Genomic DNA, 72,089 nt, shown 5'->3' with positions numbered 1-72,089 from the left:
TTTAGCTGCAAGACACAACACAAGACAAACCCTAATGTCAGGCTAAACTCTCCTAATCTTGTCCCAATATAGGCCTCAATCTCTAAGCAGTATAGGCCACTGATGCCGCAAGTTAAAATTGTACCTTTGTTAGAACGATCTGCGCTTCCGATACTCCTTCCTCCGCTCACAGATCGTACGTGTTACGCTTTTTATACACTGCGCATGTGTGAAACTCCACCTGCCCCTAACCTTTTATCTAGTATATTCCCCGCCCCTTCTCTTTCGGCGCAGTGGGAGAGCACATGGCTGGGAAGGAACATGTGCATGCAGACGGCAGCAGCAGCAAAGACGAAAGGCCGGAGCCAGGAACGTCCCGATCCCGGGGGAGATTTAAGGCCTCAAATATGTCCTTTGTAGAGATGGTGGAGATCTTGGACATCTTGAAGAGGGCACTATGATGGGAAGCATGGACCTTACCAAAACCCAAATGTGAGAAAGGCCAAGATCATGGCTAAAGTTGTGAAAAGTCTGCACAGGAATTTTGGGGCACGACGATCCAAGGATCAATTGAGGAAACACTGGTCAGACCTGAAATTGAGGGAGCAGGATCAGTACAGGAGGATCAGGAAACAGCTTCTAAAAAGTAAGTAGTTGTCGTGTGTTCATATTATTATTATTACTTTAGTGCTGCTCCATGTGCTTTTCTTTACTGTTGTGCAGTTTAAAATGGCAACTTTCAGGTTCTTGGGCACAGTAATCATTTGTAGTAAACATCGTTTGTTCGCTCACTAATAAGATGTCTTTGGCAGATGCAGGTTAACTACATTTGGTCATGCCTATTTGTATTCAAAGAAGTTTAGTATATTGTTGTCTAGATGGGTTTGTAACTAGAATGAAATGCAAACTTGATTCAGTGAAAGGAGAAGACACTCAGCAGCTGTTTACATATCTGGATGCAGGAGCACTAGTGTGGGATACCAGAACAAACTTTTTAGGATGTCCCACACAGGTGCTCCAGTGGATACTAGGGGTCTCTACATGTGTGATACTTTACCAAAAAACTTAAGCTTTAAGAAAGGTAAAAAATCATGTATTCAGCTTGGAACTCTGTCAAAACAGACAACTGTATGACACTTCCAAGCAATGTTTCATATTCCTATTTCTGCCCTCAAATATCTGTGTGCTAAGTATACCTTTTTTTATTCACATAGGGGAGAAAAGAATCGGGACATCAGAGGACACCAGGAACCCCCAACCTCCTAAAGAAGGGGAAATCCCCACACCACAACCAGAGAATGTGGAGGAAGGAGAGGTTTATGAATTGGGCAAAATAGTGACCACAACAGGTGAGTGTCTGAGACCACAGCTTCAGGTAATAGATGTATGCATGCATATTTATAATAAGTGGTGTGTTTTGTTTTGTTTTTTAGGTGATGTGGATGTTGTGGAAGAAGAAACACATTTCACAAGTGCAAGTGCACACATCCTCATCAGGGAGATCATGGTGTGCAATAGGGATTTACAGAAGATTAAGGAAGACATCAATGATGTGGAAAAAAGACTCAAAAACATCATTGATGTTTTAGGCAGAATATAAAACACACCAAAATTTAAAAAATTGATTTTATTTTTCTGAATTTTTCAAAAAATGATGAAAGCCAAATTTTGAAGATGCACACGGTCTGTCAACATGTGCTATCTGCCATCATGGGATATAAATGTTTTGTGGGTGCAACCCCTTCCTCATAACTCAAGTAGCTGAGAGGAAGGGGTTGTACCCCCGAAACACGTCCATTGATCCCCCATGATGGGAGCTAGCACATGTTGACCTTAGGCATGGGATCAGGAGGAAAATCCCCATTTTGACTCTCAATTTGTGTGCATCTTCAAAATTTGGCTTTCACAGGGGTGAAAAAAAAACCTTATCTAAACGCACATGTAAATGTGCACAGAGTAAAAATGTTGGTGCTCGACAATGTGTGGCTTCTTCTTTCAAAGCTCAATAGAAGTTTTTGGAGTAAGTTGGTGTTTACAGTGACAATGGGGGTTATTTACTAAAGGAAAATGCACTTTGCACTACAAGTGCACTTTCAGCGCAGTTTCAAGTGCACTTTTGCAGTGCACTTGTAGTGCAAAGTGGATTTTGCATTAGTAAATAACACCCACAGTGATTTATAATTTGCAACAATCATGCTGAAAATGATGAATATTTTTATCCTTAATGCATTACATACATTAACAACAAAAATAAGGTGTGTGTGTAGCAGACCCACAACATAATAGTTAGCTGAAGAAGAGATTGTCACCTCATGTATCAAATAAATTACATTTGCACTATTGAAGAAAATGGCCAAAAAAATAAGCCCATTGCATAACCTAGGAGACAGCTAAAAGAAACACAAGCAGTAAATCAACGGAAATATTTTTCAGTTTAAAATACAAATTTCTTTAAAAAAAGTTTGTTAAACATTTTCGGGCATATCAATGGCCCCCCTACCCGCAAAGTACTCCATATATTTTAGACGGACCTCGCAGGCACTTTGAGGGGGCAAGCCAGGACGGCCAGCTTCAAGCGCCGTCGGGGTTTGGTCTTGAAATCCGGCCTCAGGCCCAACTGAGGCCACACAGTTCATAGAATTTCCTTAAAAAGTTGTGGAGAATGCAGCATGCAAGTATTATATGGTTAAGTTTATATTCCGCCATGTTGATTGGTGTAAGGAATAGGCAGAACCGGCTGGCCATTATCCCGAAAGCATTCTCCACCACTCTTCTGGCTCTAGCCAGCCAGTAGTTAAAAACCCTCTGGTCCAGGGTAAAGGTCCTCATGGGAAACGGCCGCATCAGGTGATCACCCAGCCCAAACGCTTTATCAGCGACAAAGACAAACAGCAGACCAGCCACGTTGTCTTCCGGAGGTGGCAATCCCAAGCCACCACTCTGGAGCCGTCCGTAGAACTCGGTCTGGGCGATGACTCCACCATCCGACATCCGGCCATTCTTCCCTATGTCCACATAGAGAAACTCGTATGTCGCTGACACCACCACCAACATCACAGTACTATTAAACCCTTTATAGTTGCAATAGTATGACCCCAAGTTGGGGGGTGGGACTATGTGGACTTGTTTCTCATCTATTGCCCCTCCGCAGTTGGGAAAGTCCCACCGCTGGGCAAACTGGGAAGCCACAGTCTGCCATTCCTGTGGCATTGAAGAAAACTGTGGAGTGAAACAAGAGAAATAAAAATGAGTACTTTTGCACATAACATTGCAAGCAGAGTAGACACAAACCTTCCTGGCCAACATCAGTATAACATTTGTTTGAAGGAGTATTTAAAAAAAAATTCTATGGTCCACTTATCAGATTCCTCACACCCTCTGATGGCCCATTGTAAAAAAAATTGGGGGGGGGGGGTGTTTTGGACAGGTAACCCTCTCCACTTCATTGAGAGCTGAATGCATAAATAATGTGTGTTACTTTGGCCAGCCCCTCCTTACTTACACTGTTGGTAGCCCACTGGACAGGTAAGAAGTGTCATAATACAAAAATATACATACACAATGTACAAATTGAAGCCCATTTTTACATTCTGCAATTACCTATCAAGATAATAGGAGAACAAAACTTTAAACAGTACCATTTGAAAGTATTCAGACAGGCCCTTTCACTACATGCTTTGGTGAATTTGTCCATAAATATGAACACAAAAGAGGTAGGTTTAGTGTGTATAAGTTTGGCAAAGTCAGCAGATAGAGGATTGGTATCGGTTGACTTAGCGGTTGGGGGGAGGGAGGGTTTCAAATGATTTTGTGACTCCAAAAAAAAGCTTCTGACACTCTGCCTGAATTTAAGGACACAAATAACATTTGTACACATTTTAGGGGGTGTTTAGGGTAAAGAACTACTATGGAGCTGACAAAATACAAAAAACGGGGTCCGTCATCCGGAGATAATTCCTGAAATCATCAGGATTATTCTCACGGATCTCCCGCATCAAAGACATGTGCGAGAATTAGTCAGCTGGAGCAACCAATTCTTCGTCCACGAACTCCTGCCCGCCTGTTCATGTACTGGGCTTGGGTCAAAGTAAGAACCCAAACACCAAGCCTCTGCACAGCACGAACTCTCAGATGACGTACCCGCAACATGGCTAGAAAACGGTCGGCTGGTCAGGACGAAGTAACAGAACGCACTGAGAATCAGAAAGGCCTGAGAAGAGCGAGCTGAAAATCAGAAATTAACGGACAAAAACGTACTGAAAATCAAATACATAATATAAAAATACGCACTGAAAACCAGATACGAGCTGACTAAACACACTGAAAAACAGATAGGAACTCACAAGCACAAATTGAAGAGCAGTAACGATCTGATAAGTATGAGGCTGAAAAGCGCAAATCGTCTCTCACCAAACTTCTACTAACACGAGTTTAGCAGGAGCCCAAAGGGTGGCACACTGGCTATTGAACTTCCTCTTTATAGTGCCGTCGTACGTGTTGTACGTCAGCGTGTTCTTGACGATCGGAGTTTCAGACAACATTTGTGCGACCGTGTGTATGCAAGACAAGTTTGAGCCGACATCCGTCGGAAATAAATCACAGGCTTTAGTTGTAGGAATGTCCGATCGTGTGTATGCGGTATAAGACTCTATTGTAAGTTTTTACTGCTGTCAGTCCACATTGGAAAGATTCACTCCTCTATTTGTCTTGGTCACCATTATAACAGAGACAGAAAGGAAGGGATTCAGACTTGTAGAGATTTCACCAAAACAAGCAAGGATGAAAATGAATTCTATTGGGGATGCCTGTTCCAGTGACAACAGTCTAAAAGGGAAATTGTCCTCACTTTGGGGAGATTTCCTCTCACTTCCTGATGCTCTCCCAAGACAGGAAGTGAGGGGAAATCTCTCTAATGGGATATAGACAGATAAAAATTAATCTGACAGCAGTTTATTCCTTTGCTGTTCTATCCATAACAGCACAAATTTTTGGGGCTATGAATACACTTTAAATTTACCATTGAAAGTGCTTTGTTATATCTGCCTGATAAGTGCATAAAAATACTTGTTGATCTTATCAAAAATTCAGAGTTGACTTGTTCTCTAAAATATTAGACTTTAATGTTGTAGACACTTATTTTGGTGCCAAACAACCTTATTTTATCCTGTATTATAATAATAATAATAACAATAATTTCAACTGGAGCCTTGTATGGACATATTGCTGAGTGGTCTGCAGCTGTTTACCTTTGACTGACCTGCTGTTTTGCCTTCTTTACTTCTCCTGTTACCTGCAGGTGCAAAGTTGGAAGCAATAATGCAAAACAGATTTCAGATGGCGAAGAACATGCATTCAATGCAGAATATTGTAAAGCTTTCTTCCAAGCAATCTCTCTGTGCCTCAGTCAGGTTAACATGGCTATAGTGCATAGTCTCTGAGAATTTATAGCAACATAGAGTCTATACATAACTGAGAATAACTATTTCAGGAAATCAGTTCAGAATACAAACAGCTATTTGAGATTATCTTAAAGTGGAGCTCCACCCAAAAGGAGAGGATCCGCTTTAAGGAGTCGTCCCCCGCAATTTTGAGAAACGGGGCAATTCAAGATCCAAGAACAGAAGAAGGGCCACCTCACTGTAATCGGAGTACTCTAAAATAATTGCATTGCATTGTGCTAGCAACATTTGGTGCAGGGGCTTTTTTTTAAGCCTCCCATTCACATTACAGTTTAGTTTTAAATATTACTGAAAACTTCTCCTATTTATAAATCAGCAAAATTAACCTTTTTTATTACATCATGTATGATTAGTAGACACGAGTCACATTAAAACACACATTTCCTTATAATACACTATATTGTAAAAAGTATTGGGACACTTGCATTTACACTCACATGAACTTTAATGGCATCCCAGTCTTCGTCCATAGGGTTCAATATTGGGTTGGCCCACCCTTTGCAGCTATAACAGCTTCAACTCTTCTGGGAAGGCTGTCCACAAGGTTTAGGAGGGTGTCTTTTTGGAATGTTTGACCATTTTTCCAGAAGCGCATTTGTGAGGTCAAGCACTGATGTTGGACGGGAAGGCCTGGCTCTCCACTCTAATTCATCCCAAAGGTGTTCTATCAGGTTGAGATCAAGACTCTGTGCAGGCCAGTCAAGTTTCTCCACCCCAAACTCGCTCATCCAAGTCTTTATGGACCTTGCTTTGTGCACTGGTCCAAATCATTTGGTGCAGGCAGTTTATGATGTGGGATTGTCTTTCAGGGTTAGGGCCCCTTAGTTCCAGTGAAGAGAACTCTTAAGGCGTCAGCATATCAAGACATTTTGGACAATTTCATGCTCCCAACTTTGTAGGAACAGTTTGGGGATGGCTCCTTCCTGTTCCAACATCAGTGCACACCAGTGGAAAAAAGCAAGGTCCCCTATTGCCCCCTTTAGCAGAAATAACTTCTTGTAGGTGTTTTCAACAACTGCCCACTGGTCTCTGACATCAACTTGGTGAAATTGTTGATCACTCCTCCACTGAAAAATCCATTCAATTACAGGTTTCTTTGTGGGTTTCTTTGCATAAATTGCCATTAAAAATCCATTTCAATGGATTTTAAATCAAGGGCTTTGACCGACCAAAAAGACTGACAAAAAGACAATTTTTCTTTTTGTGCCATTCCTTGGTGGATTTGCTAGTGTGTTTCAGATCATTATCCTGTTGAAAGTTCTTTCAACTCTGGGTCAGATGACTTCAGGCACACATTTGAAATGATGCAGAGTTCATAGCTTCCTGGGCCCTAAAGCAGCAAAACAATGCCAAACCACAATATTCCTACCAACTTGATTTGCAGCTATGAGGTTTTTCCCCAGAAATGTTGTCTTCTGTGTGTGCTAAACATATCTACTGTTACTGTGGCCAAACAACTTTATCATTGATTGATCAGTTCACAGCACATTGTTAATTTGCCTGTATGTTCAATGGCAACTTGTAGTCTTGCACTAATTTTCTTTTTGGACAGTAAAGATTTCCTCCTGGTCCACCTCCAGGGCATGTTATATTGCTACAATCTCTTTGTGATAGTAGGTATTTTCACTTAGAAACCAACTCTTGCAAGAGTTACCTGCAGATCCTGCAATTAGATTTTGGGGTTCCTGGAGATCTCCTTTAACTTTAAATGGTCAGCTCTTGGGCATTTTTCTTAACCCCTTGGTGTCGACTCCCGAAAGCTCCTTTAAGGGCTTTAGAATGTCGGGAGTGGGGCTTATGTCACAGCGGCCACATGATCGGGAAGGAGGTTTCCGTAAGCTGCCGGTCAGTGTGCTGGAAGCGTGCACTCTGTGCCAACAGGTTAATTATTACTGGCCTCCAGGGATTGGCATTTACTTACCTCAGGCCACTAAGGACTGAGCATCTTTTGGTCCACTGGATAACAGGGATTTAAAACATATGTCAAGGCAAAAATAAAAAGGTTATAGTACATATGTGCAATATATGCGCATTTCCCTGTGTTTAATCACTTTAATGACCCTGCCAGTACAGAATAACAGTTAATCTGCCAGAGAGGCATTTAGCACCTAAGTCCTGTTGTGGGTTGACGACACCAAGCTTTTTTGTGGGCAGAGTGTTGTGAGCCCCAGTCAGTCTTTTGCTAAACTACTCAACCACTCCTACTCTTAGAACTCTACAATATAAAGACTCATCATTCTGTAGTCTAATGCCGTATACACACGATCAGAATTTCTGACGGGAAATGTTCGATGTGAGCTTGTTCTCGGAAAGTCCGACCGTGTGTATGCTCCATCGAACATTTGTCAGAATTTACGCACACAAATGTTTGAGAGCAGGCTCTCAAATTTTCCAACAACAAAACTTGTTGTCAGAAAGTCCGATCGTGTGTACACAAGTCCGTCGCACAAAAGTCCACGCATGCTCTGAATCAAGCAGAAGGAGCCGCACTGGGTTTTGAACTTCCTTTTTATAGTCCCGTCGTACATGTTGTACGTCACCGCGTTCTTGACGTTCGAAATATCCGACAACATTTGTGTGACCGTGTGTATGCAAGACAAGTTTGAGCCAACATCCTTCGGAACGAAATCCACGGTTTTGTTGTCGGAAAATCCGATCATGTGTACGAGGCATTAGAACTAGGGGGCTCCTTGAGAAAACACAGGAAGTGTGCAAAATACCTAAGATAGCTCTGAATTTCTTACAAGATCAACAGGTTTCTTTGCTCTTATCAAACAGATATTATAAAATACTTCCAATGCTGAATCAACCAGACCAAAAGGGAGCAAACAAGCGAAGATGTGGACTGCATCAGGGAGGACGTCACTCAGGTACCATAGTGGTGAGAAGCCTATTGGCCACCCTGGTATGTTTGTGTGGCTGAAGCTGCCGAGGGAATCGAGCAGTGCCTAGTTATCTTGGGATTACAAATACTCTCTCCTTTAGAGTGAGCACTCCTAGTAATCTAGGAGCCCCAATGCCAGCAGGACTTTAACTGTGTATCCCACTGACCAATAGATTAGGCAGGGCCTCTTGCTTAAAGTTAGGGCCTTCGCATTTTCGAGTTGGCAGTCACCTGTACATCATCATATCTGTGCATATCACAATTGTCCCTTCTGTATATTGTTGTATTTCTGTGCATATCATAATTGTCCCTTCTGTATATTGTTGTATTTCTTTTACTAACCTATCCTTTCCTTTCAAGGTTTTTCCTATTATTAAAGCCAATTCCGATAGCTTCAGGTGTGTCAGTGTTTTTTTTTTTTTTTTTTTCCTTTTCTTTTTCCTTTTTTTTTTTTCTCCCTTTGCAAGAACCCTTTTAATTCTTTATTTATCATTTTATATGAATAACATTGCATTCCCCTGCGGGGATAATTCTTCAAACATAACCACTTTAAAATCTATAACAAATGACATGATGTCCCCTCCTACCCTCCAACCCACCCTCCCCTTCTCCCACCCCTCAGGACCATGCTCATCGAGGAGAGAGTGCTTACACAGTTATGCAATTATGTTGGGCTGACAATCTCCTTCAAATAATCCCAGGTTCCTTTAAACTTAATCCAGGCAGTCCATTTCCCTGAGTGCTCCTCTTCTTCGGGTTCGACTCCTCCCTTGTCTAAACGCTCGACGTTATATACTTTGTTGAGGCTGAACAACCATTCTCGAGTACAGGGCCTCGAGACGTTCATCCAGTTCAACGATATCTGTCTCTTAGCTACATCAAGCATAATAGGGATCAGGGAGGTTTTGTAGTTCTTTACCGAGTCCGAGGTCCCATGGAAAAGACAAACCCATGGGTCCTCTATTATTACTTTCCCTGTGATGACTTTTATCAAGCTTAATATTTTTTTCCAGAAGATTTTTATGATAGGACACTCCCACCAAATGTGGGCCATTGTTCCTAAGGTTGAACAGCCCCTCCAGCAAGTGTTTGATTTAGTCCTATCCGTTTTGCTAACCCTGTCTGGGGTGGCGTACCATCTCGCAAGGCATTTAAAGTGGCTTTCTGATCTTCTGGTGTCCACTGCTACGTAGTGGACCATCCTCAAGATCTTTTCTATCACGGTTTCACTACATTGAGACCCCAGTTCCTGTTCCCACTTTTTAATGTAAGGAGGTACCTCCAGTTCCTCCTCAGATCCCAGGATCTTATATATTTGCGTTATTACCCTTCCTGCCTGTTCCTTTACGCAGAGCTGCTCGAAAGGTCTGAGCTCCTCCATACTCCTGAGAGGTTTCGGAAGTCTCTCGATGAAGTGGGCGAGCTGAAGGTACCTCCATCTATTCATTACCCATAGATTGGGTTCTATACTTAATTCTGAGAAAGTGCGAATTTGCCCCTTGTTTAAAAAGTGATTCAATTGTACCAAGTCACCCTTCAACCAGTTCCCTCCCACCTCCCTCCTCCCTGGCTCAAATAAAGCATTATCTTTCATGTGTATCAGTGGTGAATTGTATGACCATTTGTTTTTATTGTGTATCCTATCCCAATGTTTAAATGTGTTAAGCGTTAATAAAGATGTGTGAGTGCTCAGTGCTCTAAATTTTGGGGGATTCCAGAGTGCCTGTCCTAGATTTGTGTCACTCAAGAAGTGCTCAATGTGAACCCAACGTTTATCCGTGTCTTTTTTGTTCCATTCCGTGATCCTAGACAGCACTACTGCGCTGTAATATCTATTGAAGTCCGGTAAAGCGATTCCACCTTTTTTCTTCCCCCTACTTAATACTGTAAAGGCAATGCGTGGTTTTTTGCCCCCCCAAACAGCCTCGCTTATTAGCCTCCTAAGGGCTTTTAAATAGTATCCAGGTAAAGGAATGGGCAGCATCTGGAATTTGAACAAGATCTTGGGCGTTAGACTCATTTTTATTGCATTGACTCGCCCAAACCACGAAAGGGGTCTGGCCTGAAGTCTTCTCACTTCTCGCCTGATGTCATCTAATATAGGAATAAAGTTTTTTACAAATAATCTATTAGAGGTATTGGCTAATTTAATCCCCAGATATTCCATCTCCTCTTTCCAAGGGAAAGGGAAGACAGCAGCCAAGTGATTTTTTTCTTGCTTACTTATGTTGAAATTCAAGCATTCAGATTTGCTGGAGTTTATTTTAAAATTCGAAACTTCTCCATATTTTCTAATAATCTGAAGTACGTTGGGGAGGGTTATTCTAGGATTAGTAATAAAGAACACAATATCGTCAGCAAAAGCCGCTAGTTTATGCTCCTCTGTTCCGACCTTTATGCCGCCGCAGTCCGCGTTGTTACGAATGGCAGACAGCAGCGGCTCAAGGGTCAGAACAAACAGAAGAGGGGAGAGGGGACAACCCTGCCTTGTTCCATTGAACATCCTGAAGGGCTTTGAAATCGTCCCATTTACTCTCACCATCCCTGCCGGGTTACTATATAGGACCTTGACCCAGGAAACAAACCTCTGGCCGAACCCCAGGGCCTCCAAAGTGTTCATCATGAACCCCCAGTCTACCCTGTCGAAAGCTTTCTCAGCATCAACTGACAGGAATAGAGCTGGGGGCCCACCTTGTTTACATACTTCTGATAATAAGACCGCCCTAACCCCGTTGTCCCTACACTGTCTCCCATTGACAAAGCCTGCCTGATCCGGGTGCACTAAATTTGTAATTTTCTCTTTAAGCCTATTCGCTAAAACTTTTGCGTATAGCTTGACATCTGCATTCAGAAGGGAGATTGGTCTATAACTTGAACACAACCTAACGTCCTTCCCTTCCTTCTGAATTAGAGTAATTGTGGCGGTTAAAGCTTCCATTGTCAATTCGCCTCCTGTTCCGAGGCCATTCCAAAAACGGCATAGCCTCGGGACCAGGATATGTTTCATTTTTTCTAAGTAGAGAGAGGTGAAGCCGTCTGGGCCTGGACTTTTCCCCTTCGGAGAGTCCCTTAATGCTGCCAGGATTTCCTCTTCTTCCAAAGGTTTATCCAGTAAGTCACTATCCTCAGCTGACAGGCCCCCTAGACCTGCCTCCTTCAGGAATTCCTTGCTCCTATCTAAACGAGAAGTGTCTCTTGCCCCCCCGTTGCGATTTCGAGTATAGATCCCTGTAATATTTTTGAAATTCCTCTGCTATGGCGTTGTTGGTCGCTCTCACTGCCCCTCCTTTACTGAGTATTTTCTCTACGTAATTTCTACTTCTTTTTTTCCTAATAATCTTGGCCAAATGTTTACTGGGCTTATTGGCCCAGAAGTAGTTGTTCCTAGTTATAGCATTTATAGCTCTCTTGGCCTCTAGGTCCATCGTATCTCTTAACTCCTCCCTCTTGGCAACCAATGCATGGTAACCATCTAGATCTTGGCCCTTTGTTTTTTTGTGTGCTTGTTCCAAGGAAAAAAATTTCCTCTATCAACTTTCCTCTTGCTTCTCTTTTCTTTTTATTTAAACCTGCACCTATTGAAATCAGAATGCCCCTTATATAGGCTTTATGTGTGTCCCATAATATGGCTGGTGACACTTCCCCCGTATCGTTTGTCTTAAAGAAAAAGTCTACTTCGTCCTGTAATCTCGCCACAATTTCGGGATCTCTCAGTAGATCCTTGTTCAATTTCCATGAGCAGAGTCGCCCTTGCGCATCTGGTATTTTAATCCGCATCACGATCGGGGAATGATCGGACAGGGTCATTACTTCTATTTTTGTTTCTTTAATCCAATCCAACAGACTGTGGTCTACAAAAAAGTAATCCAGTCTGGAGTAAGTCCCGTGCACAGGGGAGAAGAAGGTGTAATCTCTCTCATTGGGATGCTGGAGCCTCCAGACATCCATTAACTGACTATGGTATAGCTTGCGCCTAATAGCCCTGAGTGACAACTTCCCTGTCCCCTGGGCACGGGACGTACCATCCAGCTCCGGGTCTAGGCAAAAGTTTAAGTCCCCTCCCAAGATCACTTCCCCCTCTCCAAACTCAGACAGTTTTTTCAATATCTGACCCAGAAAAACCGTGGGCTTCTTATTAGGACAATATACGTTCACTAGGGTGACCAATTTAGGTCCTAGTTTGCCTTTTAAGAAAATGAAACGACCATCTGGGTCTATCACTCTTTCTCTTAGGGAGAAGTTCGTGACCTTTGAAAGTCCAATGGCAACTCCCCTCGACCCCCTGTCGGGGGAGTCTCCATAGAACCACTGGGGGAACCTAGCAGAGAAGAGCCTAATTCTAGTGTCAAGAGTCAAATGTGTCTCTTGTAAGAAAATTACGTCTCCCCTCAGCAGTTCCAGCTCTTTTAATATCTTATGTCTTTTACAAGGCGAGTTTAGCCCTTTCACATTGTACGAAATGAGTTTAAGTTCCAGCATAACTGAGGGTCTGCTCTTCTGTTATATCCCCACCTCCTCCAAGCACGTCCTGCAGTGCCCCCCCACCCCCCTTTCCCACCCCCCTCCCCCCCCATCCTCCCAATGCCCTCCCACCCCCCTATCCCCCTACCTCCCCCTCCCCCCCCACCAGTGGTGGAATTAACACCCTGAGTCCCCCGGTTTGGAACTTCTCCCATTCCAATCTTCGGAACTCCCTCCCCAAGGTGAAGCTCCAGCGAAAGCTCTAGCGTCTATCCTCCCTCCAGGGAGAGAGTGTATGAGGTGTATCTTGTCTCCAAAATACGGTGGGACCGCCTCTAGTTTTCCACCCCCACCCCACCCCCCCCCACACCCCACCAGGGACAACAATCAGCAACTCCCCCCGGCGCTACCATCAACCCATGCTTTTGGCTCAAGACTCGAGGCCACCCTCTTACACACAACCAGCCCCCAACCCCCCCCCCCCTAAAGGGGAGAGGGAGAGGGGGGGGGCGGGCCGATATGGAGAAGACAAGATGAGGGGGACAACAAAAAAAAAAAAAGAAAAAAAAAAGGAAATTCTTCTCCCCTAACCGCCCCGCATCCCACCCCCCCCCCCCCCGACAGGTCAAAACATTTTAACATTTTAGCCCTCAAGGTCTCTCAATCTATTTAACCTGAGACATATCCGGGATGGGAATACCCAGACTGTCGCAGAAGTCCTGTGCCTCTTCCAAATATCTCATCCTGCTTGATCTACCGTCTTTTAAAACTACCAGGGATGTTGGAAACCCCCAACTATATTTGAGATTAGCTTTCCTTAGCTGCTCCAAAATTGGTCTCATCTGTCTTCTACGGGCGAGGGTTCCTGCAGATAAGTCGGAAAATATCTGTAGCTCTTTGTCTTCAAACGTTATGGGGGGGGCTCCCTTTAATTTCTTCCATATTCTCTCCTTGTCTTCGTATTGGTGGAATTTAACGATCACATCTCTTGGAGTGTCTTGCTATACATGCGGAGGCCTTCTTACTCTGTGCACCCTGTCTATCAAGATGGGCTCTTCTTCTCGCTTTCCCATAATAGGGTTAAAGATTTTCTTCATCTTTTCCCCTAGGTCCTCGTTTTGTTGCTCTGGGATTGACCTAATGCGCAAGTTTTGTCGCCGACTTTGGTTCTCCTGTTCTTCCATCCGAAATACCATGTTGCGGTTTTCATTCCGCAGTTTGCTGATTTCATCCTTTAATTCGGAGATTTCTTTGGTTTGGCGCACTGAAAATTCCTCTACCTCCTCCACCCGACGCAGAAGGTGCCCCATATCTGCTCGGACATTAGATATTTCAGTTTTTATCACGTTTTCTAGCTTAGTAAACATTTCAATGAGTTCTGTTTTACTTGGTACTAGCGCCATTATCCTTTGTTCTTCCGCAGGGCTCCAGGCAGACGCCCCCTCAAGATCAAGTTCTTCGCGGGCTTTGTCCCCCTGACCCCCTTTTTGCTTCTGTTGCTCTTTCTTTTTGTCCTTTGACCCTGGTTGTTTCGTCTCCATACCCGGACTTTTGGTGCTTACTTCTTTTAAATATTTTTGGATGGAACTGGTGTTGAGACTCTCTCTGGTGCTCTGGGGTTCAGTTGTTCGCGTTGAGCGGCCTCTCATACTTTCGCCTTTGCCTGCCGTTTTCAACTACCCCTTGTTTGAGACTGTTTACCCCGGGCCAGATCTCCACCCAAGGAACTAGGTTTATCCTGCCGTTATAACTTCCCTGTAGGACTAGATGGCAGGGCAATCTATATGTGGAGGGGGGGAGGGGGGGGGAGCGTGCCTCACCCCCCTGGTCCGTCTATGTAACTCAAAACTCTGATCGTCCGATCGGCTTGGTGCCGGAAAAGGGTTGGTCACCCCCTCAACCGGCTTCGATATAATTTGCAGGGGGGTTGTGCTAAGGAAGGTTCATACGGTCCTCCGGACCTGACACCGCCCTCCCCCGGAGCTCCCGGGGTGAGCGGCTTCAGGGCCAGCAAAAAAAAAAAGGGAATGTTAACATACAGTGTGCATTTTATTTTTCCTTTTCCCTTCCTTTCTTCCTCCCTCCTCTTCCTTTTTCCCTGCCCCCTATTCCCCTCTCCCCCTCCAACAAGAATAGCTCTATGGGACTTTACAACAAAGTGTCGAGGAGGGAAAATATATGTGGAGAGCTTGGTTTTGGCCAACTTTTTACTGCCCAAAGAAGGAAGATATCAGTACACAGCCATGTTGAGAAAGTCATATATCTTCCAGCTTTTCTCTTTTCCCAACGGATAACCTCGCTCTTTTAATCACAGGAGAAAACACAGTTCAAAGTTCAGGCAACTTTCAGTATTCATGCTGCTAGTGTAGGACATGGGTAGCCGAGGCTGTATTATATACATTACGTCTTTTCATACCTTGTCTCTTTTATCGACAATTTTTCGGTCTGCAACAAGTGCAGCATGGAATTTTGGCAGAAAAGTTGTTCCCTACCGTGCCGGTGAGAAGATGCGCTTCTGCTACCGGGTTGGGGTCCCCTGCCTCTGGTCCGTTCACGGTGACCAGCTTCCAGGAAAATCACCCGCCGGCGATACTGATTGGTGGCTCCGAGCCCGGTCGCTGCTCCTCCGCTCGGGGGGGGGGTCCCGCAGGTGAAGCCTCCCTCTGTCGCGTCTGCGGTGGGGGGGCAGGGGGGGGGACGGGAGGCGAGGCGGTCAGTGTTAATCTAGTCTAGGTACAGTGCAAGACATCACTGGGGCAGGAAGACCCAAACAATCATTAAATTTGTCTCATCCCATGTCACTCTCACTTTTTAAGACAGCTTGGTATGTGTGTAAATGTAGAAAAAATTTAAATAAAGACATCTAAAGTAAAATAAATATAAAGATTAATAATTATAAAATTATTGTTTGTAAAAGTTTACCTCTCCAGCTGCCCACCTCACCAAATACCATGTAATAAAGAACATATGCAGCTTGAAGACTCCTCAGAGGAGTGTTGGGTTCCTGGGCCCCTGCTGCAGTCAGTGGTTCCATACATTGATCCCTATGTCACTATAGGACACAGTAGCAGTGCAGGGGATTGCAGAAGGAACCACTGAATGCAGAGGGGGGGCCAGGAGATCTACACTCCCTGAGGTGTATTTGTTTAAAGAATCTTCAGGCATTTATTTCTCTTCAATACAACAACATTTTTTACAAGAAGCACCTTTTTACACGTTATTTGAACAATAAAGTGGCATCAAAAATGATAATACAGATAATACAGATAAAACAGAAACTGCAAATACCTGCATGTTTTTTCCTTGTAAAAATGCATGCATTTGATGTCCGTTTTACATGCAGTTGACGCACATTTTTCTATTTGTATTTGTCCTGTGTATTCACTTCCTTCTTCTTTCTTTCCTTGGTCTCCTATATGCACTATAATGCGTTGCAGTGCATTTACATGCATTTTTGCGTGTTTGTGGTGTAAAAAAATGCAGCATGCTGTACTTTTCTGCACTGTGCTGCACTGCACTGCAATGGTGTGAACTATGCCCATAGGATAGCAAGGATTTTGGATGGTCTATGCAGTTGGTGTGAACTGCAAATGCACTTGCTCCAGAGCTTAGTAAATGAGGTAAAGCTTCATTTTGCAAAGAATACTCAATCACGTGCAAGAAAAATTAAAATAACAACATTTTTGCTTGCACATGATTGGATTATAGAAATCAACAGAGCTTCCTCTCTTTTCAGAACTTGTCCTCAGCTCCAGAGCAACTGCATTTGTAGTGCACAGTATATTTACCTTTAGTAAATCAACCTTAAAGTGTTACTAAACCCAGGACCCTGCATTCACTATATCTGGTCTCCCACAGTACACAGAACATGGAAATGCAATTGTTTTAGTAAATATAAACTGTTAAATACCTTTTCTCATTGGCAGTTAGAGCAGTCTTGTGACTTCTATCAGTGTCTAGTTAAAGCTTGTAGGAGGAGTTTTTATTCTCTTCTGACTATCCTATGAGGCTGCAGGACCCCTGACCCTCTCTCTGGACAGTGCTGATTGGCCCTGTGCTGATCACATGCACCCTCTTAAGAAAAGAAAAAACTCTCTAGCAATACACACCAAACTGAGCATGAGCGGCCTGCCCCCAAGGCTCTGTTCTATCAGGACATGGTTTGGGGACAGCAGAAGAAAGGGAGGATCAGAGAAGACCGTATGAAACAGCCTTTTTACACAATGCAGAGGATTAACCCCTTAGGTACCTCTGTGAGTATGACCAGCATGCTTTTCTGCATATACAGATTGATTTTCCTGTTGTGGGTTTAGTAATACCTGAATGTATTTCTAATACAATATTTGTTCTTTAGGCTCTCACTATAGATTTTTACTTCATGAGATATTGGGAGAAGAATCCAGAAAATCTCAATTGTTCATGGCTAGTTCCACCTCAATCTAGATAAATGTTGCTGCCATCCCATACTTGTTCCAAAAATAATATAGCTGTTTCAGTGCATGTGGTTGCATGGTTGGGTGTATCTAAAACAAACCAGATGGGATTCTTCTTTGAAATGTCCTTAAAAGGTGGACATTGCATGATATCCAAACTGAAACCAGTACAGCAACATGTGCGTCCTTCAAACCATGAACCACACAGGAAGGGCCCACATGGGCCATGCATGTTGATTTACAGCTTTCAAAGGAAAAATTGCTTTGAAGAAGGCTATAATAAAATCAACATTTTGTTTTTTAGGATATTTTAGTAAACAATGACAGTACCAATAAATTGTCTCTATCTGTAAAAGTGAAATAGCAAATACACTTCTAAAAAGGCGCTTTATACTTGTTTAGTTGATTTAAAATGCAGGATTGCTAATCAACCCAATTTTATGTGAATAAATGACAAAGAACTAGCACATGTCTAAGGAATGAAAAATGGTTGCATAAAAAGGAAGGTCCTGTGATTAGTAATTGTTGGAAGTCTTACTATTTTCTTGATTGGTGTGTCATATGTTCATATAGTCTATACATAACTGTCTATAGTATTTTCACTCTAATAGCAGTGTACTTCTAAGCAACTGCTGTAAAAAATCAATTACAGGATACTGTGTCATCCAGATGAACAAGGGAAGAGGTTTTGTTTTTGCTGTCTATGCCCCTATGTGGGACATTTCTGCTTATTTTGTGTCTATTTCACAGAACAGGAAGTGAAGAAAATTTCTCTCTATTTGATGGGTGTCAGGCACAACAGGAATTTAAGGGGGTATCCCAAAAGAGGGACACAGACAGCAAAAGATTTTTTTTTTTACATTTATTAGATTGAGAAATGATTACACCTCTGACACATTTTTATTGCTATTTGTGTCTCCATAAAGGAAATTTTAATAAACTTTCTTCCTGGTGATAGACACCAGGTAAGACAAGAAGAGAAGGAAAATCTACTCTATAGGTACACAAATCTGACAAAACAATCTCCACAGTGGAAACACATATGGAATTAACAACCAGGCAAAAGTTCCAACTGTTCCCCATCTCCACTCTATGCAAAGCAAAAAAAAAAAAAAAGTTGCACACTTAAAGCGAAGTTCCACTCAAAAGTGGAACTTCCGCTTATCTGTCACCTCTGGTGCCACCTTTGGCACCTTTCAGGGGGGAATGGGTACCTGTTTTTGACAGGTCCCCCTTCCCCACTTCCGGCGACGGCACCATGGGGCCGTCCATCGGAAGTTAGGCCCCCCTCCTCCTTCCTTCACCGCCAGGCCAATTAAAAAGCGCAGTGCGCTTTGCGCATGCGCAGTAGGGAACAGGAATGGCGGCGGCAGCACCTGACAGCCGATCCGAAAATCGGCTGGGGTGCCGACATCGCGGGAACCCTGGACAGGTAGGTGTCCTAATATTAAAAGTCGGCAGCTACAGTATTTGTAGCTGCTGACTTTACATTTTTGTCTGGGGGGGGGAGAATACCTCTTTAAATCCAAGTCCTATTGTAGTCTCCAAAAGGAATCTTGAAAATCAATTCTGGTTATTTTCAATAGGCAAGGGTTTGTTGAACAAAGGGCATGTGGAGCTAGGCACTGCCATGGGGGGCATGTAGTAATGCAAAAAAAATGTACATGCTGTACAGCGGGGAGAAAGTCCTTTTTATGTGATTTCAAGGGCAACATGGGAAAAACACCAATCTTGGGAGATGCCTTTAACCATTTTGCTGCCAGACATTGCGCTCCACTTTGAAACTCAGATGGCTGGAACAATTTTGCTATCTTCACTTTTTTTTTATTTTTCCTTGGCAGCTTTCAGACTTTGTAAAAGACCCCCAAAGCATATATTTTCTGAAAGCAGAGGACTGGTAGAATGAAAAGATTGCACTACTGAATTTTTAGGTCCCAAAATGGTTGCGCAAATATTTATCAAAACTGTATTATTGCTAAAAATACACAAGAATGGTTAACACAAACATAACATAAGCTACAAAATTCCTACTAAATCTAAAATATAGCATTGTACTGAGTTAGAAAATAACAAAATACGTGTAAATATTAAATTGTGACTTTTTTGTAAAAGGGTAAAAATCGAAGGTACACAAAACTGTAAATAAGCAACTTAGAACCCTTTCACATGGCAAGCCCGCCCGGATCCGCTTGTCCGTTTTTCAGGTGGATCCAAGCGGGCCATCCATTGACTCCTATGGGAAGACGAATGCTTGCGGAAGCCTCCAGTACATTTGCCTCCGAGCTTTGCAGTCCCACCGGTGCCTCCCTCACCTCCCATGCCTCCTGGTACCGAGTCGGTCAGTGAAGATGAACCCATGCACTTGTGCTTCATGCGTCTCTCTGCGGATGAGAGAGCCTTTAGGAGGAGGGAGAAATTTATTGTGGCCAGGCAGGTCACTTTTTGAAGTCTTGTCCTACCCGTCCTGGGAACACCCGAACCTTGAGGTCCTGTCATGGACAGACCTTAGGTGGCGTTGTGTCGTCCCCAGTTATCCAGAAGGATAAGCCCCTGGTTTCGGTCACCCTTTCTTGGGCTAAGTCGTCTATCGAAATACAGGCTCTAATCGACTCTGGGGCTGCAGACCTCTTCATTGATGCTGCCTTTGAATCAAAGCACTCGATTCTACTGCAGCTGCGTGACACTCCACTTGCCATTGAGGCTCTTGACGGGAGACCACTACAACGGAACCGTCTCATGTGACTCATGAGACGGTTCCGTTGTCCATGGCCGTAGGGGCTCTTCACCATGAGATAATCCAATTCCAAGTGATTTCCTCTCCTAAGTTTCCGCTGGTTATTGGTTATCCTTGGTTACAGAGGCACAACCCCTCTTTTGATTGGCTCCGTGCTGAGGTTCTCTCCTGGTCACCAGAATGCAGTGAAACATGTTTCCGGAAGGTAGCCAAGGTCCTGTGTACCTATTCACTCTCCTCCTTGCCAGAGGAGTACCGTGATTTTAGTGATGTCTTTGACAAAGGTCAAGCCGGTCGTTTGCCTCCACTCTGGCCGTATGATTGCGCAATTGACCTGCAACCTGGTGCCACTCCCCTCGTGGCCGGGTTTACCCTTTGTCAGTCTTGGAGGATAAAACCATGGAGGAGTATGTTGCAGAAGCACTTTCTCGGGGTTTCATCCGCAAATCCTCATCTCCTGATGGTGCTGGCTTCTTCTTTGTGAAGAAGAGGAGCGGTGAACTGAGACCTTGTATTGATTATAGGGGTCTCAATCGTGTCACTAAACTTGATCTGAGAGGGGCTTACAATCTTGTGAGGATTAAGGAGGGCGACGAGTGGAAAACTGCGTTTAATACCAAAACAGGCTATTATGAGTATCTCGTAATGCCTTTTGGCCTTTGTAACGCCCCGGCAGTTTTCCAGGAATTTATTAACGATGTCCTCCGAGATTTGTTGCAGTTATGTGTGGTGGTTTATCTTGATGATATCCTCATATTTTCCAAGTCCCTGGAGAGCCACCACACAGATGTCTGTCGTGTGCTTCAGAAATTAAGAGAGAACAATCTCTTTTGTAAACTGGAGAAGTGTGAGTTCCATCGGGAACAGGTTAAATTTCTGGGCTATGTCATTTCCACTGCTGGTTTTTCCATGGACCCAGAGAAACTTTCGGCAGTCCTACAGTGGCCTCGACCTGTGGGGTTACGTCCTCTGCAGCGTTTCCTGGGTTTTGCCAACTATTATCAGAAGTTTATTTGGAACTTCTCGTCTCTGATCAAGCCCCTGACCGATATGACCAGAAAGAACGGTAACCCACAAAGTTGGTCTCCAAAGTCCATTAAGGCCTTTGAAAGTCTCAAGCCTGCCTTTGTTTCTGCTCCTGTGTTGGCACATCCTGATCCTACGTTACCTTTTATCCTTGAGGTTGATGCTTCTGAGACTGGTGTTGGCGCCCTTCTGTCTCAATGTCCTACCTCTGAGAGTGCTATGCATCCTTGTGGCTACTTTTCCAAGAAATTGTCACCTGCCAAGTGCAATTATGAGATTGGTGACAGAGAGCTGTTGGCAATCATTTTAGCCCTGAAAGAATGGAGACATCTCCTCAAAGGTACCACTGTGCCGGTTCCCATTCTTACTGACCATAAGAATCTCACATTCTTGTCTGAGGCTAATCCCCTCTCTCCCAGAAGGGCACGATGGGCTCTTTTCTTGTCAAGTTTCAATTACATTGTCTTATTCTTACCCGGTACTAAGAATGTAAGGGCTGTCGCCTTGTCATGACAATTTTCCTCCACTTCCAAGTTGGAGTCGGTTCCAGTTCCTATGATTCCTCCTGATCGTATTCTGGCTACGGTTCGCACCAGTTTTACTTCGGGTGACAACATTCTTGCTGCTCAGGTCGATGCTCCTCCTGAGAAACCTTGTGACCACTGCTTTGTTCCAGAGTGTCTCCGTACTGCCGTGCTCCAGACTTACCATTCTCCCAAGGCAGCTGGCCACCCTGGTAAGAATCAACTCGTTTGGGCCATTTCCCAACAATTCTGGTGGCCTAGTCTACGTGCTGATGTAACTGCCTTCGTAGCTGCCTGTTCCATGTGTTCTCAGAGTAATGCCCCGTACACACGGTCGGACTTTGTTCGGACATTCCGACAACAAAATCCTAGGATTTTTTCAGACGGATGTTGGCTCAAACTTGTCTTGCATACACACGGTCACACAAAGTTATCAGAAAATCCGATCGTTCTGAACGCGGTGACGTAAAACACGTACGTCGGGACTATAAACGGGGCAGTGGCCAATAGCTTTCATCTCTTTATTTATTCTGAGCATGCGTGGCACTTTGTCCGTCGGATTTGTGTACACGCCATTGGAATTTCCGACAACGGATTTTGTTGTCGGAAAATTTTATCTCCTGCTCTCCAACTTTGTGTGTCGGAAAATTCGATGGAAAATGTCCGATGGAGCCCACACACGGTCGGAATTTCCGACAACACGCTCCGATCGAACATTTTCCATCGGAAAATCCGACAGTGTGTACGGGGCATAAGAATCCACGACACCTTCCAGTGGGCCTCCTACAACACATACCCAATGGAGAGAGGCCCTGGACCTACCTGTCTATGTATTTCATTGTGGAGTTGCCCAACTCCCAAGGCAACACAGTTATCTTTATGGTGGTTGACCGGTTCTCAAAGATGTGTCATTGTATTCCACTTAAGAAGTTGCCCACTTCTAAGGAACTGGCTTCCATTTTTGCTGGGGAGATCTTTCGCTTACATGGGCTACCCAAGGTGATTGTCTCGGACAGGGGTAGTCAGTTTGTGTCCCGGTTCTGGTGAGCCTTTTGTACACAGCTGGGAATTCAGCTTGCTTTCTCCTCTGCGTATCACCCGCAGTCTAATGGGGCCGCAGAACGAGCCAATCAGTCCTTGGAGCAATTCCTACGTTGCTATATTTCTGACCATCACAATAACTGGTCAGACCTATTACCATGGGCAGAGTTTGCTCACAACAGTGCCTTGAATTCTGCTCCTGATTGTCCCCATTTATGGCGAACTATGGTTTCCAACCTTCCATGTTACCTTACTCATTTGTTCCGCAGAATATTCCTGTGTTAGAGGAGCATCTCCGTGGTCTTCGTTCCACTTGGGCACAAGAACAGGAGGCTTTGTGACATGCTAATGATAGGTGCAGACTCCATGCTGACCACAGACGCCTGCCTGGCCTTCCTACCAGGTTGGGGACAGGGTCTGGCTGTCATTTTGCAAACCTCCGACTTCATGTTCCCTCTCTGAAGTTTGCACCTCTGTTTATTGGGCCTTTCTGTATTCTTCGCAGGATTAACCCAGTGACTTACGCATAAGACCTTCCTCCTAATATGCATATTTCAAATGTATTTCATGTCTCATTTAAACCTTTGGTCTGCAACCACTTTACCACCTCGGTGCCTCATCCTCACCCTGTACAGGTTGAGAACCATGAGGAGTATGAAGTACAGTTCATTGTTGACTCCCGTAGATTCCATGGGCACATACAGTACCTAGTGCATTGGAAAGGGTACAGTCCAGGGGAACGCTCTTGGGTCTCATCCTTCGGATGTACATGCCCCTGTACTCCTCTGTGATTTCCATAGATGTTTTCCCCTCAAGCCTGGCGGTCCTCCGAGGGGGAGGGGTCATTAAGGATGGGGTACTGTCAGGGCTGGGCTCAACCCTTCCTTCTCATAGCTGGCCGCTCAGCTGTCGGCTAATTGCCAGCTCCTATCTCTCCACAGTGTTTCACCTGTTGATGATATCCTGCTCGTCAGTCCTGCCTACTTAAGCTGTCCAGTCCAGATGATCTCTGCCTTCGCCTTGGTCACATCTCTAGAGATGCTCTCCTGTGTTCCTGTTAAAGACTTGTTTGACTGACATTCCTTCTGGCTTCAGATCCTGCTTGTTGTTTTACTATGCTCATCTCTGGCTCCCTGACGTTTTGGCTTGTCTGACTATCCGTTCTGGTTCCTGAACTCTGGCTATGTTTTGACTATGTTTACCTTTTTTTATTATTATTAAACAAGTGTGATTTAACTGTACTTCTGTCTCAGTCTGATTTATGGTTTTTGACAACTATCCATCATTTTATATACTACCAGGGTGGAGGATGTGCCATCAGACCTTGAGGCACTAACATTTACTAGATTCAATAAACTTTTCCCCATCTATATCACAATTCTAAAAATTTGGAATAAGACTAAACAGCTCCAACAAGTTTAAGAGCCCTTGCACACTGGGGCAGGGGGCGGCGTCGGCGGTAAAACGCCGCTATTATTAGCGGCGTTTTACCGTCGATATGCGGCCGCTAGCGGGCGGTTTTACCCCCCGCTAGCGGCCGAGAAAGGGTTAAATACCACCGCAAAGCGCCTCTGCAGAGGCGCATTGCCGGCGGTATAGCCGCGCCGTCCCATTGATTTCAATGGGCAGGAGCGGTAAAGGAGCGGTATACACACCGCTCCTTCACTGCTCCGAAGATGCTGCTGGCAGGACTTTTTTTACCGTCCTGCCAGCGCATCGCTCCAGTGTGCAAGCCCTCGGGGCTTTCACACTGGGATGACAGCAGCGGCACTTTCAGGGCGGTTTGCAGGCGCTATTATTAGTGCAATAGCGCCTGCAAACCGCCCCAGTGTGCAAGGGCTCTTAGGATTTACTATGTACAGTCCCATATGGGGTAATAAAGTGTACCCTGAGTTAGCTGAACTTCAGTATGGGCGTAGATGGAGGGGATTTGGTGTGACTCATTTACATCACATTTTTGATTATGGTTCTTTATGGGCATTTTCAGAGTTACAGCCTGCTTTTTTTTTTTTTTTTTGCTTTTTTATGTATATTTTTTAGCACAGGGCAGTGATACAATATGGTGACAGTCTTCTACTTATTCAACCTAATGCAGAATACTGCTAATGTGAAAAGGTTCATGTCTAGATGCTATGCTTCGTTATGGGCTAGTTTTTGAAAGAATACTTAGTTAGGTCAATGAAACTGTGGGAAACAAATGTGGGACCCTTTGAGGAAGAGCAATGGGAGGAGGCTCTTCAGGCAGTGCAAACTTAATGTTACACAAAAGCTTATGCAAGCGTATATTTTAGTGCAGGCTACAGTGCCAGAAAGACCACAGTGACTTAATCCATCTCCTGTGGCATTGCCCCAAAGTGAATATTTACTGGGCAGGCATAGTAAACACCATCACCCATGAGGCTGTTAAAAGGAGCACTTAAGAGCCCTTAAGAGGCTTATATTAGTACACTGGAAATCAACTGATGCAATGCATGCTATCTGCTCTGGAATGTAATATTTTCTGAATTAAAAAAAAGGAAAAGACCAGCTGTTACTTAGACACCATGACTTGGGTGAGCCCACGTCACCTGACAGGATGCGTCATTTAATTTTGTCCACTGGCCTTATAATTCTAATGGAACAACAGCAAAATTCAATGCAAATAGGAAGAACACACCTCATGCCTGAGAAGCACATGCAACAATTGAATTCCGAGCTATGTTTCTACTGTGGCACCAAAGGTCACCAGTTGAAGACCTGCCCCATTTATATGGGAAACTCTCACATCTAGCTCATCCAGATGACCTAGAGCCTATTGCAGTCGGCTTCCTTTGTCTTATTTTTTCAGGTTCCATCCAGTGTTACAGGGACTTTTATCAACTTTCCACACGATTCTAGACCAGCCAGGATCATCACTGAAAAAGTCATTGGCTTTTGAGTTGGTAATTTCTGTGGTCACCCTGGCATTCTCTGTATCTGCGGTCGACAGCTCCATTTTGCCCATAGACCCCATCTAGTTTCAAACCTCATTAGATTTGCACAATGGAGCTTTGCATCAAGAAGCTAGTGTTGCATACATGAATTCATTCCATCACATTAGGCCTTCCTTGATTGTAACAACACTCTCTCCAATTGAACTGGAACTCTGGACAAATTATGCTTTTGGGAGGTCAATGTCAAAATATCTGTTTGCTGAAGATCCTGCCACCTTCCTCAAAACTACCACCACTTCTATGCTCCAATCTCATCACCAGTTCTTCCAGGATGTCTTTTGTAAACAGGGCATGGACCACTTTCCTCCTCACCATGATATTGACTCCCCCACTGACCTCTTGTCAGAAACTTCTCCTCCACATGGCCACATCTATCCTTTTGTCCGTCCCTGAAATGCAAGCAATGTCTGAACATGTCTGAATGTTCAGACCCTTTTCCTTGAATTTGAGGTTTTATCCGTTTGGTTAGGCGCTGTTCTATTTCAAACCCTCAGGGGCAAGTCCCGATCCTGCGATCCTGTGCATTTTTCTTCAACAATTCTTCAAATGCTTAGCGAAAGTACACCACTGGGGACTAAGAGCTCCTGGCAATTAATTTTGCCCTGCAATAATGGTGACACCTTTTGGAGGGTTCCCAACATTGCATCATTATATATTCAGTATATACTGTGTATATATATATATATATATATATATATATATATATATATATATATATATATATATATATATACACAGTATCTCACAAAAGTGAGTACATCCCTCACATTTTTGTAAATATTTTATTATATCTTTTCACTGAAGAAATGACACTTTGCTACAATGTAAAGTAGTGAGTGTACAGCTTGTATAACAGGGTAAATTTACTGCCCCCTCAAAATAACTCAACACACAGCCATTAATGTCTATACCGCTGGCAACAAAAGTGAGTACACCCCTAAGTGAAAATGTCCAAATTATGCCCAAAGTGTCAATATTTGGTGTGACCACTGTTATTTTCCAGCACTGCTTTAACCCTCTTGGGCATGGAGTTCACCGGAGCTTCACAGGTTGCCACTGGAGTCCTCTTCCACTCTTCCATGAGAACATCACAGAGCTGGTGGATGTTAGAGACCTTGCGCTCCTCCACCTTCCATTTGAGCATGCCCCACGGATGCTTAATAGGGTTTAGGTCTGGAGACATACTTGGCCAGTCCATCACCTTTGCCCTTAGCTTCTTTAGCAAGGCAGTGGTAATCTTGGAGATGTGTTTGGGGTCGTTATCATGTTGGATTACTGCCCTGTGGCCCAGTCCCCGAAGGGAGGGGATCATGCTCTGCTTCAGAACGTCACAGTACATGTTGGCATTCATGGTTCCCTTAATGAACTGTAGCTACCCAGTGCTGGCAACACTCATGCAGCCCCAGACCATGACATTCCCACCACCATGCTTGACTGTAGGCAAGACACACTTATCTTTGTACTCCTCACCTGGTTGCCACAACACACGTTTGACACCATCTGAACCAAATGCATTTATCTTGGTCTCATCAGACCACAGGACATGTTTTCAATAATCCATGTCCATAGTCTGCTTTTCTTCAGCAAACTGTTTGTGGGCTTTCTTGTGCATCATCTTTAAAAGAAGGTTCCTTCTGGGACAACAGCCATGCAGACCAATTTGATGCAGCGTGTGGAGTATGGTCTGAGCACTGACAGGCTGACCCCCCACCCATTCAACCTCTGCAGCAATGCTGGCAGCACTCCTACGTCTATTTCCCAAAGACAACCTTTGGATTTGACGCTGAGCACGTGCACTCAACTTCTTTGGTCAACCATGGCGAGGCCTGTTCTGAGTGGAACCTGTCCTATTAAACCGCTGTATGGTCTTGGCCACCATGCTGCAGCTCAGTTTCAGGGTCTTGGCAATCTTCTTATAGCCTAGGCCAACTTTATGTAGAGCAACAATTCTTTTTTTCAGATCCTCAGAGAGTTCTTAGCCATGAGATGCCATGTTGAACTTCCAGTGACCAGTATGAGAGAGTGAGAGCGATAACACCAAATTTAACACACCTGCTCCCCATTCACACCTGAGACCTTGTAACACTAACGAGTCACATGACACCAGGGAGGGAAAATAGCTAATTGGGCCCAATTTGGATATTTTTACTTAGACCCCTTTCACACTGGGGCGTTTTTCAGGCGTTTTTCAGACGCTTTAGCGTTAAAAAAAGCGCCTGTAAAGCGCCTGAAAGAAGCCTCATCTGCAATCCCAATGTGAAAGCCCAAGCCCTTTCACACTGCCAGTGCCCGAAAAAACGCTGGTAAAGCGCCGCTTGAGACCCTTTTCACACTGGGGCGTTTTTCAGGCGTATTTCGGGCGCTGGCAGTGTGAAAGGGCTCGGGCCATCGGCACACCCAGCCCGGTGGCAAAAACACGAAAGCACTGCAAAGAAGCTGCTTGCAGGACTTTTTTTGACGCCTTGCCAGCATAGCACCCCAGTGTGAAAGCACTTGGGCTTTCACATTGGGATTGCAGATGAGGCTTCTTTCAGGCGCTTTTTTTTAACGTTAAAGTGCCTGAAAAACGCCCCAGTGTGAAAGGGGTCTCAGTGTAAAAGGGCTCGGGCTTTCACATTGGGATTGCAGATGAGGCTTCTTTCAGGCACTTTACAGGCGCTTTTTTTAATGCTAAAGCGCCTGAAAAACGCCTGAAAAACGCCCCAGTGTGAAAGGGGTCTTAGGGGTGTACTCACTTTTGTTGTTGTTAATGGCTGTGTGTTGAGTTATTTTGAGGAGACAGCAAACTTACACTGTTATACAAGCTGTACACTCACTACTTTCCCTTGTAGAAAAGTGTAATTTCTTCAGTGTTGTCACAAAAAAAGATATAACAAAATATTTACAAAAATGTGAGGGGTGTACTCAGTTTTGTGAGATACTGGGGGTTATTTACGAAAGGAAAATCCACTTTGCACTGCAAGTGCACTTGGAAGTAAAGTTGCTGTAGATCCGAGGGGGACATGTAAGGAAAATAAAAAACAGCATTTTAGCTTGCACATGATTGGATGATAAAATCAGCGGAGCTTCCACTCATTTCAGATCTACCCCTTAGATTTAGAGCGAATACACTTCCAAGTGCACTTTCACTTGCAGTGCACTTGTAGTGCAAAGTGGATTTGCCTTTCGTAAATAACCCCCCGTATCTCACAACAGTGAGTACACCCCTCACATTTTTGTAAATATTTTATTATATTTTTGGAAACAACAATCTTCTTGAACCAAGTTCAAGACATGCTTCTTTGAACAACTCAGGTAGCATTCCTTAACCGGTTCAATACAGGGCATTTTCACCCCCTTCCTTCCCAGACAAATTTTTAGTTTTCAGCGCTGTCGCACTTTAAACGACAATTGCGATCAATGCTATAAAATTGCATTGATTACTGTGTAAATGTGACAGGCAGTGAAGGGGTTAACCACTAGGGGGACACAAGGGGTTAAATATGTTTCCTGAGGGAGTGTTTCTAACTGTAGGGGGCCGGGACGTACAAGGGGAGGAGACCGATCAGTGTTCCGCTGTACTGAGAACACAGATCGGTCTCCTCACAACTGACAGGACGTGGATCTGTGTGTTTACACACACAAATCCACGGTCCGGCCCGGTTAACGGGCTATCGCGGGTGCCCGGCGGACATCGCGGCCGCCGGGCACACGCACCGGGTCCCGAGCAACGCAGCGGCTCGCGCGCGCGCCCCCTAGACGGCCGGGAATCCCAGGCCGTCATATGACGTCCACCCAGGATGGGAGATCCCATCTGTGGACGTCATATTACTATGGCCGGGTACTGAAGTGGTTAATTACATTGTCACGAACTAAGGCTGTCTACTGGATCTGGCCAAACTTAGGGCTGTATCCGACTACACCCATCTTTTTGGGCTTCACTAATTACTATTGTTAATTTATTTGTAACTATTCTACCCTGGTGGGTCCTTTGACACCCTTCACATGATAGGGTGCTACAGTTAATGTCTGGCCAAATGCTACCTTTCTCTCCACTTTCATTCTCCAATGTCCTGATACCATCATACCCTTTTCCTTGAATTTGAGGCTTTATCCGTTTGGGTAGGTGCTGTTCTATTTCAAACCCTCAGGGGCGAATCCTGATCCTGTGCATTTTTCTTCAACAATTCTTCAAATGCTTAGGGAAAGTACACCACTGGGGACTAAGAGCTCCTGGCAATTAATTTTGCCCTGCAATAATGGTGACACTTTTTGGAGGGTTACCAACATTACATCATTATATATTCAGAATATACTGTGTATGTATATACTATATATATATATATATATATATATATATATATATATATATATATATATATATATATATATATATATATATATGTATATATATATATATATATATATATATATGTATATATATATATATATATATATACAGTCAGGTTCATAAATATCGGGACATCGACACAATTCTAATCTTTTTGGCTCTATGTACCACCACACTGGATTTGAAATGAAATGAACAAGATGTGCTTTAACTGCAGACTTTCAGCTTTAATTTGAGGGTATTTACATCCAAATCAGGTGAACGGTGTAGGAATTACAACAGTTTGTATATGTGCCTCACACTTTTTGAGGGACCAAAAGTAATGGGACAGATTAACAATCATCCATAAAACTTTCAATTTTTAATACTTGGTTGCAAATCCTTTGCAGTCAATTACAGCCTGAAGTCTGGAACACATAGACAGCACCAGATGCTGGGTTTCATCCCTGGTGATGCTCTGCCAGGCCTCTCTTGCAACTGTCTTCAGTTCCTGCTTGTTCTTGGGGCATTTTCCCTTCAGTTTTGTTTTCAGCAAGTGAAATGCATGCTCAATCGGATTCAGGTCAGGTGATTGACTTGGCCATTGCATAACATTCCACTTATTTCTCTTAAAACAGTCTTTGGTTGCTTTCGCAGTATGCTTCGAGTCATTGTCCATCTGCACTGTGAAGCGCTGCCCAATGAGTTGTAAAGCATTTTGCTGAATATGAGCAGATAATATTGCTTGAAACACTTCAGAATTCATCCTGCTGCTTTTGTCAGCAGTCACATCATCAATAAATACAAGAGAACCAGTTCCATTGGCAGCCATACATGCCCACACCATGACACTACCACCACCATGCTTCACTGATGAGGTGGTATGCTTTGTATCATGAGCAGTTCCTTTCTTTCTCCATACTCTTCTCTTCCCATCACTCTGGTACAAGTTGATCTTGGTCTCATCTGTCCATAGGATGTTGTTCCAGAACTGTGAAGGCTTTTTTAGATGTTGTTTGGTAAACTCTAATCTGGCCTTCCTGTTTTTGAGGCTCACCAATGGTTTACATCTTGTGGTGAACCCTCTGTATTCACTCTGGTGAAGTCTTCTCTTGATTGTTGACTTTGACACACATAAACCTACCTCCTGGAGAGTTTTCTTGATCTGGCCAACTGTTGTGAATGGTGTTTTCTTCACCAGGGAAAGAATTCTTCAGTCATCCACCACAGTTGTTTTCCGTGGTCTTCCGGGTCTTTTGGTGTTGCTGAGCTCACCGGTGCGTTCTTTCTAAGGAAGTTCCAAACAGTTGATTTGGCCACACCTAATGTTTTTGCTATCTCTCTGATGGGTTTGTTTTGTTTTTTCAGCCTAATGATGGCTTGTTTCACTGATAGTGACAGCTCTTTGGATCTCATATTGAGGGTTGACAGCAACAGATTCCAAATGCAAATAGCACACTTGAAATGAACTCTGGACCTTTTATCTGCTCCTTGTAAATGGAATAATGAGGGAATAACACACACCTGGCCATGGAACAGCTGAGCAGCCAATTGTCCCATTACTTTTGGTCCTTAAAAAGTGGGAGGCACATATACAAACTGTTGTAATTCCTACACCGTTCACCTGATTTGGATACCCTCAAATTAAAGCTGAAAGTCTGCAGTTAAAGCACATCTTGTTTGTTTCATTTCAAATTTCATTGTGGTGGTGTATAGAGCCAAAAAGATTAGAATTGTGTCAATGTCCCAATATTTATGGACCTGATTGTGTATATATATATATATATATATATATATACACAGTATCTCACAAAAGTGAGTACACCCCTCACATTTTTGTAAATATTTTATTATATCTTTTCATGTGACAACACTGAAGAAATGTCACTTTGCTACAATGTAAAGTAGTGCGTGTACAGCTTTAATAACAGTGTAAATTTGCTGTCCCCTCAAAATAACTTAACACACAGCCATTAATGTCTAATCCCTAAGTGAAAATGTCCAAATTGGGCCCAATTAGCTATTTTCCCTCCCTGGTGTCATGTGACTTGTTAGTGTTACAAGGTCTCAGGTGTGAATGGGGAGCAGGTGTGCTAAATTTGGTGTTATCACTCTCACTCTCTCATACTGGTCACTGGAAGTTCAACATGGCATCTCATGGCAAAGAACTCTCTGAGCCATGAGCCATGAGAAGCTAAGTAAATAACAGCTTTGGTGACCTGGGCAATAACCCAAAGGTGGACTGTGAAAGGATAGCTGACCCGGAACGTGGCACTTCAAATGGGTAAGCGTTTACCTCCGGCCATTGGTTGGATACCTCGTAAGATAGCTTTGACCGTATGGGCCGTGAACAGGGAAGGCTTCTTGGGGTTCTGTAAGGACAGGAAATGTTGAATGCCGGCCAAGTATAGACTGATGGTATTGTGGGATAATGTCAACTTCGTGTGACAATACGACACGAAAGCCAGGATATGCTTAACTGGGACAGGAGACTCAAAATCTGCAGTAAGCATTCCAGGCGGTGTGGTAGGCTTTTAACGTGTTGCGGGAGAGAGAATGGTTTATCAATCGTGTAGCGTTGTGTAAGTGATCGTTTAGCACATCATCAGCTGCGACCAAGGTGAGACGAGAAATGTGGTTGGATCGGCTCCTGGATTCTGTTAGGAAAAATAACGGAGAATTAAAGCGGGCAGCGCACCCGCTGCAGGGTTGCACTTGCCGATAATAAAGGTACAGTGAACACTGAACTTGTACTGAAGAGATATCTGCACTAGCCTGCGTAAAAAGGACATGATGGACAAGGACTTGGACCTGCCATTGTTGATGATCTCGGCCGTGGCCAGGTTGTCCATAGAGAAGACCACAGTTTGCCCTATCCAGGTGTGGCCCCAAACCTGAGCTGCTGCTACTATGGATTAAAGTTTGAACAAGGAGGACGTCTGACTAAACCCAGGGATCAGCAGAATCTCCTGAGGCCACGGTCCTGCGAACCAGTGGGGGCCAAAATATGCTGCGAAGTCTGTGGAGACCGCTGCATCCATTACTACATGAGGCGACGGGGCAGATTCTACCGAGATGAACATGGACACACCGTTCCAGTTTTCCAGGAACTCGTCCCACATAGCCAGATCAGCAATCACTGCTTGATCCAATCTAAGGACCTGGTGGGGGTCCTGTGCCTGCGGTAAAAAAAACAGAAGTCACGAGATGAAGGAACGCCCCTGAGGAATAATCCTCATTGCAAAGTTAAGTATCCCTAACAAGGACTGTAGCTGCTTTTTCGTGCAAACTTGTGAAAGGGCAAAGGCATGAATGACCGATCTGATCTGGGTCAACTTGTTGGGCAGAAGGCTGGCCTGCATGGAACGAGTGTCTAACCTGATGCCTAAAAAGGTGATAGACTGAGCCGGACCTTCTACTTTGTATTCCGCAATGGATATGTTCAGGTTGCCAAATACTTCCCTTAATTTATCCAAATCTGTGAGGGACTCACTAGGTTGTTCGATCAACAGGAAGGTCTAGGTAGTGGATGACTTTCTGGCACTGTGCTCTGTGGGACAAAATCCAGGTGAGAGATTGTGCAAATGTGTCGAAATGCCACAGACTGCTCTTTAAGTCAAAAGTAGTTTGGTGGCGAAATAATAATATGAGCTCTTCCACTTAATGACATGCCATTGCCACAAAGACAGCTGGATAGGCAATCGTTTTAAGGCATCCAAAATGTCTGCCTTGGACAGCCATGCATCCGTTCCTATGCTGATGACGCACTGCATGGCTTGGTCAATGGAAGCATATTTGAGGGAGAATTCTTCAGACGGAATTAATGAATTTAAACTGGGAATGTGAGTGGAATGAAGTACGGACAAATCATAAATTAAGCATTTATTTAAAAATTTGCCCTTAACGAGTCCAATAGGGCTAACTTTCTAAATGGTGAAACAGAAAAAGGTCCAATGATGAAACCTCGATTAAACTCTGTCTGCAGCAAAGCGCCTATGGCTTCCACGTCAGTAGAGGCCGACAGAGGATTCCTACATTGGTGGGTGGTTTAAAGCCAGGTGATGAGACTGGTATAAAACATGAAGGTGAATCCCTGTACCAGGAAGAGTGAGAGAGACGGGTGAGAGGAGGGATAATGACCCAACCTATAAACGTCCACTCGGCTTAGTCATGATGTGTTGGGATTTGTGTTTGAGAGGTTTGAGAGTGCATGCTGTCTTGGGATGTGCTCTGTGACAGATGGTGCAGACTTGAAGCAAATGGCATTGACAGGTCCAAGTCCTTGCCCTCTAAAATTTCCTTCCTAATGTTGGCTGGGATGAAATGCGCTGGGTTAACAGTGAAACTGCCATCCGTCGTAGCTGTAGACGGGACTGCTGCAACTGGGGTTGTGACCGTGCCCGGGGTGGCTGCTACTGGGCGAACCTCAAAGACTCCCACTCTTGCCTGGACATCATGGATAGATGTGGTCAAGGTGTTGACCATGGCATGCAACTGAGTGAGAGCTGAGGAAATAGACTGAAGGAATGGTGCTGTGCGCTGGGTCCGGCTACTGCTGGTGGTGGAAAAAACAACTTAAACAGCTCTGCCTTCCTAGCTGCGGCGGAGTAGGGAATGCCCCTATGCTGTAGTTCTGCGGTGAGTTTGGGGATGGTCCAGTCCCTCAAAGATTGAGCACTGCCATGCTCTGAACCCCTGGAAGGTGTAGGAGGGGCAGAGGCGAAATCATCACTGTCAGCCCATGACATGGCTCCATATATAAGAAAAAAGGGGGAGGTATGTGTTAAGAAAAGTTGGAGTATGTGAGAACAGATGAGAGAAATAGCCAGAGACAGAGAGAAATGTGACAATGCACAACGATGCGTATCCATGCGTTGTTGGCAAACGCTTGATGTAGTGGTAATTTTGAAAGACTGAAAAGACTGAGATTAGCCAGGGGTGACTTGCCACGATAACCCGTAGCTCAGGTTGCCCAGTTTGTGACATACACAGACCTGTGAAAGAACCAGAGCCCCAGGGCGTGCTGGGGCGAGAACCTGATGTCTGGTTGAGGCCTAAGTAGGTATGTCACATACTGTAGCGTATGATGTATGGTAAGGATGCTAAAGCTTGTACTGTCTGCAAGCAAACCATTAGCAACTGTGTCTGTTTGTGGAAAAGGTGGTGACCTTCAAAATAAAAAATCGAGAAAAGAATGTGACAGTAGCTAATCGCCAGATGAAAACCAAAATAGTGTGTGTGGAGTCAACTAGGTGTAAAAGGTGCTGCGGAAGAGATGAATGAGAGCGGAGACTGTGTACTACATCCCTGACTCAATATGAACTGGTTTTCCAAAAGTCCTGGTTGCTAGCTGAGATTGCTCAGATGACCAGGAAGCCGGAGGAAAAGGTAACTTGAATGCCCGAGGTTAAGCCTGGCGTAGAAGTGTCCCCTAGCCTGACCCACCCCCCCCCCATTATGTATGCATATTCCCTTTTTTTATCTTTTATTTCTATTTTTTTACCTATGAGGGAACGTCTGACCTTGTACTTGATGGATCAAAGCTGATATCTCATGATCTATGGGAGAGAAGACAGACATGTGAATGAATGGCCATAAACGCGTGCCATTTTGAGTGCTGCGGAAAAGAAGCCTCATGAGGGAGGCATTAGAACCAAGGAAGCTGAGAAATCGCAGAGCGTGTGAGGGGAAAAACACCATCAACCATGTTGGAAGTGATGAAGTCGTGAATTTTAGACAGAAAGTAAGAGTGATCAAGGATAATTTGAGGAAAGGAACCGTGGTTGTGCCAGCAAGAGGCAAAGGACCGTATGCTGCAAATGAGAACGGAACGTGCCAAATCGTACCGGAACTGCGAACTGAAGCATCGCATGAGGTAATGATCAACTGCAAATGTGCAAATGACTGATGCGAGTAGCGACTTGGGTGCTGCGTAACAGGCGTCTTGAGGGGGAGGCAGAGCTGAAGAAACTTGCAGAGTATGTGTATGAATGACGGGACGTGTCGAATCATGCCGAGGATTCGAATCGTGTTGCATGATGCAACCGGGATTCGAATCAGGTTGTCGTAGGGCGTACGGAATTGCGAACTGAAACCGAATGCGATGCAGTGAACCTAACGTGACTAGCGAATCTCGATGATGCAAACGATGCAAAAGCCCCCTCCTGCGGCAACGAGCGGGCTTGTGACCCTGATTGGCTGGGAGGAGAATCAGGAATATATTCATTCGCTATTGTCACACAACTGGGTGGGCTCGGAGCACAGTGCTCTGTGCCCCGAGCCCTCCATTTTTGAAGCCTATTAGAGCCTCCGGCTCTAATCACGTGCTTAAAAAAAAACCCTATTGGAATCCGTGCGTCTGGTGCACTGTGTGTAGATTATGGGGCCGGACGCATAGATATGGTGGGTGGCGCCCGTTCACCCTGCATTACAGGCTGCACTGATTCCCATGGTAGCCATGGCACTCTATGCTTGAAGTAAATGACCAGGTGCTCACCCACAAAGAAGTCCATATAAAACCAAAACTGGTTTAGAGGCACTCATGAGTCTTGCAGAGGAGGAAGTTTTTATTGTCAACGTTTCAATGAAGCTCAGTCTTGAGAAAGATGGAGTGCGCTTCTTCGAAACATTGACAGAAAAACACTGCTTTTTTTTTGTCTTCCTCCTCTGCAAGACTCATGAGTGCCGCTAAACCAATTTTGAATTTATATATATATATATATATATATATATATATATATATATATATATATATATATATCTTTTCATATGACAACACTGAAGAAGTTACACTTTGCTACAATGTAAAGTAGTGAGTGTACAGCTTGTATAACAGTGTAAATGTGCTGTCCCCTCAAAATAACTCAACACACAGCCATTAATGTCTAAACCACTGGCAACAAAAGTGAGTACACCCCTAAGTGAAAATGTCCAAACTGAGCCCAAAGTGTCAATATTATGTGTGGCCACCCTTATTTTCCAGCACTGCTTTAACCATCTTGGGCATGGAGTTCACCAGAGCTTCACAGGTTGCCACTGGAGTCCTCTTCCACTCTTCCATGATGACCAAAACAGAGCTTGTGGATGTTAGAGACCTTGCGCTCCTCCACCTTCCATTTGAGCATGCCCCACAGATGCTTAATAGGGTTTAGGTCTGGAGACATGCTTGGCCAGTCCATCATCTTTACCCTTAGCTACTTTAGCAAGGCAGTGTTCATCTTGGAGATGTGTTTAGGGTCGTTATCATGTTGGAATACTGCCCTGTGGCCCAGTCTCCACAGGGATGGGATCATACTCTGCTTCAGTATGTCATAGTACACGTTGGCATTCATGGTTCCCTTAATGAACTGTAGCTACCCAGTGCTGGCAACACTCATGCAGCCCCAGACCATGACACTCCCACCACCATGCTTGACTGTAGGCAAGACACACTTGTCTTTGTACTCCTCACCTGGTTGCCGCCACACACGCTTGACACCATCTGAACCAAATATGTTTATCTTGGTCTCAACAGACCACAGGACATGTTTTTAGTAATCCATGTCCTTAGTCTGCTTGTCTACAGCAAACTGTTTGTGGGCTTTCTTGTGCATCATCTTTAGAAGAGGCTTCCTTCTGGGACGACAGCCATGCAGACCAATTTGATGCAGTGTGTGTAGTATGGTCTGAGCACCGACAGGCTGACCCCCCACCCATTCAATCTCTGCAGCAATGCTGGCAGCACTCCTACATCTATTTTCCAAAGACAACCTCTGGATTTGACGCTGAGCATGTGCACTCAACTTCTTTGGTCAACCATGGCGAGGCCTGTTCTGAGTGGAACCTGTCCTATTTAACCGCTGTATGGTCTTGCCAATCTCCTTATAGCCTAGGCCAACTTTATGTAGAGCAACAATTCTTTTTTTTTAGATCCTCAGAGAGTTCTTAGCCATGAGGTGAAATGTTGAACTTCCAGTGACTAGTATGAGAGAGTCAGAGCGATAACACCAAATTTAACACACCTGCTCCCCATTTACACCTGAGACCTTGTAACACTAATGAGTCACATGACACCGGGGAGGGAAAATGGCTAATTGGGCCCAATTTGAACATTTTCACTTAGGGGGGTACTCACTTTTGTTGCCAGCAGTTTAGACATTAATGGCTGTGTGTTACTGTGTGAGTTAACTGTGTTAACCCCAGGTAACTGTGTGAGTTATTTTGAGGGGACAGCAAATGTACACTGTTATACAAGCTGTACACTCACTACTTTACGTTGTAGAAAAGTGTAATTTCTTCAGTGTTGTCACATGAAAAGATATAACAAAATATTTACAAAAATGTAAGGGGGGGGTGTACTCAGTTTTGTGAGATACTGTATATATATATATATATATATATATATATATATATATACAGTATATTATATACACATACACACACTCAAACAAATTTGGATAGATTTGTGTTTGCTATGCCTGGAGTTCCTCTTTAAAATAGCTCTAGTAAATTTGTAGGATGTAGTCTGATAAATGTTATTTTAGCCATGAAATTTTTAGCCTCTGCTTTAATTTCCATCAAAAGAGTGATTCCGGAAAAAACGCAGAAGGTCCAGGAGTGCTAGATTTAAAAGTTTGTTTGCTGTTCACACTGTAATCCATTAGTATGATTAGGCATTTAAAACAAGTGCAGCCTTCATCACCAGCATACTGGAAGAGCTCCAGATTGGCCCATGTGTTTAGAAGTGATTTATTGGGTTCTTGTTGAGTGAGTTTCCCGCAAGCCGTCCCATAATCACTCTGCAGAGGGAGAGCCCAAATCTACAGCAGAGAACGGCGATGGTCTTGGCAGCACTCTATCTATGGTGTGATTTCCTGAAAGCTGCTCATTTATTTGAGAGGAAATTGAAATATATAAAGGTTTCCCAATAAGTGAAAGTGATTATCCCTTTAGGGACAACAGTGGGGGCAGTATGTGTTGGTGTTTAAAATGATCACTTAGTTCCAGTTTTAATGCACAATTTAACAGTGAATTGATACGGATGAGAGACACGCTAAGTTTATTGCTATGATAAATCCTACTGGGCCTGAGAGAGAGAGAGAAAGGATACCTACATTCCCTTTAGTGGATTTTATGTGCATCAGTTCACGGTCTCTGCAGCACACTTTCTGGACTACTGCCAGAGAGTCTAGGACAGACAGGCAGATGAGGGTGTATAATTAAAACAAAGGTTCCAAAACCAAATTAGCAATATTTTGTTTTCAACATTACCAGAGGTTTAAACAATACTGGTGTTTAGTCATTTTTTTTTTTTTTTAATTTAGACGTTCTTAAACAGTTTTATATCTGTCTCTGTATATAGCTATTTTATAAACAAACATTTACTATATGACAAATGATTCCCAAAGCATTAAGAGCTAGCTAAAGAGACAAAAAAGCAGAAGTCACTTCATTTCAGATACAGCTGTGTGATACAGAGTCATTACTCTGACTCAGATACAGAGTCATTACTCTGATGCAGCTATCTGTAAATTATACCTTGATCTATTGATCTCTGTAAACAATAGGTTTGCAACACCTAGTGGATGGAGAAAACGAAGGAAGATAGAGCTCCATCTGCTGGCTGGATTAAAGACTACATAATATTCATGTACAATATTTACTTAACCCCAACTTATCACACCCAATCAATTAATTGATTCATTTTTTGCACACCATCACCTAATTGATTGGGTGTGATAGGTTGGGGTTAAAGAAACCACACAAGGAGAAGGAGGGGAAAAAAAGGAGGAGAGGAGGTTATTGGGAAACGGGGAGGGGATGGGGGAGGTTGGAAGTAAAGAGAATGTGGAGGGGGGTGAGGGAAAAGAAGAAAGGGGGGGGGGTTTGGGTTGGGGGTGAAGAAACAGGAGCAAGGGGAGAAAAAAGTGCGAAGAAGGAGAGGAGACAAGGGAAGGAAGAAAATCAGAGAAAAGAGAGTGAATTTCTTCCTTTCCTCACCCCCAACCCAACCCCCCCCCCCTTCTTTCTTCATCCCCCCCTTCCCTCCCTCCTGATTCTCTTTACTTCCAACCTCCCCTATCCCCTTTCTTCCTCTCCCCTGTTTCCCAATAACCTTCTCTCCCCCTTTTTTTCCCCTCCTTCTCCTTGTGTGGTTTCTTTAACCCAAACCTATCACACCCAATCAATTGATTAATTTTTTGCACACCATCACCTATCTATGTGTTGTTTATCCAATTTAACCCTTGCAGTCACATCTTTTTATCAGTAGTTTCTCCCCATCCTCCCCATTTTTTCAGTCTTTTCCAAGTACATGGTTCACCTTCTTATCTGCCTTATCCTATTTAGATCCCAGCCCATTGTTCTTTTAGTCTCCCCTAATCACCGCAGGAGACTCTCTTATTGGTGACGCCTTGTGCCCCGTGCCTGCTGGCATATGGGTAAGCAGTCTTGCATTTGCCGCTATATATTATTTTTTTATTTTTATATACATTATGTGTAACTGACATATTGTATTAAATATTGTTATTTTGTATGTTTTCGGTCAATTCTTTTTGTCATTGATCACTTAATCAAATTACAGATACCCTCCTGATGAAGCGGCAGTAGTCTGCAAAACTATTGGAGATGTTATCCATGGTCAACTATCCCACTGTGATCTTCCCCATTAGGGGATTATTATCCTGGAGATATACATGGATTGTTACCAATGCTTTTAACTTGTAATTACATTTTTGCCATGTGTTATTGATGTTGTGTTAATAAACTTTTGTACCATTTTATACAAGTGCCTATATACTTGAGCTTACCCCTATTGTACTGTACCGAGATAGTCCAATTGCCCTACTCCCTCTGGGAGGCCTAGTTGGGGACCAGGCTCCCCACCCCCTCATCTCACAGAAGAAAAATGGGAATGCTTTAGGAGCATATTAAACAAAGGTATCACACAGTGCATTCCAATGGGCATTAAATTTATAAGAGTGCAAAGCCTCATTAACGAGAAAAATATGACCTTTAAAAAATATAAAGGATGGGTCATCATTTTTTTAGATATATTAACAAAAAAAAAGTCTAGAGCAGAGAATATTGCCCACATAAAAGACAGGGATGGGAGGATGGTTACAGATGACACAGAGAAGGCAGCTGTACTAAATTCCTTCTTCTCCTCAGTTTTTATGCAGTAAAAGGAGGGGTATACCAACTGCGACAGTACTGTTAGTGACATATCACAGGACATACCCTTGTGGCTAACAGAGACCAGAGTCAAGGAAAGGCTAGATAATGTTAACACAAATAAATCACCATCAACAGATGCCTTACACCTGAGAGTCCTCAGAGAACTCAGTCAGGTTATAGCCAGACCATTCTTCTTAATCTTTGCGGACATTATGCTGACAGGAATTGTACCAGCTGATTGGAGAAAAGCTAATGTGGTACCAATATTCAAAAAAGGGCAGAGACAAATTCCTGGAAACTACAGGCCAGTCAGCCTAACATCAATAGTAGGTAAATTATTGGAGGGGATGATAAGGGACTATATCCAAAAATTTACTGAAGAAAAAAGTATCATTAGTAGAAATCAGCATGGGTTTACGAAAGGTCATCCTTGCCAGACCAATCTGCTAACATTCTACGAGGAAGTGAGCTGCCATCTAGACAGGGGAAGGCCTGTGGATTTAGTGTATCTGTATTTTTCAAAAGTTCCCCCTAAATACTTAATTTACAAGCTGAGGTCTGCAGGCCTGGACCACAAGGTTTGTTCTTGAGTAAAAAAATGGTTACAGGAGTGAGTCCAAGGGTGGTGATAAATAATGTGTACTCAGACTGGCCTGGAGTGGTAAGTGGGGTACCCCAAGGGTCTGTCTTGGGACCAATTCTATTCAATTTATTCATAAACAATGTAGAGGACGGGATAAATAGCTCAATCTCTGTTTTTGCAGATGACACAAAAATAAGCAAGGCAATAACTTCACATCAAGATATAGAAATTTTACAGAAAGACCTGAACAATATAATAGAATGGGCAAGTACATGGCAAATGAGGTTTAATGTGGAGAAATGTAAAGCAATGCACTTGAGGGCAAACAACATAAATGCAAACTACTCACTAGGGGGGAGAAAAGCTGGGGAAAACAAGGATGGAGAAAGATCTGGGGGTCCTAGTAGATGACAGACTGAGCAATAGCATGCAATGTGAAGCTGCAACTACCAAAGCCGGCAGAATATTAGCATGCACTTTATAAAACTCTGGTTAGGCCACATCTGGAGTACTCCATCCAGTTCTAGTTACCAGTCCTCAGAAGGGACGCGCTGGAACTGGAGAGAGTCCAAACAAGGGCAACAAAATTAACAAGGGGGCTGGAGGACCTCAATTACGAGGAACGGCTATAACAACTAAATTTATTCTCGCTGGGGAAGAGACGCTTGAGGGGGAAATGATAGCGATTTACAAATACCCCAATGGTGATCCCAGCATAGGAAATAAACTATTCAGTCTCAGGGAGTGTACAAGGACACAGGGCCACACAATGAGGTTGGAAAATAAGAGGTTTAACCTTAAAGGGGTTGCAAACCCTTGCGGTTTTTCACTTTAATGCATTCTATGCATTGAGGTGCTAAACCACTTGTAGTGCACCAGCCCCCCAGAGGCCCCCTTTTACTTACCTGAGCCCGATCATACCAGTGCCAGGAACGAGCACACCCATTCCAGCCGGTCTCCCGGGTCCTGATTGGATAGATGGATAGCAGCGCAGCTATTGGCTCCAGCTGCTGTCAATCAAATCCAATGACGCAGGAGCTGGGGAGCGGAGCCGAGTCCTGCTGTCTGTGTCAATGGACACAGCAGCAAGACACGGAAACGCGCCGCAAGGGTGCCCTGAGGGAGAATGCTTCTCCCACGAGGCATTCGAGAAGAGGAGGAGCCAGGAGCGCTGATGAGGGACCCCAGAAGAGGAGGATCTGGGCCACTCTGTGCAAAACCAACTGCACAGAGGAGGTAAGTATGACATGTTTGTTTAAAACAAAAAACAAAAATGGTTACATATCCTTTAAACTGCGCAGGGGGTTTTCACTGTCAAGGCAATAAGGCTCTGGAACTCTCTTCCACAACTGGTGGCGGCAGCAGGGAGTATGGATATTTTTAAAAGACTCTTGGATGTGCATCTTAAAGAACACAACATATGGGATAGGGATATATACAGCATTGCACAAAAGTGAGTACACCCCTCACATTTTTGTAAATATTTTATTATATCTTTTCATGTGACAACATTGAAGAAATTACACTTTGCTGCAATGTAAAGTAGTGAGTGTACAGCTTGTATAACAGTGTAAATTTGCTGCCCCCTCAAAATAACTCAACACAACCATTAATGTCTAGACCGCTGGCAACAAAAGTGAGTACACCCTAAGTGAAAATGTCCAAATTGGGCCCAATTAGCCATTTTTCCTCCCCGATGTCATGTGACTTGTCGGTGTTATAAGGTCTCAGGTGTGAATGGGGAGCAGCTGTGTAAATTTGGTGTTATCATTCTCACTCTCTCATACTGGTCACTGGAAGTTCAACATGGCACCTCATGGCAAAGAACTCTCTGGGGATCTGAAAAAAATGAATTGTTGCTCTAGATAAAGATGGCCTAGGTCAGTGATGGCGAACCTTGGCACCCCAGATGTTTTGGAACTACATTTCCCATGATGCTCATGCACTCTTCAGTGTAGTTGAGCATCATGGGAAATGTAGTTCCAAAACATCTGGGGTGCCAAGGTTCGCCATCACTGGCCTAGGCTATAAGAAGATTGCCAAGCCCCTGAAACTGAGCTGTAGCATGGTGGCCAAGACCATACAGGGGTTTAATATTACAGATTCCACTCAGAACAGGCCTCGCCATGGTCGAACAAAGAAGTTGAGTGCACGTGCTCAGCGTCATATCCAGAGGTTGTCTTTGGGAAATAGACATATGAGTGCTGCCAGCATTTTTCTGTTTTTCTCAGCCCAGGTTACCTTTAAAGGGTATTCTGAGATACTTAAGCATTTCTATCTTGCTTCTAATCTCTCCATATGATAAATGAAATTAATTTAATATATACTTATTTAACAACTATGTAAATGCTATAAGATTCGACTTTCCACTTACTCAACAAAAATATCAATTTTGGATGGTAGCTGCTGTGGTGTCTTAAGCCTAGTATACATGGGGCGAATGTCGGGGGCGATCAGCCGGTTCCGTAATTTGATGTTCGGCTGGCTTCTTTTGAAGGGTCATGGGAGTGTTCTGGTGGGTGGGGCGTCTCACTGTCAGAACACAAGCACAGCAGGGGACATCGCTATACTAACATCAGATTGTTAGTACAACAGCTCTGACCTGAGCTGTAAGGGGTTTTTTTGTTCAACCCACTGGGTTGAACGAAAAGAAAAAATAGTAGTGTGTAGGAGCCTTTAAGCCTGTCTTTCTTTTTGGTACTTGGTTTTGGTGACACCCATCCACTTATATTGTGGATAGCACTACCATGTATTCTTACTAATGTACTTCCCAAGATTTACCATTTCTCTTTTTGCACTTATTCAGCATACATTACACTTTTTTTTTCATGTTTGGGGAGAGCTAGATATGAAATAATTTTCAGAACCACTGGGATTTTAACTTCAAAAGAACTAACAAGCCTAAAATACATCCTGGCATGCTGTGTTTTTGCTCACCTCTGACAGCTTCAATATTAAATTATAAGCAGAAAAATAGAGCAACAATTATTGTATAAATCAGTCTTATTTATTCTTGTATTGGACACCCAAGCCAACATGTTTCATTGGCCACAGGGCCCACTTCATCAGGGCTTAGAAATGCAGGAAAGAGTACGGTCTAAACTACAGCTGATGTGTTCCTTAGAGGAAATTCATTTCTAAAAAGGCCTTGCTTCCTTTACAGTTTGACATCCTATGAAGCAATTAAAACTAGAGGCAGAGAATACTTTTTGTATAGGAATGTATAGTTTTACCATATACTGTATAATTGCTTTATGTGTTTATTTCATTTGAGACTTAAATAATAAAGGTTTCCTTATTTTTATTTAGACTAATATACTTGTAGTTTGTCTGTTGTCCAAGGAGAACTGAAGTTCTGCTGTAAGAAACAGCGAGCAGAAGAGACATGCACTGCCAAGACCACTGATAAGGGGGTACCACCAGTCCTCCTGCATGGAGCCCGGCCACACAGGGGGCCTAGGCAGCAGTGGGAATCAGATGTGGGCAGGACAGGGAGGATGATTAGTGCTGCCAGGGTACAATTACAAGAACAACGCCCTGTGTTTCTCTCCCTCTTAATCCAGCCTTCTTTTAGCTGCTGCAAGGGCATCCTTCCTGTAATTGGACCACCACCACACAGATCATCCTCCCTGTCCTGCCCACATCTGATTCTCCCAGTTGTGTGCTCCCCCCCAGCGCTACCGGCTTCCCTCTCCCACCCATGATGGTGGGTGAGTGGGGTTGGATGTTCAGGATGGAAAGCAGGAAAAGGGGCCAGTAAATATGTCATTCACCGGCCCCTTCCTTTTCTGAATGAACACAGTGAGCAATCTGTACTGTGTTCATTCATAACTGAAGCATAGTAAAATGTGTTCACACATGGAACTTTATTTATTAAATCAATACAATATTATCTTTTAAATTTATCAGTAATTTTATAAGTTATATTATGTGTGTGCCCGCTAATAATGATTCTAGTGTATTTTTAGTGAAAATATTGGTTTGATATTTTCAGGGAGGGGGGGCCTGTTAGGTAGGCTGTATGGAGCCCTGTGTTTTCTAACAGCAGCCCTGTGCACTGTCAATGTAGAGCCCCAAAGACCGACACTCAGAAGAAGATGCCGTCACCAACAAGGGACCACTGGACAGGTAAGTATTCACTCTTTAGTTCCTCTGTAATGCCATGTACACACAGGCGGACTTTTAGACCGGACTGGTCCGACAGAATGAATCCATCAGATAATCCAATCGTGTGTAGGCTTCTTCGGACCTTCAGCGGACTTTTTCTATCGAAAATCAGATGGACTTTAGATTTGGAACATGTTTCAAATCTTTACGACAGACTCGAGTCCGGTCGAAAAATCTGTTCGTCTGTATGCTAGTCCGATGGACAAAAAAGGACGCTAGGGCAGCTATTGGCTACTGGCTATGAACTTCCTTATTCTAGTCCCTTCGTACGTCATCACATTCATACCAACGGACTTTCAAACAGATTTTAGTCCGTTCATGTGTGGACAAGTCCGGTCGTTCGAAAGTCCGTCGTAACTCCGTCGAAAGTATGTCGGAAAGACCGTCGGACCTTTGATACTGAAAAGTCCTCTCGTGTGTACGCGGCATAATAGTGCCAGTAAAATTTGACTCATAAAAGTGGATGAGTTAGAGCCGTGACTTAGAAAATAGCTTCCTTGAATCAATCAGACAAAGGGAGTCTGAAGGGAGGTTGCTTCTTCTGTGCGCTCTCTATAGATTACCCATATTCCTTTGGGAATCTTGGTCATTTATTAAATGTGTTATTTTGTAAATCAAAAGGTATGTTTTTGTTTGAGGCTTGTAAATTTGAAATTTTCAATAAAAACATTTGAAAAAAAAAGGTATGTATGTAAAATTGACCAAAAACATTATAGTTTCCTTTTATTTCTTCTACATGAGTATGTTAGATGGTATGGTGCCCTCATAAACCACAATTTTCTTTAGTAAAGTCATTAAAATTCCCCTGGGTTGTCAAGAGTCCTCACTCTCTTCCGCTATATTAGGTGCCATATGGGTGTCAATTTGTAGAGCTGTATGTTACGTAAAAGTATAAGGACATAGACATTCTTCATAGCCCTTCATAATTCTAAAGCATATTATAACAACAAATCATGCATATATTAACACATTAGGAAACTAGGAGATACTGCTGGACTTTTATCTACTGCTTGTTGGGGGCTGCAGAATAAAAACAAGACTTTTATAACAAATACCTTTTAAAGGAAATTCAAACAATACATTTTCCATATTTAAATCACTTAGGCATCTGTTATTAATGATCCCCTTCATCAGTATCCATGTGCTTTCAATTGGTTGCCTATGGAGTAGATTCAATTGCATTTGGGGAAAATATTTCAAAGCTTTATTTCAAAATTTTCCTTGCTGTTCCGAAGGAAAGCCCTGTTAAGTACAATATAATGCAGATCATGTGCATCTATGTTTTCAGTCCTAGCTCTGTGAACTGATTGTAGCCATTGATTAAATGCACATAGTGCAGCAAAGGGAGATATAAAGCCCTTTCATTAAACGTATCCACATGTTACATGCAAGTTGGAGCCTGCATTGTCTGTAGATCCCAGAGAATATAATACACTGCAGGAGGGAGGGCCCCGGACATGTATGAGTGACACACTAAAGTCTTCCTCTGAAACCTCTTCACTTACCCGACTTTATATGAATAGGCTTGTGAAGTCAAATCAAGGGGGAATAAGCAATAAACATATTTTTTGAAAGTTTTTGAAGTTATGAAAGTGTTTAATGCTGAAATCCAGGTGAACAGCGAAATACACAGATGAAATACATATAATGGAGCTATTTTACCTGCCAAAGGATATGTATTCTGTCCATCCTGAGATTTACACACCTCTACCCCATAGCACAGCCCTGTCTAGCAGGGGAGGGGACCTGATCTTTCTCTGCTGCAGGTTTACTTTTATCTACAGGTCTCTTCCCCTTCCCCACTGGGCAAGGAAATGAGCAGCAGCGTACTGATTCGTTTTTTTTTCTGTCACTCTGCTCTCTCATGCTATCAGCATGCTTCTTGCACAGCAGTGCCCCTAATTGGCTCCTTGTGCTGCTTCTCCCTCCTCCTTTTTTTGGGCTTTGATGTACAGGGATTGCAAGAGTCTGATTCCAAATCATATTCTGGTACTTATACTGCTTGCATTTAAAAAATATATATTTAGTGATCCTGTAGCACCCTCCTAGATAGGTGCTAGGTTAGGTCAATTTACTTACTGGCTCACTGTAATCAATTGAGCTGCTTGTGATTGTCTTTGTCTGTTCTGTGTTTCACTGGCTGCTGGGGTTGACAGCGTCTCCCTGTCTATTTGGAATGTTTCGGGAAGATAGTAGGCTGGGAGAGTCAAATCAGCAGCTGAATATTTATGCAGCCATGGCCAATCCCTGGGGAGATGTGTCCAGATGCTGGCTGGGAAGAAGCATACATACCCTGAGACTGCACATGGGTCTTTATCCTTAAGGAGGAGATCCCAGCATGGGAGGCTGCTGCCCTCCTGGGAAGACTTGCCTGGTATCTGCTTTTCATTGAGGTCCCAGCTGGGCTAGCAGGGAGGGGGGGGGGTGTATTCTGTTGAAAGTCGCTGCAGCTGACTTGAGGGAATTTCATCTAGGGATCTGGTCTGGTATCACTGGAGCAGTGTCTGAAAGATATTGGAAGGTGGCGTCCAAATATCCAAGGACATTAGTGAGTAAGGACTGGAATGGGAGATCCCTGAGACTGTGTGCTGCTGCTAAAGCCAGTATTGCTCAAGGTGGACATTGTGCCTAGTGTCCTGGTATAGTTCAGTCCTCTACATGCAAACACTCTGCTCACAATAATACGAGGAAGATTAGTGTCATCAGTTTGCTACTAGAGTTACTGGAGTATCCCACAGCTATCCTAGTCCTAAGCCAAAGGAGTGACTGTGACTATGTGCCTGGCTCCAGTTGCAACTATGGGAAAAGACCTTAGGGACCTTAAACTGTGGGCTCCTGTGGCAGTGAGCGCTACAATCATTTAATGAATAAAGAGAGTTCAGCTTTATAGCAAATATGTCATCTTATTATCGAGGAGTATAAATTGCTTGATAAAGGTAAACAACACCCTTGATTTTGAGCATAACTTGTGGCAGTTTTCAACCTTGAAGAGGGTGATAAAAGTGTTAAGAGGAGCTCTTTAACACACAGTGATACACACAGTGAGACTCCAAACTGTTGCAAGCAGGACCAATCCCCTAGTCTTCTATGGAGGAGCGTAAAGAATCAACATAATGCAATGAAGCTGCGTCAGTCTTGTATAAGTTATGTTGCGGTTTCTGGCAATTAGTCACTTGTGTGATGATGGGTAGACATTTCCTTGTCTGCTGTTCTCAGGAAGTATCTGCCGGTCTATGGACATCCTTACTTGGCTGAGAAATATCCTGTGGAGATTACTATTTTCAGACTTCTGGATATATGTTAACCCTGGTGCAGCATAGGCACCTACATGGTTTCACTGCAACTGATAAGCCTGTCTTGAAACATCAGCTGATTGGATGGTTCCATTGACGTCAAGGGCTTCGAAACGAAATGTCCATTAATATAAATTTAATTTCTTTATTTTTCAAACAGTATTAGTAACATGAATTCATAACAGAAGAGTAAAATAGTGTTCTGCTAACAGAATAAGAAAGGAGTTGCAGATATACTGTGCCTTGCAAAAGTATTCACCCTCCTTGGCATTTTTCGTGTTTTGTTGCCTCACAACCTGGAATTAACATGGATTGTTTGAGGATTTTCATCATTTAATTTACAGAACATGCCACAACTTTGAAGATGTTTTTTTTTTATTGTGAAGCAAACAACAAATTCACCCCCCTAAAGTCAATACTTTGTAGAGCCACCTTTTGTGGCTATCACAGCTCCAAGTCGCTTTGGATAAGTCTCTATGAGCTTGCCACATCTTACCACTGGGATTTTTGCCCATTCCTCCTTACAAAACTGCTCTAGCTCCTTCAAGTGGGATGGTTTGCGCTTGTGAACAGCAATCTTTGTCTGACCACGGATTTTCTATTGGATTGAGGTCTGGGCTGTGACTAGGCCATTCCAACACATTTACATGTTTCCCCTTAAACCACTCAAATGCTGCTTTAGCAGTGTGTTTGGGGTCATTGTCCTGCTGGAAGGTGAACCTCCGTCCTAGCCTCAAATCACATACAGTGGTACAGGTTTTGCTCAAGAATATCCCTGTTTTTAGCACCATCCATCTTTCCCTCAACTCTGACCAGTTTCCCAGTCCCGACTGCTGAAAAAACATCCCCACAGCATGATGCTACCACCACCATGTTTCACTGTGGGGGTGGTGTTTCTTGGGTGATGTGATGTGTTGGGTTTGCGCCAGACATAGCGTTTTCTTTAATGGCCAAAAAGTTCAATTTTAGTCTCATCAGACCAGAGCACCTTCCTCCATACATTTTGGGTGTTTCCCACATGCCTTTTCGCAAACTCAAAAGGTGCCATTTTGTTTTTTGTTAAAAGTAATGGCTTTCTTCTGGCCACTCTGCCATAAAACCCAACTCTATGGAGCGTACGGCTTATTGTTGTCCTATGTACAGATACTCCAGTCTCTGCTGTGGAATTCTGCAGCTCCTCCAGGGATACCTTAGGTCTCTGTGCTGCCTCTCTGATTAATGCCCTCCTTGCCCGGTCCGTGAATTTTGGTGTGTGGCCGTCTCTTGGCAGGTTTGCTGTTGTGCCATGTTCTTTACATTTGGTTATGATAGATTTGATGGTGCTCCTAGTGATCATCAAAGATTTGGATATTTATTTATAACCTAACCTTGACTTGTACTTCTCAACAACATTGTCCCTTACTTGTTTGGAGAGTTATTTGGTCTTCATGGCAGTGTTTGGTTAGTGGTGCCTCTTGCTTAGGTGTTGCTGCCTCTGGGGCCTTTCAAAAAGGTGTGTATATGTAATGACAGATCATGTGACACTTAGATTGCACACAGGTGGACATCATTTCACTAATTATGTGACTTCTGAAGGTAATTGGTTACACCAGTGCTTTTTATGGGCTTCTTAACAAAGGGGGTGAATACATACGCACATGCTAATTATCAGTTTTTTATTTATGAAAAATAGTTTTATGTATATATTTGTGTATATATTTTTCTAATTTTACTTCACCATCTTAGACTATTGTGTTCTGGTCCATCACATAATTCAGATTAAAAAAACATTGAACTAAAGGCTGTAATGTAACAAAATAGGTAAAAAGCCAAAGGGGTGAATACTTTTGCAAGGCACTGTAGCATGAAAAGGTGAATTCACAATCAACTGCAATGCCAGTTTCTTATAAATACAAGTAAGAAAGTTCAGATTTAAGATGCTGAGTCAAGTAAACCCCCCTATCGTTTTCAGCCAAGGAAGCTGCCATCTTTGCCTCTGTTAATCTACAACTGCCATGATGCTTCACATGTGATCAGTTATGACACCAGCTATTGGATGGTTTGACAATTTGGTTGAGAGCACAACCAATGGGAGTGTTACATTTCTGGCACGTGCCAAAACCAAAAATGTAATATATTGCAACTTACCAACCCCTAGATGTGGGTGCTGCATTATTTTTCTTTTTTTTTACCTGGTGATCCAGCCAGTAACACACTTCAAATCTTAGACCTCATTCACATGGTCATACTACAGCATACACCTGTGCAAGGGCTGTGTTTAATGGGATGCACAGGAGTTTCATGAATCTCCGGGAATGCAATTCCATTCATTGGGATGCAGTGGCTGGGTACAGGTGTGCAGCCCTCAATGCACACTGTCTGCATTCAGGGCCGTGCACCAGTGTTGCCAGCCTACTGGATTGAAATTTACTGACACAGCACCCAAAATTTACTGGCACAGCCACATTTTTGCTGGCATTTTCAAAAGTTACAAAATTAGTTTTAAGTGCAAATTTCAGTATTTAGGTTACAAACAAGTACAATATGCAATTAACAATGTGATTTAAGGTAGATATTAATACAAAAACTATACAGTATTTCTTATTTTATTTTCGATATAGTAAGAAGCTCAGGGACAGGACTCAGGAGTGCAAGAAATTAGAATGGGCAGGCGCACACACATGAAATTGACTCTCACAGTGACACCGACAGCAGTGTGTAGCAGCACAGATAATGATGACACCTCACTGACACCACACGTCCCGTCCTGAGTCAGTGACAGGTGGTTCCTTCAGTCCACTCCAGTCCAAACAGCACTGACAGTACCACTCCTGGCTTGCCTTGCTCCCGTCCCACAGACCCGCATACGAGACTCCAGTTGCTCCACTCGGCTCCTTTGCACCATGACATCACAAGACATGGTCGGGCACCGCCTCTGCCTGACCCATCCCCCCACCGGCGCCGTTTGAACACACTGTCGCAGGCACTCAGATGGTCTCTGCCGGCTCCAGACCAGAGCTGCACATGCGCAGTTCCGAGCCGAGTATTCAAGCATTGTTTTCTACTGGCAACCTTTTCCTGTCACTGAAAAGTGGCCATTTTTTACTGGCTGCCAGTAAAAGTACTGGCGGTTGGCAACACTGCCGTGCACCCACATGAATGTCAGTTTGGGAGCAGCTAGAGCAATCTTGTATTGCACATAGCAGCCTGGATTATCTTCTTCTGGGGTCCGTCACAGGCAATCTTGTCTCCTCCTCTTCTGCCTGCGGCTTGCTATGCAGGCAGACATGCAGGTTCAATCCAGAGCCAGGTTGTGTGCCTCTATATACACACACAGCATGGTTTGGCCCCACCCCCAGCTCCCTTCGCACTGGTTTTGACTGACAGCAGCAGGAGCCAATGGCTCAGTCCAATCAGTTCAAGCTCTGCTTTTTTGGCAGAGGTGTCAGACTCTTAAAGTGTTACTAAACCCACAACCCACAAGTAAAATCAGTCTGTATATGCAGTAAAGCATGCTTGTTATACTCATTGTGGAACCTAAGGGCTTAATCCTCTGCATTGTGTAAAAAGGCTGCTTGTTCCTGTATGCACAGATCCTACCCTCCCTGCACTGTCCCCCTGGACAATAAGAAAGAGCCTTTGGAGTCAAGCTGCACAGGCTCAAATTGGTGTGTATTGCTAGATAGTTTTTTTTTCTTTCTTGGGAGGGTGCATGTGATCAGCACTGGGCCAATCAGCACTGTCCAGACATGTCCAGACAGAGGGTCAGGAGCTCTGCAGCCTCATAGGACAGCTCAGTGCAGTATGAAAACTCCTCCTACAAGCTTCACCAGGAACTGTTAGAAATCACAAGACTGCTATATACTGCTGATGAGAAAAGGTATTTAGCTGTTTATATTTACTAAAATAATCGCATTTCCATGTTCTGTGTACTGTGGGAGACCAGATATAGTGAATGCACGGTCTTGGGTATAGTAACACTGGCTGGCTGTACAGAATTTCAAATCATTTGTCGGCTAAAACAGTACAAATTTATGAATTTAACTGTGTATTTAGCCTAAAGTTCACCTTCAAAGCCACTTACATAGGTGTTTCTTTTTGCTCCAAGAGATTGCACATGGGTTTGGGATTTTTCGTGATGCCCTTCGTATAGGAACATTCAGATAGATTATTTTTGTGTTACCGTATTGAACATTTTAGATGACAACACATTGAATTTCCCACATAAAAGGCCAGTATACAAAGCATCATTCCTACTGGTAATTATTGCTCAATGTTTTGTGCTTGTATAAGCATAAACATGCTAAATGCACATAAGTCTAAACATGCGTGAATGCATATACATTTATTCTAGTGGCTAGAATAAATGAACCATTTGCCTACCATTTTCATTTTCACCCCCTTCCTGCCCAGGCAAATTTTCAGTTTTTAGAGCTGTCACACTTTGAATGATAATTGCGCGGTCATGCAACACTGTAGCCATATGACATTTTTATCATTTTTTTCACACAAATAGAGTTTTCTTTTGGTGGTATTTAATCTCCACTGGGTTTTTTTTTTATTTTTGGGCTAAATAAACTAAAAAAGACCAAAAATTTGGCAAAAAATAGTTTTTCATAGTTCATTTTTCTCCCTCACTGATGTGCGCTAATGAGGCTGCACTGATGGGCACTGATAGGTGGCACTGATGAGGAGGAACTGATGAGGCTGTATTGATAGGTGGCACGGATGGGCACTAATAGGAGGCACTGAAAGGTGGCACTGATAGGTGGCACTGATAGGCGGCACTGATGGGCACTGGTAGGCAGCACTGATGGGCAGTGATAGGCAGCACTGATAGGTGACACCTATGAGGAGGGACTAATGGGCACTGATAGGCAGCACTGGTGGGCACTGTTGGGACTACATTGATAATCAGTGCCCTGATTATCAGTGTAGATCTCCCTTTCACACAAGCCGATTATCATTTCTCCTTTCCGCACACTGTCAGTGTGCGGAAAGGAATTCCGATAAGCCGGCTTGTGTTTGCATCATGATCAGCTGTGATTGGACACAGCTGATCCCGTGGTAAAGAGCCGCTGATTGGCTCCACAATCACCGGAGAAAGTCATATGATGCCCTTGCAGAACTGTCCAGCCGCGCTGTAACCGCCATTTGTCTATAGCGTGGTCGGCAAGTGGTTAATATTCTAGCCAACAGAATCAGTTTACACTCATACTCATGTAAACACAATACACACAGAAACTTGTGTATATACACATTTGTACATGCTTATATGCACATAAATACATTTTTTCTGCCAACTTGTGGCAGCATAATTGGAGCATTTTTTTCATACGTCTGTGTGCATGGGGCCAAAAACTGGACACATTATAAAGCTGGTGGAGATAGTGGGGAAGGGGTGGGCAGAGAATACATACACAAGAACATATATTTTTTTTAATTAATTTTTGGTTCACAAAAATATTTTGCGCCTTCAAAAGTTAAAGCCTGTTGCGATGGTGGATGTAAAGATGTGAAGGTGGGTTATAGAACAATGTGAATTCAGATCAGCAGTGAAGTGGGCAGTAGGGACAATTATACTCAGACATGGTTCCAATAAACCCTGCGCAGTGTGAGTACTCCCCAATACTCTGATACATAAAAACAAGGAGCGGGTATGTTTTTTGTATTGTATAGGTAATATATATTCAAAGTAGGTTCCCAGACCACCAGAATACCAACAAAAAATATTGGAGAGAATGTGGCAATAAAACTCTGTCTGGATAAAAAAAAAAAAACGATACCCTGGGTAGGAAATCGAAGGTTTAATTTTCATATTAACTATGTATGTATTGTGCGTACCACATATGATGGAGTTCTGGTTGCTGGAGACTTGGGGGCCAGGTTGAATGGAGGGCCCAATGATACTGCAGCGTAAGCTTCATCAATACAAAGATGTTAATGTCCACAGATAGCCAGCATTCTGTTTTTCATTTTCATTGTGATTTTTGTCTTTTCCTGAGGAACTTAAGTAAAATCTATGAAATAATCTTTACATTGCCCATTTTATATTACTCATAATTACTCAACTATACAAGAGCCATGTACAGATACCATGCACTGATTCAATAACTAAAGGAGACTCTTTTCCCATCTCAATGCCAGCTGCAAAGAGAGGTGTATGCCAAAAGGCATTTGCTAAGTACCTGCTCCTTTTAGTCCTCTTGTTCACATTTGTGTCTTGGAATGGAATGCTTTTTGTTTGATCTAATTGTTGTACTAAACAAGAACAAGAACAAAATGCAGAGTCATGAAGAGATATTATGAGGCAATGCCTCCCCTACCCCTTAAAATGAATTATGTCCTCCTTTTAAATCTTCTTTATATATTGGGTTGTAGGTGTTAGATATGCTGTAAATTCATCATGAAATGCAACTTTATCTGCCACCAGTATAATAAGATGCTGCTCATGCATGCCTTCAAAACTGCCTGCATCTCATAAAGAACCACCAGAATTACTGTCTTGTGTAGCAGACACCAGAATTGTTCCATCTGGTACAACTTCAGCCTCCATAAACAGTGCCAGAAATACCACCTCTTATAGTCATTAGTAAACTTTGCCTGCTGGACCAGGAGAACTATGGATAGAGTAAAGATAAGGCTGCCTTGTTTTATGGAAAAAAATGCTAACCTTATGGCCTCTTTTCAGTTAATAACATTGACAACAATCCCCATTGAGGAATTTTCAGCGTCTGAGGACTCTGTACTTACTGTATGCTGGAGGACATTGTGTGAGCCTGTCACAACAGCAGCTGGCCTGTAGAATGCCAGCAAGCTGGAAGGAGCAATTGCAGTTCTGCCAAGTGGCTTTGCCTGCACCAAGCATCAGAGTAATTATGGCCATGGCCAACTGGAAAGAAAAGAGTGTCGTTCAACGTGCATACCAGGCTGTGCCACAGTGTTGAGTAGGGTAGTAATACACTAGAACATTGGGCATATCACAGCTGCCTAAGCAGTTGAAGAAACAACAGGAATTATAAACCTAAGGGGTTTGGAGACAGAAGTTGCATGTTTGCCGCTTATAGAGCCTTGTATGCAGACCAATGACTTTTGTGTCTGATCTGACAGAGCAGGCTATGATTGTCTGGTCATTGACAAACTTCTCAGCCAATCGCCAGCCTTTAACTGTCTTGTTTTTTACTTTTTTACACCTGCCTGCAGTTGAAGAATCATTTTATCGGCCTATCCTAACCATATTTATATAGCATTTTCTATTATTGCTTCCTGAGTGTGGATGACCTCCCCATTACAGTTATCATGCCCTCCCTATAGTCAGTCTCTGGAAGCAGCTTTGTTTGGATGTTTTAAATACACTGGTTGTATTGATTGCAGTGCCAACACAAGCAGTCATTGAAGAAATCCAGAGCAGATCAGGAAGGGTTAAGCCGTAGTGCATTCCTCCTCCTTTATGCTTTTCATTGGCAAGCATTGCTCTCTAATTCCTCCCACTCCTGCATTGCAAAGCATGAATCCAGACACTTCCCATTCTCATCTCTCACACAAGCCTCCTCCATCAGCTGCACATTAATCTCAGCTTTCAGTCAGCCTTGTATGCTGAAATTTACACACTCAGATACACAAATCTAATAACACATAACACTGAGCACACATCTTGCTATGGCCTTATTTAAAAATGGCCGGCAGTAGAAGGAAGTGACACAAAACAGATTGCCAGAAGACATTGGTATTGTGTTGATGTGTCGTCATTTCTGAAATAATTAAAACAATGACCTACGTGCATGTTCTTGTAGCTCCGGGTTCCTATAGAAACTGCGCACACTACTCACTGACTGTACATTGTAGAAAACTCAGAGGTAGGCCTTGGCAGGGCCAATGATTGTAAAATGAATTGTTTCCCAACCTTCACTTCATGGTCACTTATATAGAGCCTAGCACCAGACTTTTTTTTCGTTTTGAATAGAGTAGAGAAGTGTTAAATTCTGTCACATATTTATGTCTGTCTGACAACCTGTTGGGGAGATTTTTCTTTACTTCCTGTCACTGTGATACTCAGGCAAGAATAGGGAGGTGCCACTGTCCCCTGGACAGGAATACACAGGCAGTGATAAGAACATTGCCAGAAGTTTTAACCCTTCCTCACTCTTCTAAATATGGGTCCTGCTGTGAAAAATTAGAGCAAAAATTGTAATTACATGCCCCTGTTAAACAGGTGCAGAAAAATTGGGCCTTAGGCGGTGGTGGTGGCACAACACTGTAATGCCTCACAGATAATCTTGTTGCGCGCAGGTACGGGCCCTGCTGTGAAATATTAGATAAAAATTTGTAATTACGCGCCCCTGTTATACAGGGGCAGAAAAATTGGGCCTTAAGCGGTGGTGGTGGTGCCACAACACTGTAACCCCTCACAGATTCTCTTGTTGAGCGAAGAAAAGGGCCCTGCTGTGAAATATTAGAGCAAAGATTGTAATTACATGCCCCTGTTAAACAGGGGCAGAAAAATTGGGCCTTAGGCGGTGGTGGTGGTGGTGGTGGCACAACACTGTAAAGCCTCACAGATACTCTTGTTAAGCACAGGAACGAGCCCTGTTGTTAAATATTTGATCAAAAATTGTAATTACATGCCCCTGTTATACAGGGGCAGAAAAATTGGGCCTTAGGCAGTGGTGGTGGTGCCACAACACCGCAACCCCTCACAGATACTCTTGTTGAGTGCAGGAACGAGCCCTGCTGTTAAATATTTGATCAAAAATTGTAATTACACGCCCCTGTTAAACAGGGCCATAAAAATTGGGCCTTAGGCAGTGGTGGTGGTGCCCTGAACCAAAAATATTCTTAGAAGCTATTATCATGAAGATTGAGGAGGAATAATATAGTCACTCAGCATAATAGGGTAGTCACTCAGCATATGCAGTCTTTAAGGGATCCCACATCCATAGAAAAATCAATGGTTTACATCAGCATCAGGTGCTTGGTAGCTGATGATCCAAGACTGATTCATTTTTATGAATGTGAGATGATCAACATTCTGTGGACAGGCGCACTCTGTGATCGGTTACAAAGCCTCCAGCAGCACTGAATGTGCGTTCAGAAAGAACGCTGGATGCAGGACAGGCCAGTAGCTTAATTGCATATTGAGCAAGCTCTGGAGAGTGGTTAATCCTCCAGACCCAGTAACCAAGTGGATGTTCTGTTGCAAAGGTCTCCAAGTCAGATCTTGCCCCTAGATATTCCTGCACCATGTAATTCAGATGCTGGCAATGGTTGCTGGAACCAATCAGACCTTGGCGCTGAGGACTGAAGAATTGTCTGAAGGCATCGGTCAGCTGGCCACCTTCTCCACCGCTCTTTCTGTGACTGAACGAAGCCTCAGCAACACGTTGTCCAGCACCAGGAAATTGTAACCTCCCAGGCTCTGGAAACGCATTGCCAAAACCTTTCTGCAAGGCCTCCCGAAGATGTTTCATCCTCTGCTCCCTCTGCGAAGGCTGGATAAGTTTTGCAACCTTACACTTGTAACATGGATCAAGAAGAGTTGCCAGCCAGTAATGATCCCTCTTCTTGATACCATGAATCCTAGGGTCCTTTCGCAGGCTTTGCAGGATCAGGGAGGCCATGCAGTGTAAGTTTGCAGAGGCATTCGATCCTGAGTTCTCTGGGTCACTAAGGATCACATGATCCTCAACCACCTCCTCCCAGCCACGTACAACTCCATGGGTTTCTGGGTACTGAAAACGATCCCTTGAAGTCTGCTGCTGATGCTGAGTGTAATCCTCCACCTCCATGTTGACACAATCCTCCTCCTCTTCTTCTTCCTGTGTGATCGGCGGGCCCGCAGGAATACTATCTGGATAAAGGGGGCCTTGAGAGGTAAGGAAGTCCTCCTCTTCCTCCCGCTGTTCTGCCTCAAGTGCCCTGTCCATTATTCCACGAAGCATGTACTCCAACAGGAAGACAAGAGGGACAGTATCACTGATGCATGCACTGTCACTGCTCATCATCCTCCTGGCCTCCTCAAATGGTGACAGGACAGTGCATGCATCCTTGATCAGTAGCCACTGAAAAAAAGCCAAGCTCCCCGACCCTGTATTCTCTTTGAATGTCAGCCAGCCAAGCACTGGCATTATGACTGGCGGAAATGACCACAGACTTTCCTGGCTTGCCTCAGGAGATCCTGTAAGCCTGGGTACCTGCTCCAGAACCGCTGAGCCATCAAATTCAGGATGTGAGCCAAACAGGGAACATAGGTCAAGTATCCCTGTCTTAGGGCGGAGAGGAGGTTGGTGCCATTGTCGCATACAACCATTCCTGGCTGAAGCTGGCGTCGCGTCAACCACCTCTGAGCATGTCCCTGAAAAGCTGCCAGAATCTCTGCCCCAGTGTGGTTCCTGTCCCAGAAGCAGCCCAACTCATGCACCGCATGGCATCTTTTTGCCTGAGTGCTTGCGTAGCCCCTTGAATGCCTACAGAGCACCGCTGGTTCAGAGGACAAATCTGCAGAGGAAGAAGAAGAGGAGGGGGTGGAGGAGAGAGCTGTGGCATAATCACCACTACTAGCATTTTGGAGGTGTGGTGGTGGAACAAGCTCCAACAATACTGAACCCTGTCCTGCATCCTTCCCAGCTGCCAGCAGACCATGAGTCAGTGGTAATATGCACCTTAATGTTGACCGCCTGTCAAAAGAGGCCAAGACATTGCCTTCCACATGCTGCTAGAGAGCCGCAATGGCCTTCCATGAAAAGAAATGGCGCTTGGGAACGTCCCACTGAGGTACCGCACATTCCACAAATTCACGAAAGGAGACAAAGTCTACCAGCTGAAAAGGCAGCAGTTGCAGTGCTAATTTGGCCAAGCTAGCATGCAGACGCTGAACATGAGGATGACTGGGACCGAATTTCTTTTGACGGTTTAGCAACTGGGGTAGGGAAATTTGCCTGCTAAATTCGAATGTTGGTGTACCGCTAGCAGATTGGCCGCAAGTACTTGGGACACCTATTTCTATACCTTCATTCCTCTCAGTGCAGGTTTCTGAGAGGACTGGGGGTATAGTGGGGTTGGAGATCCCAGCTGATGAGGAGCAAGGAGAGGTCTGCCTTGTTCTTTGATGTGGGTCTTTTAAGTGCTGTTGCCAATGGACTGCATGGGAGGTCATCATATGTCTGGTCAAGCATGTGGTGCCCAAGCGGCTGCTGTTTTGGCCACGCTTGATATGCTTCAAACATATGTTGCAAACAGTGCGATCTGCTGCACACGTGTCAAAAAAGGCCCACACCAAAGAACTTTTCAAAATATGTGGGGAGTCAGCAGCGCCATGCACCTGCTTAGCTCTGCGGTGTGATGCAATAGGGTGGCTGCCCTTAAGCTGGAGGGCATCCTGCCTCGTTGGAGATGTGCCTCCTCCATCTCTCTTCTATCAGGCACCCAAGTAGAGTCAGTGACCTCATCATTCCCTCCCTCCTCGTCACTGGAACAAACTTGGCAGTATGCTGCAGCTTGGGGAACATGACTGCCAGTTTCTTGACCTTCTTGGGCACCCCCTCTCTCTAGGCTCATGTTACTCCCTTCCTCAACCTTGGTACCATCATCGGAGCCTTCAAATCGCTGCGCATCCTCCTGCAGCATGTACCCGACACTGTGGTCGAATAGTTCAGGGGACTCCTAGGTCGAAGCTAGGGAAGGAGTGACTGTTGACATGGAGCCGATGGAATAAGCCGCTTTGGCAGCTGCATTGCCAGGCAAACTACTCTGAGCCTGGGTAACAGAGGATGAGGATGGCTTTGTTATCCATTCCACCAACTCTTCTGCATGTTGTGGCTCAATAACACGGCCAGCTGCAGAAAAAAAGGACAAGCGTGCCCCACGGCCACGTGCTGAGGATGTACCATGTCCACAACCAGCACTGTAGACACAGAGCCTGCTTGCCCTCTTTTAGTGGCCTGTGAGCGTCTGCCTCTCCTTGGTGGCCTTCCGGACATGCTGTAAATTTTGTTTAGCAAAACCACACTACACTGTATTGTGTACTGTGTACACCACCAGAAAAGTAGTAGCAACTGCACTAGGGGTGCACGGTACTGTGTACACCAACAGAAGTCTAATAGCAACTATGGGTGCACTGTATGTATTGTGTACTGTGTACACCACCAGAAAAGTAGTAGCAACTGCACTAGGGGTGAACAGCATTGATTACACCACCAGAAGTCTAATAGCAACTATGGGTGCACTGTATGTATTGTGTACTGTGTACACCACCAGAAAAGTAGTAGCAACTGCACTAGGGGTGCACAGTATTGTGTACACCACCAGAAGTCTAATAGCAACTATGGGTGCACTGTATGTATCGTGTACTTTGCAGACCACCAGAAAAGTATTAGCAACTGCACTAGGGGTGCACGGTATTGTGTACACCACCAGAAGTCTAATAGCAACTATGGGTGCACTGTATGTATTGTGTACTGTGTACACCACCAGAAAAGAAGTAGCAACTGCACTATGGGTGCACGGTACTGTGTGCACCAACGGAAGTGTAATAACAACTATGGGTGCACTGTATGTATTGTGTACACCACCAGGAAAGTAGTAGCAACTGCACTAGGGGTGCACGGTACTGTGTACACCAACAGAAGTGTAATAGCAACTATGGGTGCATTGTATGTATTGTGTACACCACCAGAAAAGTAGTAGCAACTGCACTAGGGGTGCACGGTATTGTGTACACCACCAGAAGTCTAATAGCAACTATGGGTGCACTTTATGTATTGTGTACACCACCAGAAAAGTAGTAGAAACTGCACTATGGGTGCACGGTACTATGTACACCAACCAGAGTGTAATAACAACTATGGGTGTACTGTATTGTGTACACCACCAGAATAGTAGTAGCAACTGCACTATGTGTGTACGGTACACCGCCTGAAGTATATTAGAAAAAGTAAACCAGGAATGGCCTGCAGTCAGATATAGGCTTGGTTACACTGGATGCAGTGTGTGTATATATATATATATATATATATATATATATATATATATATATATATATATATATTATATATATTAGAAAAAGTACACCAGGAATGGCCTGCAGTCAGATATAGCTAAACTGCATGCAGTGGATATATATATATATACACGAGACTGTCTGTATACATATATATATATATATATATATATATATATATATATATATATATATATATATATATATGTATATATTAAATATACACTGCAGCTAACTGAATAACCTGCCTGCCTGCTCAATCTAAATTACACTCTCTCTCTGTCCACGCCAACAACACACTACACAGGGCCGACGTGCAGGCAGCCTTATATAGTGTGGGGCGTGGACTTAGTCCCCGTGAGCCATGATTGGCCAAAGGCACCCTGCCTTTGGCCAATTATGGCTCTCTTAGCTGAGGGCGCTGGGATTGGATTGCATGCTTTGGCCAATCATCATACAGCAATGCACTGCGGGGCATTACACGGCGCTCAAATTTGGCGTGAACACCCCATAATGTTCGGTTTTCGATGAACAGGCGAACAGCCAATGTTCGAGTCACCTCATGTTCGACCCAAACATAAAGCTCATCCCTAATCATTTGTAATTTCACTCATATTTGTACATTTTTACAATTTTTTCATTTATCAACTTTTCATGTAAATGTATAACTATCACTCTTACATAATCACTATATAGTGAGCCAAATATAGTAATTTCCTGAGCAGGCCTTCTATTAATACTATAAAGTCCATTGACCAAATGCTTTATTAACCTTCCATACAAACACTGATCTTTTCCTGCTGACCCAAGCAAAATTTCACCCTGTGGTTCTCTGGACAGATTTCAGATCCAAGACTCATTTTTATTATGAAATTCTCACATAGGGAACTGATTATTTTACTCCTGCCATCTCCTCATATCATTGATTCTAATGTGGGGAAGGTGATAACCAAAACCTGCACCGACACAACAACCCTAAAGACATCTGTCCAGAGGAAGCCCCTTTTTTTTTACACCTCCCTATTCCCTATTGGTATTCATTAAGAGTAGAAGCTGTGCCATTACCAGTTTGGCGCTGGAGCACACAACTAGGAAAAGTATGTAGCTCAACCAGTGCGACTGATCAGTGGAAACAGGGGAGGGAAAGTCATGGATCTCATGTGGGCTCAATCCTGAGCCGTGCACAGCCCTGTCCTGTCCCGCCCCCCACTCTCTGGCTGTGACAGCAGCAGGAGCCAATGGCTCCCACAGCTGCTTCCATGACCAGTGAGGAGAGAGAGAGCAGAGAGAGCCACTGCTCTGGAGCATAGCGCTGGATCAAGTTCAGGCTTGGGTAAGTATTCGGGGGGGGGGGGATTCCTGTTCAAAGAATGTTTTTTTACCTTAAAGCAAAAAATACATTACGGTAAAAAAAAAAAGAAAATTCTACCCTTACAACCACTTTAAACTCAAAACCAAAAATGTAATATATTGCAGCTTACCAATGATTAGATGTGGTGGCTGCATTTGTTCTGTTTTTTTAGGATTTTTTCCCGTGATCTGGCCAGTAACACAGTTCCTGTATCAGAGTGCTCCCACTCTGGATGAAGGAGCACATGGGGCACCTTTGGACAGGACATTGGTAATCTGGGGGGGGGGGATTGTTTGATGTACTAGCAGATTTAGATACACTAACAAATTGAAGATAGATTCCAGCTAATACTTTGTAAGCAGTTACAGCAGCTGTTTTTTCCTTCTGGGATAAAAGTTTCATATACAGTAAATAACTAAAAGCTGATCGTTGTAATCACCTTTGTCATTGGAAAATAATTTTTCTCACCCCTTCAACTTGATACATACAAAAGAGATTGTTCTTTTGAAAAATAACAGACTTACTGGCCAGATCACCAGATAAAAATACAAGAAAGAACATGTAGCAATAAAAACTGACAGGTGTTTTAATCCATCTGCACTCCATCCAAAATTTAAAAATAAAATGTACCTGGACTTTTTCATACAGGGCAAAGCAATAGGTTCACTTAAAGTGGAATGAAACCTAAAAGAAGAAGAAGTGTGTGTGACACCATTCCCCAACAGCCAATGAAGAGGATGAAAACCCAGCCACTGGAAGAGGGGAAGATAACAGCCGCCGGCAAGGGATGCAATTGTTGCATTGATGGAAGGTGGAGGTGGGTATTCTCTGGAGTTTAGTTCCACTTTAACTTCACCCCTCGGTGTGAGCGTACGGTATACTTTTCATACCTCTATTACTCTGCTCAGCTGTTAGGAATGAGGATAAACACCCAACACTTCCAACTATAGGGGAGCATGTGTCTCACTCCCCGTCCATCCTATGTGATGGGGCTGGTGCTTGGTGACAATACTCAGCCCCGTGTAAGCTCCACTTCCTTTCTCTTTTCACTCCTGGCAGCTGAACAGAGCAGCAATAAAATAAAATTAAGGCAAGTATGTTGGGGGGAATAAAATGAACTTATTGCTTTGCCCTACATGTACCCACTTTAAATCTGAACTTTAATTCTGGCAATTCTTACATAGTTACATCGGTCCAGCTTGGACCAATGTAAGCATGTATGTGCCATACCTGTGGGATTCCCATGGAAGCTCGAAATCACTGGGGTAAGCACTGCTATTAGAGTGATCTCCACTAGATTCTGGATTCCATGCCGAGCAGCTGCCCTGCTGCTTACTGAACACAGGAGTAGTTTGCTCACTTGGTACAGACGCCATTCAAAGAACACTTTTAATTTTCTCAATGAATGCAAATTGCTATCTGATTGGACAGGGTCAATTTCATGATAACACCACCCTGCCTCTCCATCTTGTCTAATAAGAGAACACTTTGCATTTATTAAAAAAAATCATTGTTTCCTGAGTGGGCTTGCTCAATTTCTCCACCCCACAAAGTGTTGAAGATTCCACCCTAAGGGGTAATGCTAGCCCACTAAGGGATTAGCTCAAATGTGTTTGGATCCTACCAAGGAAGTACTGGGCCAATCATAGGCAGTCAAGGACATTCCCCACTCTACAACTGTACATATACATGCCACTTATTTACGTGCAGCTACAGGCAGGGAATGCCTAAGCCGCAGATGATGGCCCAGTACAGTGACAGCTTCCTGGCAGGCTTGTCCAGGTGGGTTTGGGCTAGAATCTGAGCATGCCTGAGCTCATCTCTAGTGGTTAGAAAATCCAGGTGGCTTAGGGCTTGTTCCCACTTGACTAAATTTCTAACGCTTAACAAACGCTCCTATAGCGTTAGTATGGGCGTGAGACTCGCGTTAATAAGCTTTAGTATGGACGTTTTAGAAGCATTAATGATGAGTTAAAAATTCTCCGCAAACACCCTATGGGCAGTTTTGAAGCGTTTGATGAGCATTACGGCACGTTAAAACCGCTCCACAAATGCCTATTCCAGTACAGGAAATAAACTAATCTTAACGCCCCATAACCGCACCACAACTGCCTGCCAAAGCGTTTGCGAAGCGTTACCACAGATTTGAATGGGAGGAGTTGAAAGGCTTCAAACGCCTCCTGACTCGACATAAAGGCTTCAATTTTGAAGTGACGCGACAATAACACGGACGCCTCCCCCTCTATCCATGCCACCCCCCTATATTTTTAATGGATAGATTCATGCATAGCATGAATCTATCCACAACCACTGCGGCCACCCCCTATTCAGGCAACCGACCCCTTTCAGGACACCGGGCGCCTGAATAACAGTGGTGGGGGTGTTTTTTTGAAGCACCTGATTAGATCCATAGGCTCTAATAGGCTTCAAAATAGGGTGGACTCAGATCGCAGAGCATTCGCTTGGAGCCCACCCAGGTGTGTTAGAAAAGCAAATTAATATTTGTTTTTCTAACACTGAATCGCCTCTCTGCCAATCAGGAAGTGCGGGTCTGTTACCCATTTCCCTATTGGCTGAAAGGTCAGGCGACCCTATTGGACGCCTAGGAGGAGACACGCGTGAATATTAAGAGAGAAGAGGACACAGGAGACACTGCCAGATGCCTGCCGCAGCCTGTCCCCCTGCCTGATGTGCCCGCCGATGTGCCCATCGATCCCCAATGTGCCCGCCGATCCTGAGCTGCTGTGGGGGGGGGTAGTTGTTTGCTGTCTCCCAAACAAAAGACCACCAGCCGCCACTGACCATTACTACAGCGGTATAAATACTGCAGTGAGGAGGGGCAGAAAGTGAGAAAAGATAGATGTGCATGGACTCATGCAACAAATTAATGGATTGTCATGACACACTTTTATTTATTTGGTGCATATAACACTAATTAAGTGTGTATATTATTATTATTATAATTTTTGTTATACAGGATTTATATAGCGCCAACAGTTGGCGTAGCGCTTTACAACATATAAAAATTGGAGCACCAATCGCTGTTAATACGCTATTGTTATTAATAAAGTAGTATTATTATTATTATTACTGTTTTTATTATTAATGACGTATTATTATTTACAATGTGAATATTGTGTTTATGCACTATTGTTATTATTATTATTATTATTATTGTAACACCCTCTAGTGTGTGCTCCTAGTGTGTGCTTCAGTCTGTGGGTCTTAATTGGGTCAGGGCTCACTGGAGTTCAGGGCTGTTTGACTCATCCTGGGCACCTCTCGGGTGCCTCCCGTGTTGTCTGGAAGGTTGGAGAACCTTCTAGAATTAGAGTGTGAGAGTTTAGGAGAAGCTGCCATGAATATTTATGAGGCCTCCGCCAATCCCTAGTGGTGGGTTGGCAGGGGGCAGAGACAACCCTATAAATAGACATGAGCCAGGCCAGCAGGGATTGTCGGGTGGAAGATGAAGATGCAATCTCAAGGAAGCTGTTGGTGGCCCTGAGGGGGAGTCTTGGGGGGGTCCTGCGGTGGGCCGGGGCTTGGGTGCTGGAAGGATCCTGTCATAAAAACAAAGGGAGGAGGCCTTCCTGGAGGCATGGGAGAAAAGAGAGGACAGAGTGAGTAATTAAACACTGTTGGGGACTAACAAAGGGGGGAGACTGCCACATGTACTGTAGCCAGTCTCCCTTGAAGACAGCAGTGGGCTTAATATATGTACAGTATCTCACAAAAGTGAGTACACCCCTCACATTTTTGTAAATACTTTATTATATCTTTTCATGTGACAACACTGAAGTAATGACACTTTGCTACAATGTAAAGTAGTGAGTGTACAGCTTGTATAACAGTGTAAATTTGCTGTCCCCTCAAAATAACTTAACACACAGCCATTCATGTCTAAACCGCTGGCAACAAAAGTGAGTACACCCCTAAGTGAAAATGTCCAAATTGGGCCCAAATAGCCATTTTCCCTCCCAGCTGTCATGTGACTTGTTAGTGTTACAAGGTCTCAGGTGTGAATGGGGAGCAGGTGTGTTAAATTTGGTGTTATCGCTCTCACTCTCTCATACTGGTCACTGGAAGTTCAACATGACACCTCATGGCAAAGAACTCTCTGAGGAACTGAAAAAATGAATTGTTGTTCTACATAAAGGCTATAAGAAGATTGCCAAGACCCTGAAACTGAGCTGCAGCACGGTGGCCAAGACCATACAGCAGTTTAACAGGACAGGTTCCACTCAGAACAGGCCTCGCCATGGTTGACCAAAAAAGTTGAGTGCATGTGCTCAGCGTCATATCGAGAGGTTGTCTTTGGGAAATAGACGTATGAGTGCTGCCAGCATTGCTGCAGAGGTTGAAGGGGTGGGGGGTCAGCCTGTCAGTGCTCAGACCATACGTCGCACACTGCATCAAATTGGTCGGCATGGCTGTCGTCCCAGAAGGAAGCCTCTTCTAAAGATGATGCACAAGAAGCCCTCAAACAGTTTGCTGAAGACAAACAGACTAAATACATGGATTACTGGAACCATGTCCTGTGGTCTGATGAGACCAAGATAAACTTATTTGGTCCAGAAGGTGTCAAGCGTGTGTGGCGGCAACCAGGTGAGGAGTACAAAGATAAGTGTGTCTTGCCTGCAGTCAAGTATGGTGGTGGGTGTGTCATGGTCTGGGGCTGCACGAGTGCTGCCGTCACTGGAAACCTACAGTTCATTGAGGGAACCATGAATGCCAACATATACTGTGACATACTGAAGCAGAGCATGATCCTCTCCTTTCGGATACTGGGCCGCAGGGCAGTATTCCAACATGATAACAACTTCAAACACACTTCCAAGATGACCACTGCCTTGCTAAAGAAGCTGAGGGTAAGGCTGATGGACTGGCCAAGCATGTCTCCAGACCTAAACCCTATTGAGCATCTGTGGGGCATCCTCAAATGGAAGGAGGAGGAGGGCAAGGTCTCTAAAATCCATCAGCTCTGTGATGTCATCATGGAGGAATGGAAGAGGACTTCAGTGGCAACCTGTGAAGCTCTGGTTAACTCCATGCCCAAGAGGGTTGAGGCAGTGCTGGAAAATAATGGTGATCACACAAAATATTGACACTTTGGGCCCAATTTGGAATTTGGACATTTTCACTTAGGGGTGTACTCACTTTTGTTGCCAGTGGTTTAGACATTAATGGCTGTGTGTTGTGTTATTTTGAGAGGACAGCAAATTTACACTGTTATACAAGCTGTACACTCACTACTTTACATCGTAGCAAAGTGTCATTTCTTCAGTGTTGTTACTTGAAAAGGTATAATAAAATATTTACAAAAATGTGACGGGTGTACTCACTCTTGTGAGATACTGTATATGTGCAGGGGTGGGTGGCGCTGCCTGTCACCTGGAGAGTGACCTCCAGTGATGACTAATGCCCCGTACACACGATCGGACATTGATTGGACATTCCGACAACAAAATCCATGGATTTTTTCCGACCGATGTTGGCTCAAACTTGTTTTGCGTACACACGGTCGCACAAAGTTGTCGGAATTTCCGATCGCCAAGAATGCGGTGACGTCAACCACGTAAGACGAGACTAGAAAAGGCCAGTTCAGAACCAAGCGCGGCACCCTTTGGGCTCCTTTTGCTAATCTCGTGTTAGTAAAAGTTTGGTGAGAGATAATTTGCGCTTTTTCAGACTCGTGGTTTTCAGATCGTTTTCTGCTGTTCAGTTTGTGCTTGTGGGTTTGTATCTGTCCTTCAGTGCATGCAGCGAGTTACGCGTGACTCTTGTTCTTGTGTTCTTGTTCATTCGTTACTGTTTTTCAGGTCGCTCTTCACAGGCCTTGCTGTTCTTCAGTGCGTTCTGTTACTTCATTCTGAGCAGCCGACCGTTTTCTAGCCATGTTGCGTATACGTACTCCTCATAGAGTTCGTGCTGTGCGGGGGCTTGGTGTTGGGGTCCTGACCTTGACACAAGTCCAGTCCATGAACAGGGTGGGGAGGAGTTCATGAATTCAAGAATTGGTTGCTTCAGCGTGACCAGTTCTGTTATATGCCTTTGCTCCGTGAGATCCGTGAGAATAATCCTGATGATTTCAGGAACTTTCTCCGGATGACGGACCCCGTATTTCACCGTTTGTTGGCTTTGCTGACCCCTATATCAGCAGGCAGGATACCTGCATGAGGCAAGCCATCACTCCGGAGCAGAGGCTCGTCGTCCACCCTGCAGAAGGAGTATATTAAGGTAAGATTTATCCTTTAATATCACATTTTATTGTATTTAATGTTTGTTAATGTATTGTATTTCTTTCCTCGTTCCCTAATTACCATGATTGGAATATGCTGTGAATGTCCCCTTTGTCCTCATGCATGCTGGATTTTTATGTAATTATTTTTTTTCTCCTTCATACATATTTGCCTTCACTTGCCTCCCCAGCATGGTCTCCTGGCCCTATATTCACCTCGTGTATTCACTTAACAATGTATTTTATCAGATCCATAGTAGTGCTTTACCCCAAACACTCCCTAAAATGTTTTAAAATGTGATTTGTGCTTTAAATTCAGGCAGAGTGCCAGAGGCTTTTTTGGGGGGGTCCCCAAATCATTTGGAACCCTCCCTCCCCCCAACTGCTAAGGCAGCTGATACCAATTCTCTATCTATCCTCAATCATCTATCTGGTGACTTTGCCAAACCCATACACACTATACCCATCTCTTTAGTGGTCAGATTTATGGATGAATTCCCCAAAGCATGTAGTGCAAGGGCCTGCCTGTATACTTTCAAATGGTACTGTTTAAAGTTTTTGTATACTATTATTATCTTGATAGGTAATAGTAGAATTTCCAAATGAGCTCAAATGTGTACAATGTGTATTTATATCTTTGTATTATGACACTTCTTACCTGTCCAGTGGGCTGCCAATAGTGTAACTAAGGAGGGGTTGGCCAAAGTAATACCCATTATTTAGGCATTCAACTCTCAATGAAGTGGAGAGGGTTACCTGTCCAAGAGCCCCCCCCCCCCCCAAAAATGTTAAAAATGGCCCATGAGAGGGGGGGAGGGGGAATCTGATAGGTGTACCTTAGACTTTGGACTTTAAAAACTCCCTCAAATAAATGTTATCTTGATGTTGGCCAAGAATGTTTGTGTCTAATCTGCTTTGCCAGTTTATGTGCAAAATGAGAAATTTTTTTGTTGTTGTTTGACTCCACAGTTTCCTTCCACGCCACAGAAATGGCAGACTGTGGCCTCCCACTTTGCCCAGCGGTGGGACTTTCCTAACTGCGGAGGGGCAATTGATGGGAAACACGTCCACATCGTCCCACCACCCAACTCGGGGTCATATTATTATAATTACAAGGGGTTCAATAGTATTGTGATGTTGGCGGTGGTGCCGGCTACTTACGAGTTCCTGTATGTGGACGTGGGGAAGAATGGCCGGATGTCCGATGGTGGAGTCATCGCCCAGACGGAGTTCTACAGGCGTCTCCAGAATGGCAGCTTGGACTTGCCACCTCCAGAAGACAATGTGGAAGGACTCCCATTCGTCTTCGTTGCAGATGAAGCGTTTGCGCTGGGGGACCATTTAATGCGGCCATTCCCGATGAGGACCCTCATCCTGGACCAGAGGGTTTTTAATAACCGGCTGGCCAGAGCCAGAAAAGTGGTGGAGAACATGTTTGGAATCATGGCCAGCCGGTTCCGCCTATTTCTTACACCCATACACATGGCGGAGTATAAACTGAATCATATTATCCTGGCATGCTGTGTTCTACACAACTTTTTACGGCAACATTCTGCCAACTATGCTGGCTCAATTGGGCCTGAGGCCAGAATTCTAAATGAAACAACCCTGACGGTGCTTGAAAGTGGCCGTCCTGGCTTGCCTCTCCTGAGTGCCCGTGATGTCCAGCTAAGATACCTTGAATACTTTGCGGGTAGGGGGGCTATCAATATGCCAGACAATGTCTGAAACCTTTTTCAAATAATAATAAAAAAAAAAACTACTCAAATCTTTGGTGACATTTACTGCTTGTGTTTCTTTTAGCTGACCCTGACAGAAATGTGGTGAGTCCTGAAAATGGCGTGATTGTGTAACCTTACAAAGTACTGTTGGGTGTTATTTACTAAAGGCAAAGACACTTTGCACTACAAGTGCACTTGAAACTGCACTTGTAGTGCAAAGTGGATTTGCCCTTAGGAAATACCACCCATTGTCACAGAAAACACCAATTAGAGCACCACAAAAGTATTGGAGCGTTGAGACAATAATCCACACATTCTTGATTAACAATCTTTTTAATACCAGCACAATCACATGTACATTTAGAAAAGGTTTTTTAAAACAAACCAACATGTTTGTTGTAAAACATTTTTTGGGGTCACATTAGAAAAAGTAGAAATGTCCATTTAAGATAAAACAGGCATGTTTAAAACCAACAAGAAAGACACAAATCTTGAACTTACAAAGTTCACATTTGGTAGAACTTGAATATCAGACATGAGTATTTACAAACTGTGTTTGATATTGCGTTCAGATGGGGTGAAGTCACCCCAGGAAAAGCCAAATTTTGAAGATGCACACAAATTGCCGAATGTCAACATGTGTAGCTGCCATCATGGGGGATGAAGGGACGTGTTTTTGGGGTGCAACCCCTTCCTCACAGCTACTTTATTATTGAGGAAGGGGTTGCACCCCCAAAACACGTCCATTGATCTCCCGTGATAGCAGATAGCACATGTTGACACACTG

The sequence above is a fragment of the Aquarana catesbeiana genome, linkage group LG13, assembly GCF_042186555.1.
Source record: "Aquarana catesbeiana isolate 2022-GZ linkage group LG13, ASM4218655v1, whole genome shotgun sequence".
NCBI classification, from domain to species: Eukaryota; Metazoa; Chordata; class Amphibia; order Anura; family Ranidae; genus Aquarana; species Aquarana catesbeiana.
The sequence above is the reverse complement of the archived record's forward strand: the minus strand, read 5'-3'. Positions refer to the sequence as shown.